The 71,894-nt window shown below is 43.6% G+C and overlaps 4 protein-coding genes across 4 annotated transcripts; 2 read left to right on the forward strand and 2 right to left on the reverse strand.

Moving 5' to 3' along the window:
* Window positions 1-17,433: 17,433 nt before the first annotated feature.
* dlgap3 (discs, large homolog-associated protein 3) lies at window positions 17,434-30,090 on the forward strand (the record flags this gene model as incomplete). Its single annotated transcript, XM_079288174.1, has 12 exons — window positions 17,434-18,501; window positions 22,743-22,775; window positions 23,274-23,485; window positions 24,247-24,349; window positions 24,468-24,684; window positions 26,148-26,680; window positions 26,868-26,962; window positions 27,847-28,066; window positions 28,263-28,557; window positions 28,656-28,747; window positions 28,955-29,101; window positions 29,779-30,090. 12 exons carry the CDS (start codon window positions 17,434-17,436, stop codon window positions 30,088-30,090), a joined length of 3,327 nt encoding a protein of 1,108 aa, XP_079144300.1.
* A 6,802-nt stretch (window positions 30,091-36,892) lies between these two features.
* LOC306791741 (tissue alpha-L-fucosidase-like) lies at window positions 36,893-40,272 on the reverse strand. Its single transcript, XM_079288609.1, has 8 exons — window positions 39,801-40,272; window positions 39,519-39,653; window positions 38,852-38,989; window positions 38,588-38,693; window positions 38,265-38,465; window positions 37,979-38,169; window positions 37,566-37,665; window positions 36,893-37,406 (listed from the first exon to the last, which is right to left on the reverse strand). Exons 1-8 carry the CDS (start codon window positions 40,139-40,141, stop codon window positions 37,272-37,274), a joined length of 1,347 nt encoding a protein of 448 aa, XP_079144735.1. The 5' UTR covers window positions 40,142-40,272; the 3' UTR covers window positions 36,893-37,271.
* A 3,624-nt stretch (window positions 40,273-43,896) lies between these two features.
* zbtb8b (zinc finger and BTB domain containing 8B) lies at window positions 43,897-47,297 on the reverse strand. The gene is given in 6 exon segments (XM_079288021.1): window positions 43,897-44,836; window positions 45,007-45,185; window positions 45,295-45,757; window positions 45,759-46,175; window positions 46,494-46,686; window positions 47,240-47,297. Coding segments are annotated over 5 exon segments (1,554 nt in total). The 5' UTR covers window positions 46,668-46,686; window positions 47,240-47,297; the 3' UTR covers window positions 43,897-44,515.
* Window positions 47,298-57,775: 10,478 nt separating this feature from the next.
* Window positions 57,776-61,952, forward strand: heyl (hes related family bHLH transcription factor with YRPW motif like). Its single transcript, XM_079287692.1, has 5 exons — window positions 57,776-58,276; window positions 60,293-60,359; window positions 60,449-60,532; window positions 60,647-60,728; window positions 60,874-61,952. Exons 1-5 carry the CDS (start codon window positions 58,197-58,199, stop codon window positions 61,557-61,559), a joined length of 999 nt encoding a protein of 332 aa, XP_079143818.1. The 5' UTR covers window positions 57,776-58,196; the 3' UTR covers window positions 61,560-61,952.
* Window positions 61,953-71,894: the final 9,942 nt, after the last annotated feature.

Raw genomic sequence — 71,894 nt, forward strand, 5'->3', positions numbered from 1 at the left:
CCATATTAAAGCTAAATTGCTTTGTGGGTCTGGGGTTCAACGGTGCATTTACAAGTGGATTAAATATTGACAGAATTGTTAATGAGTCTTTTTTATAATCTACAAATAAAGAGCTATATGAGCGTGCAATGGTCGCAGACAACTTGGGGGGCTTAAGTGTTTCCTGATTAAGAGGAAAATACCGTTTATTTGTGTTAATTTTTCCCTGCATGGATGTGCATCCTTCCCTATAATCCTCCCTCCCTTTCTGCTGCCTTCAACCTCACGGCAGGTGTCCAGCTTGATTTCAAGCCAGGGATGTGAAGATAATTAAAAAATGTGGCTGAGCTACAAACAATCTAAAATCCTTGCATTACAGTTCACATCTAAGGTTCAGAAGAAGCATTACTTTGTCTTTGAAGTGGGTTACCGCAAGGGCCTCACCTTTTGATTTCGGTCACATCTTTGGTGCTCAGCTCTCTATGTACAACAATACTTTTTTTTTTCTTTATCTGGAAAAATAGAAAAAAATACATAAAAAAAGGATTTCCTTGAATTCCGTCAAGGATATTCGCAGCAGACGGCTTGGCTCCTCTACAAATGTGTAACTTTGAGTTAAAGTGGATTTACCTGGAACAGTTTTGCTGAATATAGCTTTTCCCTCTGTGTAGGAAGGCTTTCTCAGCTGAAAGCTGTTTCCCACAGATGGCTTGTCATTCAGTCTCCAACTCACCAGAGATCCAAAACTCCTCAGAAAGTTTTGCTGATCGTGTCTCTCTGAGTCATCACAACGCTGTGTTTCTCTCCGATTGTGCCTGTATCTCTGAGCGCTCATGGCTGTCTTCTATTGTCTCCACTGATGGGTGATGGACAGACCATCCTCGCTCGCTCAATGACACATGCAAACACACAGACAAACAACTGTGTAGGCTTGTGGAAGCTGCTCGGCATTTATAAGATGATAAGTCCCCTACAACACAGTCAGGGATAAAAAAAAGTTGTTGAAAAGATAGACTGAGGGAGCGCATTCATTACACATTAACGCTGCAATTTTACTGTTGGAAACGCAGTAATCATAGAAGCATCGTCTTCCATTACTGCAAGTCAGACAGGTCATCAAGGGGCTGTCTCCATGCGTTCTCTCCTCATTAGCTCTCATTAGTGTGTCGTCTTCTCCACGCCACTAAACTTCCATGATCCAGATTATTCGTGGATCTGAAGTTGGGTCTACAATAACACAGATTTCTTAGAAAGAGCAGCGACAGACCTCATTTACCAAGAGAACATGCAGCCACATTAGCACACTTTACTGAGGTAATTAGTATTTATGAATTATGTTTTTTGATTCCAAATCAGGTATCCACTGCATTCAAATCTGTGACCCCTTGACATTTAAAGTCCGGAAAGACTTCCACGGTCACATTTAAATGGAGCACCACTGATTTAACTAGTTTAGTTGGCATGCACGCGCCATCCAATTCAGTCTGTGAAGCCGTTGCATATCTCGGCTTGGGCTTGGAGACTGCAATGTTTTAACAGACTGCAATACAAGCTGGGGGTGTGGAGTTTTGAATGGCAGGTACCAGCCACGGAGTTGGCTTTTGAGTTGCATTATGGGACGTGTAGGATCCAGTGAGCTTGATCTGTAATTACGGACTCAAGGTCAGGATGTCTCTGCCTCGCTAGTTTGATTGATTATTCTTTTTCAAATGTCTGTTGTTAGTCTCCGAACTTTATGGATGCGCATTATTTCATTGCTACTCCTTCAAACTATGCATCGCTAAAAAAAAAAAAAAAGTGGATATGAATTTTCTACCACGGTATTTTTAAAACTTTGGTCAGTTAAGTGCATGTCATAGCTGTAGGAATGTGTTATTACCGTGTTGATTTTCAGGCAGATATACTCTAATCAGAACACACATGTTGAACCGCAAACTCAACAATAACGCTTCCTGATCTTATAAAAACTCACTATGAAAATGAACAAACGAGAGATCTTAAAAGCTTCGTGTTTCCACCACTCAGCGCTACTGGTCCCAGTCGATACAGGCAGCAATCCTCACGATAACAGTCCTGTCGATGTAACTGTCACTGTCAAGACATGATACAAGCCTCCAGCACTGACTATGTCAATGTAGTTGATGCAGTGCAGGTAGAGGCAACGGTGTCCCTTCTGAAGATGACTTGTGTTTTTGAAAAACTGTCCTGTGGGTAACTTTGTTTTTTTAAAAGGCCACGGCTTACATTGTAACATATCATTCTATTGTGTGTGCAAAATTACCAACTTTTAAATACTTTGATAGTCCAGGGAAGCTAAAAAGCATGAGTGGATCCTTTTAATATATATATTTAGTTAATATAGTTTTTTTACATATCACTAGATCACTGCAGTCGCCACACCCAAAACCAAAATGACCGTTCTTGCATTATTCATTCTGCATAACCGGCAGTAAAACCGCTTTCCCTGATCTTCCCTTTGACAATTTTATTCGATCTGCGGACTCATTTTCATTGTGCCTGACAATTTTATCTCACTGGCATTTTATTGAACCGGTAGTTTTCATTGCCGTAAAAATGAAAAAAAATGAAAAAAGGCACAGCGAGCCACTAACAGCAGGGAAACACGGTCGGCCCCTTCTCTCCTGCATTCAAATCCTCCTTGTTCCCCTCCATTGAATTGATTGGAAATCTAACATACACAAACCACATGTAAATGTTGCCCTGAGGCCACTGCGTGAGTGTGTAAAGATTTTTGGATTTCTGCTCTGGCAAAGGCCTTCTTTCGGTGGCAATTCGACAGATGTCGTCGATGGGAGAGTTTCCACAATCTGGCATTTTTAAGGACATCTCAGAGGGGGAACTTGTACTGGTTTCCACATTGGCGTGATAAATGAGGGCTGGTATCAGCGCTTATTAACGAAGTCTTCATTATCTTCTGGTTTCCTGCTTCTTTTCATTCTCGCTCTCATGTGGTCTCATTGTTTTAGCTGCTTAGATTGTGCCGATTTTGTACTTCCTAATGAGACTAGGAACAATAGCAGAGTACTTCTTCCACTTCTTCTCAATGAATGACTTCTGAATGTCACTCTTTTTTAAAATCTCTTTCTTCCCCGTTTTCTGGGAGCAATTCTCATTGATTCTTAACTATGAATGGTGACTGCAATGGATGAGAAGACCTTTCCGTTCATAACACTGCTGACTTTTCACTGCGTTGGGGATTGTGGGCGGCTATAAACCAAAACACATATTTATAAAATTTAAATGTGTGTGCGCCTGATTTTAAATGACATGATTAAATGTCAGATGTCGACCTGTATTTTTGAAGGAACTGAGGTTGTAATGCTACATGGCAGTATGCATATCCTATTAGATGGTATCTATTACAGAAATGAAATTACCTTCAGTTAATTTGATTAGGATAATATTAGGCTATTAGAAATGTGCAGTGCTCTGTGCTGAAAATAAATTGAGTGAAAGGAATTATACATTCATGCGGCATACAGCTGCATTTCAAGGCTCTTTTCTTCCTTTGCAATTCCACCTTGCTTTTCTCTCCCTCTTTTTCCTTTCTGACATAATCTTCACACAAAAAAAAAAGTACAGGAACAACAAAAGCCAGTCAACAGTGCAGTGCCGTCAAATTCAACACTTAGCGAAAGAGATAGCTATACTTTTGTCTGGCAGTGCAGCGCGTAAGCGACGCAATAATAGCATTACATACACAGCTCATCGCAACCAAAAGCAAAGTAGGCCGAGCCTAATTCTTGAATGTGTTGGAGGCTTGTAAACGACAAACGGAGCATTCTCGGTGACAGCCGCACACAATACTCTCAAGGACTTAGTGCGTCTGGGGAGACGATTGCATCTTTTCAACTGAGACAAAATGTATTGACATTGATGATAATTTGCCTCGAGAAACAAACCTAACAAGACCCTTTCCAATGAAAAAAATGCCTCTTCAAATTATAACAAAATGCCTCTCGGATAACAAGTAAATGTGTATAAAGAGGGTTTTAATTAAAATCAACCAACAAGCAAAAAAACTAAATCATGCCTGTGGTCATTGGGGTTAGGCAAGCACAAGCTCTTTCACGAATGGTACCAAGGTGTGCCCTGATGCAGGTAACCCAGTGGAACAGTGTGTTTTTGTTATTTGATACAGCCCCGTATCAGACTGCTCAAAAATGTACCCTCACACAGAAAAGTAAAAGACAACAAAAGAGCCTCAAAATGGTTTGAAGACCAGAATTTCCAGCTGACTATGTTAAAAATGCAGTCTGCATTACATCAAGGAAGGATCACATTGCCCTGAGTGTGCATTTCCCCACCTCTTTTAAACCCTAAATAAAAGGGTGTGGTCACATCCTGATTAGTCAAGATGGGAAATGCACCAAGCTGCTTCCAATTCGTAACTAATCGCCAGTCCTCACACCCTGCACAACAGGTGATCTTAATAACCCTCCAATCTGCTCAGGGGGACTGTGAGGCAATGCAGATATCATGGGTGATAGTTCAGATGGTGAGAATGATAATATGCCATGCCAAGAAGCTAACAGAAAGAGGAGAAAGGGGAGCGGCAGTTCAGGCCGCTCCGGAAGTGATTTTGGCGAGGAGAGTAAAAAAGTGAAGGCTACTTGATCAAGTGTGGAGAAGGAGGATGACTCAACTAAATGGAAAGTTGTGATTGCGTTTAAGAATGAAGGGGCCCATTATATCACCCGTTAAAACTGACAAAGGCAATAGAGAAGGAAATGGGAAAGATTAAGTTTGCCAAGTTTTTAAGCAACAGGCGTCTTTTGATCTTTGCTACAGATCAAAGGCAACGAGAGAAGATCCTCTGAGCTGAAGCTTTGACTGGAGAAAGGATCTGCTGTCATATTCCTGGGAGCGTTTCAAAGCTGAGAGGTGTTATACAGGATGTGCTATTGTCAGTGTCCATAGATGAGATAATTAAGGTAGTGAAAGCTTCCAGACTACAAATACATCGAAATGGAAAGAAAACTGATAGCCTATCAGTACTGCTGGAGTTTGAAAAGATCTTGTCTAAGAAAATAAGAATAGGATATATGAGCTATGATGTAAAAGAGTTTATTCCAGCTCCTTTAAGATGCTTCAAGTGTCAAAGAATGGGACATACCGCAGGGTAAGCCGAGATGTGCAAGAGATGTGCAAGATGTGGAGGCGAGCATGAATACGGAAAATGTGGTCAAGATGTAAAAAGTAAATGTTGTAACTGCGGCGGTGAACACAGCGCTGCTTTTGGAGGATGCCCAGTTCAAATACAAGCAAAAGAAGTGCAGCAATATAAAATACTTAATCAAGTGTCTTATGTGGAAGCAGTTAAAAAAGTGAAGGAAAAGATAAAGTTACACCCAGGGAAAGCCACAGGAATGATGTAAGAGAATCTGGGATTAGACAACCTCCTGTGGACCTTCCTGTCCTAGATCAGAGTCTAACAGAGTTAAATCCATGCATAAAAGAAGTAAATCAGGACACGCTGATTGTAGATAAAATCTGTTTCGTGGCCTTCATCTGCAAAACTATGAATTTGGCAATTCAACAAAAAAGAAAAAGTGACAGAATAAAGACAATCGTAGAGGCAGCCATAGAGATACTGGGGATTAAAGAAGTTAAGGCTGATCTGATTCACAAGATGTTGAACCCTCCCAACTATGATGTACAGGCTCAGGGTGATTAACCTCATAATGGTGTTGCATATCCTACAATGGAATGCCAGAAGTCTAATTGCAAATGGGTAAGAATTCAAGAAGGTTGTAGCTGATCTGACAGTTACACCAGATGTCATTTGCATTCAAGAAACTTGGTTAAAACCTCAATTGGACTTTGTCATTTCAGGATACAGCTCTGTCAGATGTGATAGAATTGGAAAACAAGGTGGAGGGTGTGTAACATTTATCAAGGATAACTTAGAATATAGAAAGATTAATGTTCCAGAACAGTATGAATGTGTTATGATAGAAGTATGTAGTCCAAGAGGAGATATAAAGTTAGTGAACTTCTATAATCCTTGTAAAAAGCTATCTATGGAAATGTTTCACGAGATATCAGGAAATATTGGAAAAAGAGAAATTTGGTGTGGAGATTTTAATGCTCACAATACATTATGGGGAAGTGAGGTCACTGATACCAACGGAGGGGTAGTTGAAGAATTTATAGAGGAGAGATCATTAATTTGTCTTCATGATGGAAGAAGTACCAGGGTAGATGTTACTTGAAACTCAGTATCCTGCTTAGATCTTACATTAGTCTCAGGAAATATGAGTAATTTGTGTGAATGGAATACAATGAATGAATCTAATATGGGGAGTGATCACTATCCTATATGGTGCTCATTAAATTGTGATATCTTTACTCAGAAGGGTAATATAATAGAAAGATGGTGTTTTCCTAAAGCTAACTGGGGGAAATTTAAAGACTGTTGTAGGAAGTCATGTGAAGAAATATCTATTGAGAGTAATGTGGACAGCTGTTCGAGAGCAGTGACCGCTGTGATTATTGGTGCTGCATCAATATGCATTCCTAAGAGTAAGGTGAATGGGAAAAAGAAAATGGTTCCATGATGGAATGAGGAATGCAAAAATGCCATTAAAGAAAGAAATCGTGCCTACAGAAAGTTAAGAAGTCTTTTGACCCAAGATAATCTGATCGATTATCAAAGAAAGAGAGCGGTAGTACGGAAAGTTATTAAGTCATCAAAGAGGAATGCATGGAGGCAATTCTGTTCAGCTATTGGAAGAGAAATAGAGTGTTTGGGTGATGATCAAAAAGATGAGTGGGAAAAGAAAATCAATTAAAATCCCAGTTTTGATAGACGGAGAATATCGGGCAATTACAAATGAGGAGAAAGCTGCGTTATTGGGGAAGAAGTTTGCAAATGTTCATTGCGGAAGTCATTTACACGAGAGGCATGGACAGAGAAAAGAAGAAATGTTAGCAGCACATACAGAAGTTAGAAAGAAAAAGGGCAATGAAGGAACACTCCTTGATATGGAGTTTTCAATACAGGAGCTGAAAACAGCGTTGGAGGGAAGTGGGTATACTGCTCCAGGTCAAGACCAACTATGCTACGCTATGTTTAGACAATTACCAGAAGAAGCCTTGGAAATTATTTGTAAATTGTTTAATATGATTTGGAGGGAAGGTGTAATGCCAAGCAGCTGGAAGAGTGCTTTGATTATACCTTTTGGTAAACCTGGTAAAGACCTAGCGAATGCTGGCAATTATAGACCAATAGCACTGACATCTCATTTGTGCAAGTGGATGGAAAAGATCATCACGAGCAGATTAACTTATTTTATAGAGCAAAGGGGCTTGCCAAATAAATCGCAGAATGGCTTTCGTAAAGGTAGATCGACACTGGACGCATTGATAAAAGTTAGCAACGAGGCAGAGAAAGCAATAAGTATGAAGGAGATTATGGCTATAGTCTATTTTGATATAGAGAAAGCATATGTCTCTATGTGGAGAGAGGGCCTATTGATTAAAATGCATAAAATAGGTATTAGTGGAAGGATGTATAACTGGATATTGGATTTTTTGTCTGGTCGATCATTCAAGGTAAAAGTTGGCGATGCCGTGTCAGAAGAATTTACTATAGTAAATGGGATCCCCCAAGGTAGTGTTATTAGCCCTATATTATTTAATATTATGATAAATTACGTCTTTATGGACATTGACAGAGATATTGGCTCCTTGCTATATGCTGATGATGGGGAAATTTGGAAAAGGGGAAGAAATATTAGACATGTGATCAGTAAAATTCAAAAGGCTATAATCAATGTTGAAAAGTGGTCGTATGACTGGGGGTTTAAGATGTCTGTTGATAAGTCTTGCTACATGCTATTTACCAGAAAGAGAAATATAAGCAATACTCATCTGAAATTATATGGACATAGTATGGAGAGGGTGACAGAGTTGAAATATTTAGGCTTATGGTTTGATGAAAAATGTTTGTGGAGAACTCATATTGAGCATATTGAAACTAAATGTAAAAAGGTGCTCAATGTTATGAGAGCAGTTTCTGGACATCAATGGGGAGCAGATAAACGGTCACTAATGGATATCTATAGGGCTATTATACGAGCAGGTATAGATTATGGATGTATGGTTTATGGAACAGCTGCCAAGAGTACATTACTAGCATTAGATAGAATTCAGTTCAGAGCTCTAAGACTTAGTATAGGTGCAATTAAATCTACCCCAAACAACGCACTTCTGGTAGAAGCCGACGACCTGCCTTTAAGCCTAAAACGAGCAAAACTAGCTCTGGCATATTGGGTGTAGTTAAAGGGATCTGCAGAGGAACTTCCCGTAACAAATGTGCTGTATGAATGCTGGGAATACACCCAAAGTAAAGGCAAAGGGTTTGGTTGGACAATCAGTGCAATAGCCAAAGAATACGGGTTAACTGGGTTAGAGTATGTAATCCCCAATGTAATATGGGGAAATGTTCCTCCGTGGATACTACCAGTGCACAATGTGGATTTAACACTCATAGAAGAGAGGAAAAAATGGATTGACAGAAAATTGTATCACATTGGACATCAGACTCAAGTATACATCAATAATAATTATTATAACTATATGCAGATTTATACAGATGGATCTAAAGATAACGGGAATGGACACGTGGGATCAGGGGTATTCATACCAGAATTTAGTGTGACAATATGCAAATGAATTTATGACAGATTGTCTGTCTTTACAGCTGAAATTATTGCAATAATCTTGGGACTGCAATGGGTAGAAGAGGTCAGGCCTGAGAGAGTGGTCATCTGTTCAGATTCTGCTGCAGCTTTAAACAGCCTGAAGACAAAACAAACAATTAGAGAGGATTTAGTGATGGAAATATCCATGATAATGTTGAGACTTCAAAGCCTGGGAATTAATGTTCAATTTTGCTGGGTTCCTGCTCATGTAGGGGTGGAGGGTAATGAGAGAGCAGATATGATTGCAAAGAGAGCACTAACACTAAAAGAAGAGGAGATATTGAAAATTCCTTTTGGAAAGGGGGAAGCTAAAGCATTAATAAGAGAGGCAGGACGGGAGTTATGGCAGAAGAAGTGGGACAACGATAACAAAGGAAGACATTATTATAACATTCAGAAATCCATAAATATGAAGGCATACAAAGGGAAGTATAGAAGAGAGGAGGTCATCATTTTAAGGTTCGGACATACAGGACTTAACTCAACGCTGTATTTAATGGCAAAAATGGACTCAGATAAGTGCACTATTTGTAATGTTACGGAAGACGTGGAGCATGTTATCCTGAAATGTCAAAGATACAATTCAGACAGGAACATCTTGAAGCAAAAATCAAATATGACAGTTGGGACGGGAGTGGAGTTTGGAGGGAGTTCTGGCAGTGGACGGAGAATGGCGGGAGTGCTGCAGAGCACTGTTGCGATTTCTTAAAGAAACGGGATTAGACCGTAGGATTTAGTTGGAAACAGTGAAGAAAAGGTTACCCTGAAACTGCACACTCAGTCAGAAACAACTAACCAACTAACAAACTTGTAGGTGGTATGCACCTATACAAGTTGGTTGTGACCCGCCAATCAAATTTAAAGAAGAAGAAGAAGGGGGACTGTGACATTAGGCTAAAATACATTTATAATAAAACGGGAAATGACAGCAAGTACTAAAGAATAAGGGACTGCTAAATTGAAAAGGTGACTTTTACAGAAGGTTGCAAGGTTCAAATGCGGTCATTGTAATGTATGGATTCTACAAAGACAGGATGAGAGGTCACTACTAATGGATTTTGATTTATGCCTGTGCTTCTACTACTGCGATAAGTCAAAATGTGTTCTGATAAAAAGGCCCACTGTGAGCATGTCAGCATTACCATGTTAGCATTTAGCTCAAAGCAATGCTATGTCTAAGTAAGTCAAGTTACAAGTCAAATCTCACAGCAGTCAGCAAGTTGTCAAGTCTTCAAGTGTCAAGCAGCATCACAAATGCACTTTGACATTCATAGTATTTTCATTTCCTTTAACTTCTTAGCTATTGCACAGCTGTGTCTATATTACCAGGAGAGGCAGAACTCCTCTCAGCTCGACATAGTTCATCTCTGTGTGTTTTTAATGGTTACTGTGGGTGTTTTTGTACGTGTGCATGTGTAAAATCCATCCAGCTATTGATTGATGCAGCATGTGGCGCAGCACCTTTTAACTTATGTTAACACTTCCCGTTTAGTCGAGATGACTGCTGAACTGGCCCACCCCTGTATTGGCTTTGCCCTCATCGCCCCTGTACAAGGCAATCCTACATCAAAGCTCTATAAGCGACCACACGCATGCATTATGCAAATGCACATACATACATTTTGCATACGTCATTTGCATTTCAAATATGCAAACGTTTGTATTTCAAACATTCAACTCCACACACACACATATGAGCCCAAATCTTGCTGCATTGCTGACGTGGCTGCAGCCTCGGAAGATGAGCTGAGCCTGATCATCATTGCAGATCCCAGCAGACAACTGTAATCTCTCGTTCTGTCTCGTGGTGTATACGAACACCCATCGGAGATTCATGCAAATATCTTTCTACTTGTAGTAACCTAGTTCACCGAGTAACCTAGCAACACTAGAATCAGCTGGTTAGAAGTGTATGTGTGCCCGTCCCTCTGCCCGTCTGTGATTTGCATCTGTGGACACAGCTGCAGCCGGTATCCATGTGTGTGCAGCATTTGGAGGAGTTAAAAGTGACCACGTGCTGGGAATCTGTTTGCAAACGGGGAAAGTCGTGAATAAATGCTGCAGTGATCCATCACATTGCACGATGTTAGTTTGTGAGTTACTTCTTTTTATTATTGCTCAGTTATTGCTCTTATATATGTCTTGCTGGGACTCTTCCTTCCCTGTGATCCCCTGCAGTCAAACGCTGGGTCCAGTGTTTCTGCAGGTGAAAGGAAGTGTGTGTGTGTGTGTGTGGATTCTCCTCTGAGCTGTGATTTCTGCATCTACCTTTGATTTTCTGTCAAGGGAGTTTGTAATACAACACATCACGAGCAACTGGAGTGCCAGAGAGAGTGAGAAAGAGAAGCAATGCATTGTGAGAGTGGCAGAAAGAAGAAGCGAGGTGGTAGACACAGAGAAGGAAAGAAAACTATGAAGTGGCAACACAAATGAAGGAACAGACAAAGAGAGGGAATGAAAAGGATACAACAAAGGAGATATAAGGAAGAAGGAGGGAGAATACACTTAGCTTTACAATACAGTGGTGCCAATATGAGTTCAAGTTCAATGACGAGCTCCCTCCTACACAAGGTTATGGCCCAACATGATTCATAACTGACTGACTGACTGACTTTTTTTGCCTTTTTTTTAACTTTATTTTGCCTTTATTCTCTGTTTGACCCGGTCTAATATCCCCAGCAATGCCTTCTCACCATAACCGTGGCAGAGAGGTGAAACGCAGGCCAATTACAAGCGAGCAGCACTCTGCTAAGTGTTGTTGGTATTTTCTTTCTCATTAAGTCACAGTCAGAAGCCTTCTCAAGATGTAAACATACAGCTTCATGTGAAATCTGTTCCTTCATCATTTCAATATCAGCATGCTGATGAATGTTGGCTGAAAGGCTGTTTTAAAGACATTTTGACGTCATCAGTGTGATTTAGAACATCATTTGTCAAATTAATTGTCAGTTGAAGAAATTTACTCCGCAAACGCACTGCCCATTAAGACTCCATCTTCTTGACATCCTTGCTCAAAGAGGATTTGCTTGCTCTGCAGCTTTCTGGTCATACCTTTGTTTTTTAAATGGGGCACCAATAAAGAGAGGATTGCATCTACATCGACTAAAAACCTAATGGAGCTGGCTTAAGACATTTACATTGAACCCTGCACAAATGATGAAAACCTACATTTTCAAGGCAAGACAGAAATAGTTTGAGGACGTCAGAGTGCTACAAAACTGCTTATGGGAGTAAGGGCGAGATAAAGTTTGTTCTTACCTTGAAGACTGCTGTGTAGCCTATAACTATCAACATTGGTTTCTTTTTACAGGACATGTGCAGGTCTTGAATTAAGTTTTCATCAAAAGAATTCTTAAAAGATTGAAAAAGTATTGAGGTAATTAACAAAAGTCTTCATAGTTTATGTTGCCTGCTGTAGACTGCTTAAGAGGCTGTTCGATCCTTTTTGGGGAAGTTTCAGTCAGAACCAACTAACAAACTTGTTAGCTACATTAGCTAGGAAGCTATTGTCTCATAAGAGGCAATTGTCGATTTGAATCATGCTAGATGAATGAATTTTTTTTTAATTGCTTAATCCATCTCTCTATTTTCTGCTGCTTGTCATATTCGATGTTGTGTTCATTTTATTGACTGTGCCAGTCGGACTTATTGCTTCATGCTGCTGGGAAGCGCTTATAAAAATGCCGTATGATAATAAACAATTCTCGTGCGTATCGTCACAACTGTTTCTCCATCAGACTTTCACACATGTGATTGAAAAACAGAACGTGGTATTTAAAAGGTCTCAAATTTAACAGAATGCGCTTGATTGTTTGTGTTTTTGTCTGCATTGTGAGCCGCCTCCACAAACAAAATTCCTGATACAAAAAAAGGTGCCATGAATCGAGAATTTAAGTGATGCTAACAAATGTTGTGCAGGCTGTTGTTTCTGCTAACAGGGAAGGCGTGAAAGTGAAAGACTGGGTGATAGGAGGAGGATGGGAAAAAGCAGGTTGTGCAGGAGAATGATGGGAAAACAGGGCAAGAGGAGGAGACTAGGAGAGCAGGATAGAGGAATTGCCCCCGAGGCACTCTTCAATTTTGCCCTCAAGATGGGAGCATATTTCCCCAGTGTTGTGGCCATCATCTAGCTCTCTCTCTCTCACACACATTACCTCTCACACTCTCTCGGCCTCTCACTCCAACATTTCCTCTCGTCTTTCTTGCAGCATTTCGGCTCCACTATCCTTCTCTCTCACTCATCTCTACTCATCATAGGCATGTCAAGCTACAGTCAATTGGCAGCCACCAACACCAACACCAACACCTATTCATGTCCAGGGTGTGACGAGCGCAGCCGCCCGGCCCGGTGCGTATTTTTACGGGTCCTCTTCCGCGGGTCAGCCTTGAAACGTCTTTGATTCTTTCTGGATCGTAGGTTAGCTACAGCAGTCACCCGGCTGTGTGTGTGTGTGTGTGTGTGTGTGTGTGTGTGTGTGTGTGTGTGTGTGTGTGTGTGTGTGTGTGTGTGTGTGTGTGTGTGTGTGTGTGTGTGTGTGTGTGTAAGAGAGGAGGCAGTGGAAAAATGAAAATAGATCATTCATGGCTAAAAGATGGGCAAATCCGCCCTCCTGCCAGTTTCCCAGCATGCATGTCTCTCTGGCTGGCGAAGAAGCAACTGCAGGCCAACACACAGCTGAGCCAATCTCCTATTATTTCCATTCCCATTTGTATACGTTTCACTATTGTCTGCCCCATTACGTGTGTGCACAGCTCCGGTGGGTAATAGCATCTTTGAAGTCTACTGTACATATGGACAGATGCCAGACTAATGAACACTTTCCCATTGTTTGACTACTCTATAAGGGCTCTCTGCAGTTCCGCTTCTCATATTCTCAAATGAGTCGACATATCTGGCCCTGGCCACGCTGTAGCTTCGTTCATTGTGTCTGCGGTAAAACAAAGACAGTGTTCAGGCGCACAATACCCGCTGCCTTGCAGCATGAGTCCGTTTCAGTAAAAGCAAAGGCTGTGGCTGCCTTGTCCAAATGATTGTCTGCTATTGTCTCCCACTCTGGTAGCAAAATTAAACCATATTTAAAGTCATAATTCATGACATTGTATATATGTTAAAGGAAAGGGTTCTTTGTTGTAGGATTATTTCCTCTCCGTTTGTTACTATGGTGACAACAAGACTTTAGGAAGTTAGCACACAAACCCTCATAAGACTACAACATGTACTTTTTGGACATTCGTTTTTAAATTCATTGTCGGTGGATTTTGTTACCTTATGTCAGGAGCTCCAGTCTTTAAGCTAAGCTAAGCTACGCTAACCAGCTGCTGGTAGTAGCTTTATATGCTATGCAGACATGCGACTGGTCTCAATCTTACTATCTTACTCTTGTAGGCGTATTTCCCAAAAAGTAAATTGTACTTTGTCTAATATTTATGACGTGAATTATCAGAGATTATATTGGATGTTTATTCTCTGACATCTTTTGCCTTCAGTCGGTTCATTCATGCTTTGCAGTCTTGTTCACAGCTGGGTGGCAATCAGCTCACTATTCATGTCAAATCTCACGAAGGTGTTCCGTCCACCAAACTTCCTCCAGACAGACAAGAACATTACTTTAAGTGAGCACAAATATATCAAAATACATTCATCATGTCTGATGTTTCACATCAGTGAGATACTGTAAATTCAACAGCTGAAACACACTTTGACCCACAACTCGCAGAGACGTCAGAGAGCGGGCAGACTCAGCTGTTAGCAAAGTGGGTCAGAGCAGTTGGCATGATTGCATGAATATTTGAAATGAAGCAGCTCCAGACTGAAGCCTCTGTAACAATCACGCTGATGCCAAGCAGTGTTAAACAGTGACAGCATGTTGTAAAGCGCTAACTCCCTACTGGGCAGCTGCGGAATATGTCGGCCTACACAGAGAAAGGGGAATATCGTGAAAAATTAAAAAGATGTGGAGGGCAAAAAAGGGAAGGACGTTGGGTAATATTAAACAGTGGCGATGCTTTAAGATCTGCTTTGAAAAGACGGCTGAAAACGCTCACAAGAACCCCCTAGTATTTGGTGTATAAAACGTGTGTACATATTACTGTAATACCTCAATTATCCAAGAAGAAGAGAGAACACCGACGGATGACAGCTAGATCAGCAGAGGCCAAGAGATGAAGAATGCCAACAAACTTTGTAATTAACTCAACGCAGAGAAGCGTTGACAGACGAGGACTGACGGGTTGAAAAAAAAAGAAAGCAAAAAAGAAAAGAGGGGAGCGTAGGGAGGGAGAGACATGACTGGAGGATGGATAGAAGTAGGTCAGGAGGAGAGACTGAGAGGAGACATGTGGAGAGATGGATAGAGGGAAATAAAAGGAAGAGGCCGCCAACTTTCGGCTGTGTCTTTTCTACCGCTCTATCTCTTCAGTTGTCTGTCTGCAAACACACATTCAGGCGTGTGTGTGCGTGCCACTGTGACTGACAGCTCCTAGCCAGCAGCCTGCTCCAAAAGCCAAAGGCTTCATAATAAACACAACATGGTTTAATTTACTCCAGGCGGAGCGGCGCTGCTCACTTCGCTCGCCTCCTATTCATAAACAGGGTCACACACACATACAAGTATGACACACTGCAAAACTGTCCTTCTCACCAAATCGTTTGAGATTTTTTTTTATATAGGCTGTCTTTATTTGGACTCTATTTCTAACAGTGCTATTTTTGTGCAAGGAAAATATAAACTATGATGACACAGCAGTTTTTCCTGTATTTCTTTTTTTCTTTTTTCCAAAAGAGGATAAAGACGTTTTGGACATCTTCATGACAAATCTTTCAAGAGCAGCTGGCTTACATTTAGTATTGATCGGAGGCACACTGTCCAACTGCTGTGCGCCTCTGACTAAAGCGTGTCCTTGCCCAATACGACTGACAGGCGGCCCCATCCACCCAGGGGCCACGGTTGTCAGAAACGTGTCCACGGTGGGACGCTGACTTGGCGAGGCCCGTCGTCACGGCTACACCAATGACACGGCTCGGATGTGGGTGAGCTTCCTGGGTGGCGGCTCTCATTCAGCCAATCAAGGCAAACAGGCCACGCTCTAGTTAATGATTATCTCAGCATCTGTCCCCCATCTCTCATCTCTGCGTGGAAGCCGACGAACACGAGCGCAAATAGACTCGCAAGAGCTCAGTGAAAAAACATCCAGCCGAGCGGCTTGATTCTGTCTTTCATCGAGTGATTTCATCTCAGTTTAATCAAATCTAGACATGCGAGGGTGCATTATCAACAAACTGTGCCCTTGATTCATTATATTGTTAGTGGAGAATGCGGTTAATAGAGGATGAGATTGCAGCAGCAGCAATTAATGCCAGTCCAATAAAATACATGATTACCACATTTGGAATGTAATCTCAGTTGTTATCCATGTGCTAAAAAGAAAGGCAATACAGACAAAGGCAATCCATTCTGTTTCCTTTTACTTACAGTGTGTGTGTGTGTGTGTGTGTGTGATAAGGTTTACATTGTGCCTCATTTTTTCCTGCAGCTTGGCAAGTTGTATTGATTTCATTTCCTGCATTTGTTTTGTGGAGAAGACCGGTTTCTGCCTGGTCACCTGGATATGCTGTATGGGGTTGTTGTTCAGCCGGTTTACTGTGAATCCACTGAATCCACTCTATAATTGATAGCACAGAGGTTTGTGAATTTGCTCGGACACTCGCCGTCGCTCTCCGTCTCCCTCGTATTCGGATGCAGGTGATCCTCAGCTGTAAATCGTGTGGATGCTGCGAGACTCCCTGCGGGCATCACGGGTGGAGGAAAAAAAGAGACGGACAACATGGAGCGCTGGGATGATGAATTTAACGATAAACAGGAGAGAGCAGCGAGAGGTGCTAAACGGGCGAGCGAGGCCGAAACTGAACCAACACCTTGAGAAAGACAAAGAAGGCTAATATTCTTGATTTATCAGCCCAGCAGCTTTTGAGAGAAATAAGAAGAAGAAGAAATCTGTCCGTGGCCCCTTATTCTAGCCCGCGGGATGAACGCTCACTCTTGCACTCTTTGTCTTTGGTTGGGTAAAAAATGAAGTGAACCAACAATAAAAATGCTTATCAGAACAAGAAAAACACATTGTTTTCATTTTCAATTTAACAGGCCACTTGATAGAAGAGAGGAAACAATCTGGACATCAATCTACAAAGTCTATTTCTTTTTGCTGTGACTCATTATGAGTCAGATCATGAATTACACTCCACTGCTTCTACCACCTTTTTGTCTCACACAGGCATACAGTGCAACAGTTATTTATAGCTGTAAGTCAGAATCATATCTTTGAAGCCACCACTATTTCTGCATGTCATAGCTCTTAGTGTTTACCCATGTGTACTTTGTTTGCTTTTTAAGAAAGCTTGAAATCTCAGTAGCTCCAGAAGAGTTACTGCAGCACTGATCAGCAACACCGACTCATCATCTCACAGTTATTGTGTATAATGAGAAAGTGAAATATTACTGATTGCGAGACAGAACACCTGATTCAATTATTTGATAAGTTTCCTATTTTTGCCCGTAAATACAATGTGTTCACTCCTGTCTTCACTGGTACAAGACCTAAATTGTAACTCTCTTTTTGGTCCCCAGGTGAGACCAGAGCAGCCCTGTCACGCCCACAGCGCCCCCTTTCGGCCCGGACGGCCCACCACGCCCCGGCGCCTGTGAAAGGGTACCATGTCAGCCGTAGCATGTCCCAGCATTCCTCCGGGGGTGGCGGAGGAGGACCCTGCCACTGCTCGCCTGAGGATTGTGACGGCCCAGGTAGAGACTACTATCAGGGTCACGCCGATGGCCACTATTACCCTCATGGAGGTCCGGCTGAGGCCCTGGCGCTGGAGAGGCACCATTCTCACTCCCACTCTCACTCTGGAGGGGGAACCTTCCCCCGCACCCACCCCAACCAGCACCCACCACTCCAGTCGTTTGAGTCTTGCGAAGAGTGCCTGTCCTCAGGCCACGGAGGGAAGATGCACCGCATTCCCCCGAACATGGTAGACCAGTTTGAGAAGCAGGTGCCCTTCCATCCTGATGGCTTCCACACACTGCAGTACCAACGCAGTGCTAGTGGGGGTGCTGAGCCACGCAGCGAGAGCCCCTCACGTATCCGCCACCTGGTCAACTCTGTGCAGCGCCTCTTCGCTAAGTCCCATTCTCTGGAGGCACCGACCAAACGGGAGTACAACGGCACGAGAGGAGGCGGGGACTCCCGTGGCGAGAGAGGAGGAGGCCACAGGAGTGGAGGGGAGGATGGCGGAGGCCACTATTCAGGTCATCAGCCTCGCTCTACCAGGAGGAGCAAGTCTCGAGAGCGAAGCAAGAGCGGAGACTCACGCCACGAGTCGGGCAGACGCCACCGCAGCAGGACAGCAGGCTGGTGGAGCTCTGACGACAACCTGGACAGCGACAGCAGCTACCTGGTCAGTGGGGGCAGACGGGGGTATCCCAGCGGACACGAGAGCCTGGATGCAGCAATCCAGGAGCTCACCATGAAGAGGCCCAAGGAGCGTGGCGAGCGTGGAGGTGGTGGGCCGGTGCCTGGGGAGTGCGTGGCCTGTACCACGATGGCTCTGGCTGGGAATGAAGGAGGAGGGGGACATCAAGGGCCCCACGGCCACTCCCTGAAAAGGAGCACCTGGTCAGCCATGACAGTGAGTCAGGCCAGAGAGGTGTACCCTTCTACCAGGGGAGGAGGCTACGAGAAAGCCCTGGTGCCCTTGGAGAGTAAGCTGAAGGAGAGGACCTTCCACTACTTGCAGGTAGGGAGTAGTGACGCTTGCACGTCAACCAATGAGTGTGTGTGTGTGTGTGTGTGTGTGTGTGTGTGTAGGTGTGTGTGTGTGTGTGTGTGTGTGTGTGTGTGTGTGTGTGTTTGTATTCGTGTATGTTTGTGTGTGTACCGAGGGAGTCCAGTATGTGGGTGACTGTGTTTGCTGCTGAAAGGTAACCTGTGTCTTGTTTCATGCAGGTTATTTCTTAGCTTCAGTTTACACATTTTGCATCAAAACGTTCAAAATATCACAGCTTCTTTTTTGAGGCTCAATCAACCCGGAGTGCATGTCCCAGTGATTGCTGCGTTTCCAATGTCCGTTCAGGATAACCATCCACAATCCCAATTGAAATCTAAAAGGGCATTCAGAGAACGCAGACCTCCGCCAAGGCCAAGCCCTATCTCGCAATGTGTTTCGGACTTCCTGTGATTTCAATGTAATGGGTTCTACCTTGGCCAATGACACACCCTTCCAACAGGTTCATGAAAATCGGGGCAGTAGTCTTTCCGTAATCCTGCTGACAAACAAATAAACAGGACCAAAAACAGAAGCTGTTTGGTGAAGGGAATCATGTTTAAACAGCTCTCTCTTAACCTCAGATCATTCCTGATAACCGTCAAATTCAAATCTTCTGTTTCCAAATGAATCCATTTGACTGTTTGTCTGTACATCCTGATGAAGTGCATCCAGTGCTAAGGGGAAGCAGTAGCAGCTAGTGCCGCATGGGGCAGATTTTCCTGAAATGTAAAGAAATAAAAATGTGACTCAAGTGTAGCGAACAACTGACAACATAGCTCTGTTTACATTAATCAAGGCATGATGGGACCCAGAGTGTCAAAACTTAAAATGTTTTAATCTTAATTTGAAAGAAGAGTGAGAAAATCCATGAAAATAAATCACTCAAAATACTTTTTTTTCCCCCAGGCATAGTATGTTCCAACATGATTCATGTATCCCTGGGGCACTGACACTCGCCTACAGGTATTAACTAACTGTGTTAAAAGCCTTTTCACACAGGTTGAAAGCACAACTATATGTGTACAGTGTACCTATATGTATATACACACATGTGAAATGGATTTCTGATTTTTGCTGTGAATCACAAAACAGTGATTGTCAAGCTATGCAATGCCCGTCCCAACAGTCCGTCATCCAGTTCCAGTTGCCATGATTGATCTCCAAATCCAACATGTTTTTCCCTTTCTCTCATTTTGTGTGAATTCCGTAAAATGAAAAGCTAATGGCTGTTACGGTGTACCTGCAAAGTCAGGCGAAAGAGCACACTCGCACAAACGCACGCACAAACCTCCAGCTGTGCTGAGCTGGAGCTGCCATGCAGGCTGTGTTTCTACGGAAACAGCAGGTAGCCACAGGAGTCCGTGGTGTTTTTCCAACTCTCATCCTTTAGACACAGCTGAGGTCTGCTGATAGAAGAGACAGAGGGAGGGCTTGTGCGTCTTCGTGTTTTCACAGGACAAACTCCACAAAATTAGCCCCATGTGCTGGAGGCTACCATCACATTCACATCTCAGGACACAAAATGAACTTCCCCCACTGCAGCTTTTCTCATATCTCCATGCGTCACTTGCAGTTTTGTGAGAAGGGGCGCGGTACAGAGTGAATTTTGTGCTTGGATGTACTGAAGTCAGCCAGATTGATCCATGGTTTCAGAGCAGACAGCTTCCTGGAGCTGCAGATATAGAGCTGTTCAGGTCTATACTCCACCGGTGCCTCAGGACAAGCAGCAGTACCATATTGAAGCAGCAACTCCAATCTGAAGCCTTGTTCTCTGGAGGCAAAATTGACAATGTTTTCTGCGTCAATCAAGCATTACCCAACTGACATTAAAGCGGGCATCAATATTTTGATATTAACAATTGAGTACATGTCTACTTGTATATGAAAGCGATCACTTTTTTTGTGATAATATTTTTGGTAGTCGTGAAAACGGAGGACATTGTGATGCTCCTAAACAGAAACACAAATACATTTGGTACGACTGTTCCTTTAAGTCAGAAAGAGACAAAATAGTTGGACTCCCAAGCTACCAACTGTCATTGCAACATTAACATGTACATACAGGACCGCAGTAGGTCATCGCTCAAGTTTGTGGCACAGCAGCAAGAAAAAAAAGGTGAGGCATCTTGAAGTGAGAATTGAAGAAGAAGAAAAAATGATTGAATCTTCACAAGTCTGAATTACTGCGGCCAGAGTCAAAGGGACATGTTCAAGGTTTTCTCCGACGGCGTCAACGCCAATCACAACTTTGGGCATCAGAACCCGGGGCTCTCCATTCACGAAGCCTCTACCTTCCCCTCGGCCTGTGCCCGACAGATAAGGAATGATAAAAACCTGAATATGGAGCGAGAGTGAAATGAAGACAGAAACAGCGAGGGGGAGAGAGAGAGACAAAGAGAGAGGGATGCAGAGATAGCAAAGGCGGCTCGGGGATCGAACGAAGATAAAGGAGGTGATGGTCGCCAAGGGGCAAAGCGAGAGGAGAGAGAGCAGCATGAGCGAGATAGGAGAAGGCCAGGGGGATCGGGAGATTAGGCTGAATCATCTTTTAAGTGATGACCTTAAAAACACACGCTCAGCTGGATGCCAAACCCTGGGGTGCTTGACTATGTGTGTGTGTGTGTGTAGGTGTTTTTATTTGGTCACATGCTTGTGTGAGACAACATTTGCGAAAGATCGTTCTGCTCAAGCAGCTGCGGTTGCACGACTTCCTGTTCGATGGCGTGTAAAGCTTTCATTGTACTGGAAAATAAGTGGGATCAAATGGTGCGCGCACATATTTATATGTCGAACTAAGTGGTCCTCCACAGTTGTCTGTACAAGGTTGATAGGTATTCACATCTGCTATGATGCTAATTAAGGCTGCACTTAATGGATCAAATGAATGTGTGTGTAATGTGAAAGGCATCATTCATAACAACAAATCCACAGAAAATCATCACCCTAACCCTGCAGTTCCCATCAGCGCTGCGGAACTTTTTTAGCCTATTTTAGCTCATTGTTTTGGTTTTCCGGCCCACAAACTCTGATCAAACTCATTACGCTACCTGCCCAGCACCAAACCACACACAGACTTAGCAACTCACTGACAGTTTGGCTCTGACGGATAAGCTAAATGTAATAAATTGGCAAAATAATTTACAACACAAGAAGAAATAAGCGTGGAAGTCAGTGATCAGTCATGTAGGCATGACTGTATGAACATGTCTGCAGCAAACAAAACCAAAACAGCAGCTGCGTCAGCAAGGGAAGGTGAGGAGCTTTTATATTATTTATATTCGGAACAGCCACACCGAACCAAGTGGCTCAGGAAGCTGACGACCCTCCACTCTGCAAAACACAGAAGAAACAGCAGGGACATCTAGAGGAGTGCAGGGGTCAGAAAGAAAGTAGAACATAGAGAGACAGATATTTTATTTATTTGTGAGGTTGCCAGAAACACAACTCTAAAACATTGCTAATGTCAGCACTTTTCAGTTGTCCTGTGGACCCCTAATGGCCACAAAATTCAACTAATTCAGCTTTAAAGACAGGAACTGCGGTGCGTTTCAATCTTGCCCTTTATAGCTGCCTATCAGTGTTTTTCATTGGTCAGGTGCCCCCCCCCCCCCCCCCAATCATGGAATGTTTTGGAATATCATTGAATTTAAAGGGGGATATTTCAGGCAGGGAATAACAGGGTATTTGAAAAATATTTCACAGCTTCATTCACTTCATTAGAGAGCGATAACATTTTAAAGAGTTATATCAAAGCATTCTGACTGATGAAAAGTCATACATTTTACATGACGGCCACAGTGGGAACCTGATCTAATTATTACTTTTTTGTTTCATATCATCGCTCCTTATCAATTCTATATTTGTTGTCTTCCTCCTTAGTTTCTTGTCCTGGCTGTGTTCCTGTGTGTGTGTGTGTGTGTGTGTATGTGTGTGTGTGTGTGTGTGTGTTTTTCATTTTGTTTTCTCATCAGAATCTCATTCATCTGCCCATCTGTCTTCCTGCTCTCTGCCTACTTCAGTATGTTCTTCAGCTTCTCCGTTTGTTGGTCGTCCACCCTGCACATCGGCCTCTCTCTCTCTCTCTGCCAACCTCCCTGTCTCTCTGCCAACATTGTGTCTGTCTGTCCACTCTGCTTGTTTACCTGCCTTTTGGCTCATTGCTTTATTTGCTCTGTTTGTCGGCTTATTCTGCTTCTCCTTCTCTGCGTCAGTGTTTCTCCAGCTGTCAGAGTTTCTCTCTTTCTGTAAGTCACTTTGTCTCTCTCTCTCTCTCTCTCTCTATCTTTAACATCTTCCATGTATGTGCATGTGTTTGGTTGTGTGTGTGTTCTCATCATGTTGATGAGCATGCGTTTAGCCATCTGTGCGGGTGTGTGTGTTGGCTTTACACTGAGTGCACGTGTGCCACGACTGTACGTCTGATTCATCGTGACACTTTATCAACAGATATTGGGAAGAAGCTGCCAACGGTGCAGTGACAACATCTGCAATACCTCCACACTAATTCATTCACAATGTGACCAATTGTTTTTCCCTTTAACAGTTTGTGTAGAAGAAGAATGCATTCTTACTTTGGAGTCGGTGTTTAACCCATTAACAGAAAATCTTACTAAAACCGATTGACCGTGGTTGTACACTTATACTCACTGTGTGTTGCAGATTAATCCACCTTAAGAACGGTTCTTTTTTTGTTACTCATCAATGACCATGTGAATACTCTTACGAATGTGATCGCGTCTCAGGTCCCTTCAGACGACTGGGGTGGCGGATATGGCGGCGGCGCAACAGACGGCGGGGGGGAGATCCCGTGCCGTCGTATGCGGAGCGGCAGCTACATCAAGGCCATGGGCGACGATGACAGTGCTGACTCAGACACCAGCCCAAAAGCCTCGCCCAAGTCCACCCTGATCGCCCAGAGGGAGGCCTTTCGACGATCTATCAGCATGGATCAAAGGTCTAATGTCACAAATGGAGCGTCCGGCCTTTATGATGTTGTGTATTTATGTTGTAGCTATAGATTACTGACTGTTTGCTTCATTCGGAAGCTGTCATTTTACCATGGAACGACTTTTTGCATGACACTGATCGAGTGTTGTTGATACATGCCTTTGATATCCTTCCATTTTTGGTGTTAAGGTCCTGGGTTCAAGGGGTAGACGACAACAAAAACACAAAATTATGACTCAAATTCAGAAAATCTACATATCCAAAAACAAAACCAGAGTACACATATTTGATTTAGTACTGTTGCGCCGGGATCATAACCCTGATGACGTCACCTGGGTTATTTCCTCCACAGTCACAGAGAATATTACATACATCTTTAAATTGGTGGTGTGCCCCTTTAAGATATTCCGTGCCAGATTTCAGTAAACCACAGCATCTTGAGATGAGGATATCTTTCATGTGGATACATAACTCGTAATGTACACTCATAACTCCTTGAAAAACTTGGACGGACTTCACTGCACTTCCGCATGTCAAATAAATACATTTCCTCAAATGTTCAGAATGATTTCAAATAAGATAAACGCATATTAGTCGTAACATGATGCATTGCACTTTTCCCCATTTGACATGGGAATGCAGCATTACAGCACTCAAAAGGTCAGAGCATGACTCGGTGACATTCTATTTGATCGTTGTGACGAATCCAATGTGTGTTGCTGCTGTGAATGAATTTTTGACATTGAATTTTTAAATGATTTAATTCAGGTACTCGTGTAAGCAGTGTACTGACCCTTACCCCAACAGCCGAATCACACCCAACACCCAGACCCGCTCTCGTAGTTACACCCGCTCTCTGACGAGCTCACAGGTAACAAACCATGTGGCTTACGCCTGTGATCTGTGTATTTGCTTAGGTTTTGGGGGATGTGGAATTTAAGCTGAAGTAACTTGACTGCAGCAATGTGTGTCTCTCTCACGTCCTTCAGTTGGGAGACACGTTGAACCGTCAGTTCGAGGCAGTGTGCGAGACCATGTTTGGAGAGGTGGAGTCTCAAGCCGTCGAGGCCTTGGACCTCCCAGGTGTGTTCCGCACCCGCAGCCACAGCTACGTCCGTGCCATCCAGGCCGGCTGTTCCCAGGACGACGACTGCCTCTCCGTCTTCTCCATGTCGGGCCCCCAGGGAAGCATCAAGGGCGGGGCCGGTGAGTGTGTGCATGTGTGTGTGTGTGGTTTGGCGCCCCAATAAATACAAGTCTGTGTTGTCTGCGTGAGTTGTTACAAGGATGTGTGGTTGCCTTTGATGTGGCGGCAACCTGGTGGGAGACGCAGTAGGACAGACGGTGTGAGAAGACATTTCATGACAGCTTGTGTCTGCTTACTTAGACAACAGCAAGCTCATGCACACACACACACACAACCACAAACCCTACACCCTCATTCGTTGCTCAGCTGCCTGCAATGTGTGCATCTTTGAATTTCTCCTCTGTTCCTTCCATCTCGTTTTTTCACCCAATCATTCCTGCGGCACATTCGTTGTGTTGGTGTATATGTGTGCATTCTATCAGCACAGACCTGTGTGTATGTTATTGTGCATGCTCTTTCTTCTCTGTATCTCATCTCTCCCATCACCCTCCGCGGTGTGATCGCAGGGTTCTCAGTAATAGGTACAGGAACGCTCTGATGATAGCTCAGTGTCTCCAGCTGCTTCTTTCTCTCTGTCTATCTGTCTGCAGCACGCCTCTTCCTGGTGTTGTCTCACGCTTTTGCCTTCTTACGTACCACTCTTTATCTGAAACGTGTTTTTGTGCAATTTGTGTTTGTTTGTTTTATCTTTGCAATCATGCTCTTCTTCAAACCCAATATACAGTAAACCTGGAGTGATTTGTGATAGTGTGTACAGGGGACTGCAGAGCCACTTCGGTACCGTGTAGGACTCAAATGTCTAAGCTTAGACCCCCCTGATGTGTTCTATACATATATCAAGTACGAACACACATGCGCGGCACGCAAACTCAAAGATACCTACACCTACACATACATGCATGCTCCCATGCTGGAGCTTAGAGCCGTCGTGGTCAAGACCTTTGTAAACTGTGACAAGCTGGTTGGTGGTGAAGACGCTTTGAAAGAAATGCATTAAAGTTTGATCCATTATTCGCTGAAAATTAAACTGTGTGTGCGCGTGAACCAAGATGTGAGGGAGGAGGAAGAGACAGAATCTGCCCCTTCTCATTTTAATACTTCTCTCAGGAAATTGCTTAATCTTCCCAGGAAGAGAGTTAAGAGAAGAGGTTTTCTATTATCACTTCTGTCATACGTGTGTCTTTTCCACCACCCTGCCGCCCACGAAAATTCATACCAAGAGCTGATTTTTGGTGTAGACAAACGAAGCTTTTGAGTTTTGTTCATGAATCTTTCTGTCACATCTTGCATTGGCATTGTTATTTATTGATTTTTTGTTGTTTTCTCTCTTTCTCTCTGTATTGGTGCACCCTCCTATATGTCAACACATTTCCCTCTTTTCACTCTTTGCATTTCCTTTCACCTTCTCCATCTAGTCTGTCCCTTTTGTAAGTGTCCACCTCCCCTGCTCCCTGTTGATATAGTACCTCTTTGCTTTTAACATCCCTCTATGCCTCTCTTCCTTTCTCCCCCTCTTCTGAAGTCTTTCCTTATCGTAAAGGTGCTCCTCCTCCGCTCCCACCTCGCATGTCCAAGTCTTCACTGTCGGTGCGAGCCCAGAGCAGCACCGAGTCCACCCAGGACGCCTACTTCCACAGCGGTGGACAGTTAGCCTCAAGCTCAGGCCCCGGGCGTCCCAAGCAGCACAGCAACTCAGTGGACCTGGGCAGCTCCGACGGCCCCTCGGGTCGCATCTCCAGAGGGGGCTACTACACCGCCACAGGCCCTGGACGTTCCCGACAGCACAGTAACTCGGCAGAGAGCTTAGATGGGGTCAGGGGTTCGCGGGAACTGGTGCCCTACGGAGGGGGTCCGGGTGTAAGGGCCAAACACAGCAGCTCGGCTGACAGTCTGCTGGAGGGCCCACCGAGGCCGGCCAGGGAGAGGGACGGCAGGGTCGGGGGCAGCCTGGGCAAGTCAGTGTCTCTGCCTCAGAACAGCATGGTGCTGTGTAAAGCTGGGGGGCAGGACGAAGGGCGTGGTGGGAGAAAGTGGAGGCCGTCCATAGCTGTGCAGGTGAGAAAGGACATTTTACTCTATCAGAATTTGCAAGATTGGAGTTGATCTTGAGCCCCGAAATATGAATGATGAATGAATAAAAATGTCTCATTGATGACCAGTTGTGCATGGCATCTTTAGTGCGTGTGTTTTAGCAAATACCTCTGCGCTCTGAGTGTGGTGTTTGTTGCTTCTTCTGTTCCAGGTGGACAGCTCAGAGACTCTGTCAGATTCAGACGCAGAGGGCAAAGCTCTTACAGAGGTCCACTCTATAGGAGTCCAAGTGGAAGAGGACAAAAGGTAATGGAAATACAACTGGAAATCAAAGCAGGGGTAAAAAAAAAAGAAAATCTTTGAAATCTCTTCCCAACTTTATGCATGTTTATTTTGCTTGCCATTTAACTTTCCATTTGCATTTGTTTGTTTGCTAATTGCCCCCAAAATATGTGGCTTAATCAAGAGCTTTTGGTCTTTACAAAGTAATTTATGTGAATAATTTCAATACATAATTTGAAAAAGCCTTCATCTCCCGGGCGCCCAACTGTGCAGCCACCTGTGGTTGATTTCTACGCTCGATCCTATTATTTCATTTAACATTTCATCAGACATCTCAGCTTGAAACCAACACTTTGTTCCAAGAATGTCTTGATTTCCGACTGTTACCGGGACTACTCGACATGACTTTCACACAGGATGCAGCCTTTCTCCTAATTACATCCAGCATTGCTTACGGGTCAGATACACATGCATGCGTGCGAGCACTCAGCAGCATCGCGCGTTCCCGAAACCCCGAGCGGTGTGTGATCATGCACCCGTTAACAATGTCCCCCGCCTCCTGCAATATTCAAGGAGGACAAGTGTGACGTCGGGGGAGAAAACAGAAGTGCGGGAGCGGAAATCTGAGTCGCACCTCAAGCCTCATCAGACAGCAAAGAAGGGGAGGTGGGGTATTAACTTGTAATAGAGTACACACTCATCACTGAGTCCATTGACATGACATTTGCACACACTGCTGCGTCATATGCCAAAGGATTTAGCGGGGCTTATCACAGCTGAGAGAGCAGTAGTGACTGCAGTGACTGTCTTGCAATAATTGGAAGACAAACTGACTGAGCATTGCTTTTGCATGCGACACTCCGTGTGACTGGATGGCTCCGGGCTTGCTTTGACTCCCTGTGTTGCAGGCGGGCTCGTTTCAAGCGCTCCAACAGCGTGACGGCGAGCGTGCAGGCCGACCTGGACCCCGAGGGCTTCCCGGGGCTCAGCATCGCCGTGCCAACTCAGGACAAGGGTCTCCAGTTTGGCTGTTCCTTCCAGAGGCACTCGTCGGAGCCGGAGTCAGCGAGCCAGTACGCGGATTGCCACCGCACCGTCCACACACAGGGACAATGGGCCTACAGGGAGGTAGGTCTGCAGTGACACGCTGGGCAAATACTATTGTACTTATCATTCATTAGTCAGGGGTCCAGGGTCCCTCTTGTTGATGTAGGTATTAGAAGTAGTTCAGCCATACCTAATGGTGAAATGAATTGCTCGTAGATGAAGACAGAAGGAGGAAGTATATAAATCCATAATAAACACTTTTCTTATGCTATCCCAGGACTTTATCCAGAGTGGCTATACGACTGAGGCCTGCCAAGCGGATCCGCGGCCCCACCAGCACCCACACTTGCCTCCACGTTCCCACTCCCCTCTGCCCATCACCTCTGAGAGAGCTTGGGCGGGGACGCCATCCCTGGAGGGCCCCCGGAGCCTGCCCGACTCGGGTCGAGCCTCGCCCTGCATGAGAGACGGAGAGTTCTTCTTACGCCTCCTGCAGACGGAGGTGGAGAGGATGGAGGGCTGGTGCCAGAACATGGAGCGAGAGGCAGAGGAGAACGAACTGCCAGAGGAGAGTGAGTTTGGGGGAAGGATGGAAAAGGATCGGAGGAAAGGATACGCAATGAACGCTTCTTTGATTTCTAAAACTGCTTGTGTGCCGTTTCCTCTCCAGTTCTTGAGCTGATACGAAACGCAGTTGGCAGTGCCCAGATGCTCATGTCTCAGAAAGTCCAGCAGTTCTTCCGCCTCTGCCAACAAAGTGTGGTGAGTATGTGTGATTGAATGTAAAAGCATGACAACACACATTACATATGATGCACGGTTTGCATGAGATTCACTGTCTCTAAAGGCTGGCTTGGCTGCAAAAATGTTAATTTGAAAATGAGTTTTATGTCTCTCTCGCTTTCACATATCCTTGTGTATTGCTTCGTCACCCATGACATGTCATGTTCTGTCTCCCTGCTCTCCCAGGACCCATCAGCGTACCCCCAGCCCACCTCTCAGGACCTGGCAGGCTTATGGGACCTGCTCCAGCTCAACATAGAGGACGTCAGGGTCAAGTTTCAGGACCTCCAGAGGCTCAAGGACTCTGGTTGGAGGCTCCCACCTGAAAAGAAGGTGAGACGCCCAGGGGTCCAAACAGCCCTGGTTTCCCAACAGCACTCTCCCAGGGCTAAGATGGCAGTGTGCAGAAGAGTAGCGCAGATGGTCGTGCCCTCCAACCCTGTGCAGGCTGTACAAATACAGAACAGCAAGAGGAACTGAGCTGCCCATGAGACGATGGAGTCGTAAACTGATAGAAATCTTAATGCATATCTGCTTTTGTGCATTTCCTGCAGCTAGTCAGACAGAAGACATGTGTCTGTTACATTGTTGTCTTTAAAGGTTAGGCTTCTCACTGATCAACTACATTATTCTCGACAACAAGCTAACAATTGTTTCTCTTTTCTTCTTTTTCTTTTTTTTTAACCTTCTTCTTCTCCCATTTCATATCCTTTTACGTCACCCGATGCCAATGCATGTTGAGATGCTTTTTGCTTGTTATTTTTTTGCTGATGGTTATTTGTCCCTCATAATGTCTCGGCCCGTGATTCTTCCTCACTTGAATTTCACCCTTTTTGTTGGTGGTTTTGCTCTTTTCTTTGTCATTCTCTTTGTTTCTCCCAATACCTCCACTTTTTTGCATGGGATTCCTTTCCTACGACCACACAATACCATTTTTTTTATTTTTCCCCACCCGATACGATAAATACATACATTCATCTTATATCTACGTCTCACCATTGCCGGGCTAGGAGGATAAGAAACTTCCTCCTCCCTTACCAAAGAAGCCAGCAGGCGGGGTGAGTGGCAGCCTCCGGGCCGATAGCGTCGGTGACGGGGGCGCCGGAGATGGAGGTGGATCGGGTGGCCTGGTGGTGCCTCGCATTGGTGGACATACCATACCCATCAGGGAGAAGTCTCTGGACCTCGGGGACCGTCAGAGGACAGAAGCGAGGAGGAGGCTGCTGCAGACCAAGCGTACTGCCTCCTTCAGGCAAAACTCGGCCACAGAGAGCGCAGACAGCATCGAGATCTACATCCCCGAAGCCCAGACTCGACTCTGAAGACTGTGGTGTCTCCCACCCACCCACCTCCTCACCCACACTCAGCCCTGCTGACCTGCACACCAATCTCAGTCTATCTCTGAGCCCAGTACTGATCCTCTGCAGGTCATCTCTGTTCATCCGCTACCCCTCCCTTCAGCATTTCCATCACTTCACGAGCCACAGCCACAAATTCACTCCTCTTGCTCATCAAACAAGCAATGACAGCCATTTTAGTGTCTTGAAATTTGGACATTTTGCTGACACAGAGGCCTCAATGTGAAATGGTAGCTAGCAGACGTGAGTTATCAGACTTTTTAAAGAATTCTCTGAATTTCCTTTTGGCTGACAAACACGTAACAGTCCACTTTTGTAACCGTAGTCAGTCTTCAGCGGAGGTTCACGCAGTAGTAGCATGCCTGTGCGTGTTCACCGAGCACTTCTCCATCACTGAAAATAAAGGGCTTAAGGCACAAAACCTCTGTGGAGATGACCAGATACCAGAATCTCCCTACGGATCCCCTGTTGCCATCTCCTGAATGCCATTTGCAACAGAATCATCTGCGATGTAGCCACACTCTTCACCAATGCTACCAGTATGGATGAATAAACATGGGTTCATTCCTCACCATCAGTTTAAATGCCCTTAAAGTCAGATGGTTGGCGATCCCCAAAGAACATTCTCTAAGCATAGTCAGTCAACTGCAGCTGGCACTTTTCACCATCTGTCCACCCAGGCACCCCGTCAAAGAATATGAAACTATTTTCTGCCTCTTCCCCTCATTCCTCACATCCCGTGTGCCCATCGACTACCCGCAGTGATGCCCTTTGAATGTGCAAGTGCTATTTGTACATAGTGTGCACACTGGTGTTTGCACAGCTTTTGCTGTGTAGCGTCACAGCATTGACAGCTAGAGAGCATCACAAACAAGCTTTTGCTTTTCATGTAGTCCCTCTGAAGTTTCAAGTGTTCAGGGGTGGGGTTGATGGGAGTTTTTAGGGGAGTATATTTTGGTGGCTTTTTAGGAATTTACTGAGAAGGCCCCCATTTCACTGTGAGACTACAGCACCACCAAGCGGTCCAATGAGGACGCACATCCAACAACAGTGGTCTTTAGAGAGTTCTTTCCACCTCAGTCAGGAATTAACAGACAACCTGCAAGAAGATCAGTCTCTTCATTACTTTTGATCAGTTATTTCCGTTCTCCTCTCTTGAATATTCAGAGTGGACTTTCACATGATGTGTTTGCAGAATTGCGAATTCTAAAGCAGCGGATCACAAAATAATAGGGGAGGAGAGCTGGCAAAAGTCTTCAGCAGAATCCACTGGCCTAACTTGAAGTGCAATCCTCTCGGTTTCGCACGCCGCCGGAGGATTTCTCTGAATCGGGAGAACGCAAAATGAGCCGTATTTAGCGTAGCTCCCTCCAAAGCCCGTCCAAAAAGTCATCAAAGAGAGGAAACCATCGTTTCATTGTGACATGATGGAAGAGCAGCAATTTGATAGTGTTTGGTAGTCATGCTGAGATTAAGTTACACTTGAATGGAATTATAATATATGTTAGTTGCACTGTGTGTTCATTTCTCTTTCTCTTTATTCACTTCTTGAACTCAATCTGGTGTCTCCACGGAACAAAGTGTAGCATGATTTTAATGGCTTCGAAGGGGTCTTATTTATTTATGTCCGAACAGATATTTCACATTTAAGTGTTTTGTATGGATGGTGCCTGTGTGTAGTGTGAATATGAAGGGCTGCGTGTCATGAGGGACATGTGATGAAGCCCAGTGAAAAGTCCAAAGTCAGCTGTTTTGAAGACATCAAACACAGACTACGAATCTTTAAGCATGACTTGGTTTATTTTATTTTTGAACATTTGGGTGGAATGTGTTGGCAAAGTGGGATATTTTAATGGGAGATGTATATTTTATAACATAATCTACATTTCTAGATTAGTAGAGACTATTGAGTACAGTATGTGTACAAAAACAGCATATATCAAATGTGAAAAACTACAATATTATTATGATAGATTATAGCATTGTGTGATACTACAGCTGTGTGGCATATCCAGACTCGGTACACGTGAAAAAGAATTTCAATTGATTATTATCTTCAGTTTGTGAGTGCTGAGTCAGGTTCACAGGGTATAAATGGCAAGACTTAATTGCCAAGTACGATCCTCCTTAGGCCTACTGTATATCTGTCTGTGGTTCTAACATATACTGCTGTATCCCCTCCCTGTATCCCCCCTTTAGAACCAACTACATGTGCCTAACCAGCTATATGTGGAGGTTTCCTTTGAACACAGTTTACAGTAAATATATATAGAAATATATATATATAGAAAGATATGTAAATAGAAAAGTATACAAATGTTTTTATTGTACTGACACGCCATCCTTTGTCTCCCTCACTTTCACGTGCAACACACACATAAGACTGGCAGATTTTGTGGACGTTAATACTGCATGTTTTATGTCAACCTCCTTTAGCAGAATCTTGTTTTTAAATGATAAAAGCAAAGCTAATTTTACAGCTTATATACATTGTTTTGTGATTGAAAATAATTGACAGGGTTTATACAATGCCGTTATTTCAATGACTCATGCCTTTGAACAAAGACGATATCATTGGAGGACGATGACACTGGCAACCTTGAAACAGCGGTTTTGATTTGAATCTCAGCTGATCAATTGAACAACCTCCGTAAAACAAGCTGCCCTGGCATTGAAAACCGGGGCTGAGGACCAGACTTGTTTGATTTATTTGCAGCAGTGTGGGTTGTGGAGCAGCCTTTTTTTTTTTATCCCCACACCCTTCTCCTCCGTTACCCTCAAACTTGACAACATCTCAGTGGTGTCTAACACAGCCCTCATCAAACAAAGCACAAATACCTGCTTTTCTACTGTTACTCCACTGTGAAGGCCTCTTGACTCCACCTTCACAATCCTCAAACCTACACACAGAGGGATGGCAAGGTCTTTCTATTACGAGTCGGCCTTGAGGGACACCAGGAATGAAAAAGAGGCTTTGTTGGATGTTTATCCACCGTAGCAACTACTTTTTCTTCAATTCTTGCTGACTTTCTCCTCTATACTTTTGATCAAACGTTGAGGTGTTGGCCAGCCACCTTGCCTTGAAACAGGTCCATTGAAAACACATTTTTGGTGGTTTGATTTCCATACTGTTCCATCCGTCCTATATCTTCACAGTAGAAATGCAGGAGCCTCAGCTAGAAATAGCACCTGGGTGTGTAGTTGCACGAACATGATCTGAACACTCACCAACACATCAGACAGACTGCTATACGAACCCTTTCACCTCTTTCTAGAAGTGCTAAAACCCCTCGTGGACAGCCAGACGGACAAGTCAACTCCGAGTACCTCAGTTTCTAGCAGCAGTGTCTCCAACCCCGACCCAGGCCTCTGTCCTCAGGGGATTCTCTCAACCAACGGACCCTGATAATACAGGACCAGATCAGTCCCGCGTGGAATGTTGTCCATATTCTCTGAATAGAAGGGGAAATCATTTTTGCTCAGATTATCTAGCCATTCTCTAGTAGCCATTATCTGAGACTGGAGAGCGGCTGAATCACAGGCAGTGAAAGAAAGTGGAAGAAGTGTTGGTTGAGGCTAGAGCTCAATCATTGCCAATGTCTGTGGGCTGTAGCCTATATTGTGCATCTGCAACAAAGTGGAGCAGGGAGGGATGCTGTTGCAGCAGATTTGAGTTTTAGTTGTGCAGAGCTGCTCTGGAGGAAAAAAAGCAAAGTCACTGGTTGAGTTAAACCTCAGTGGGAGAAGCCAAGGACCTATTATGTCTGGCTAACCAGAGCTATGAGCTGTGGCTTGTTGTTCCGTTGCGTCCTGCTATATTTAAAATGGCCGCGTCTTGTTTTGTAGAGGCATTTGTATGATGAACAATCACGGTCACTTGTGTTTCAGCAGTTGAATGCTTTTAACTAACTATCAAAAATACGGCATTTGGGGGTATTATTAACAGTAACTTAAAATACAGCATTAGGAGTAAAGTCAACAATGAGACTGATATCGATGAGATAAAAAAAACGCTGGATTACATACATGCTTCGATTCCTGTGAATCTCTTGTTCACAGGTAGACAATTTCATTGCAATGGCGGACCCCGCCACGAACACTGATAAGTACTATTTAGAAAAGGAATTACAGAATGTAAATACATTCAATGGCCGTTGATGGAAAGAAAAGCCAACCACAAACAGTTTTTTCATACAAATCATATATTATATCTTGTTGATCAAACTTCCTTAATATATATTTTTTGGCTCTGCTCTTAGAGGTTTTACATCCCTTTGCCTCCAGAGCAGCTCTAACCCTTAGAAGATATTCAACTGAAACTCCAATGTGCCTTTAGCACTGAAGTGTAGGTGTGTTTGTGCGTGTATTTACACTGTAATGTTGCTTTACAGTTTACACACAGGTAACCACGTGGGTCAGAGACAACTGAGCAATTACTGTGTAATTAACAAAAAAAAGAATACCCAGCCACTCTCACGTTTACAAAAAAATGTAAATAACCTGTTGCCAATGGACATTGCTATTCTCAATATATTGTTATTACAATATGATTATTAGTCGTAGTATGATTATTGTCATTACAAGGATTAATTATTGCCATCACTCTCATGATTATAAATGGTGTTGTCGATTATAGCTATTGGTAGACATTGTTCTGTATTCAAGGGCGAGTCTTGTGTACAACAACAAAAACAAATCGTTTATTCTATGATGACAAGTCTTAAATTGCTGCTACTGACGAGATGAACAAGTAAAGCAAACTGACAATAACTCTGGGAAGACATTTTTTTCTCTGGGATCAATGATGGACACACCGATGAGTGAGAGATCACAAGAGGAAAGTAAGCGTTGAACAGATGGACTGAATGGACGATCCAAACATCAGACTTTTTTCTCCATGTGCATTTATCCCACTCTGATCTCTGAGGACAAAAACAACACGGACACCCAACTGATACAGACTCTCCACATTCTACTCTCTAATGTAGCAACAACTAAATAGCCCCTCGTCATCTACTATCTCCACCTCTACTCTTTCATGTGTTTCTCACCATAAGTTTTAATCAAACGGGTTTGATACAGCGAGCTTTTCTGTCTTTCAGCTCAGCTTTATCTTGAGTTCTCTTGTTTTATACGCGTTTGATTCAGTGCCAAGACAGCATATTGTACATACAAACATCAAATGCTTATGTTCTTTTTCTCCTGTATTAAAAAAAACCAATTAACTGGAGCATATAGCAATAGCGATGCCATGAGACATGAACTTTGTTCCATAATGCCACCGTGGATACACAGGACGCATGAGAACGCCAGAGACGGGGAGATGCACTCTGGCAGTGGAAGGGTGTTGCACAGTGACGTGTAAATCATGATTCTGTTTGTTGTGTTGTGGTTCTCATTTTGTACATACTAATTTATTTATTGACCGTGTATGTTTTATGGATCTAGATGTGTCAAAGGAGCACGTCCGATTGCGCTGGAGCCCAGAGAGGTGGCACACTGTGACGTGGTTTACCCCCCAACACAGAATGTAACACTGTCAAACGTTGTCAAAACATTTTCTAATGGCTAATATTAGTACTATTAATATGATTATTATAAAGCTATTTTAGCAAGTTAAATGAGGGGTGCTGTGTCTCCTTGGTGTTGATTTTCTGTCTCTATTGAATGTTTTATGCACGTGTGTCTGAACGTGAGCTGTAAAGGTGGATTTTGTTTGAACCAGGCTAGCTTTTTGCCCCCATCTCCTGTTTTGTTCATCTCTCTGCTATAGGAATATGCAATGCAAATGCTAAGCAGAGCACACCTATTACGCAGATTAAGAGAGAGGACAGAGGACAATTCAGTACTGGCATTCTGAATCAAATGCACTGTGCCCGTGGGTATACTCTTCGCAGTCAAGTTTAAACTCGCACCGACACATTGAGAGGGGATTTTTAGTCCATTCACAAGACGGTCGTGCTCAAGAACTGCACAAATAAAGCCCGTTGCTACTGAATATAGTGTCCCGCTGAGATTTAACAACATGAATCAGTAGCCTCAGGGTAAGAGACGCAGATTGAGGTCAGGAGTTAGTCAAATACAAACACGTGGGCGGTGAATGAGTAACGGCACCCTGAGGCACTTAAGGGAGTTGCTAAAAATTAAAGTGCTAACAAGCGCTGCACAGAACATCAAAACAGTCTTCCAGAAACACTCATGCCATCTTGTTCCCAGTCGTGACCTCTCTACGTAGCGCGAAAATAAATAAGTGATTCACTCATACTAGAGTGGAAAAAGCACTCTCAAGGTTTGCACATCTTATCCGAGACGGCAGATATGTGGATAGGATTTGAGTTCTTAGAGGTAATTGTGTCCGAGCACATCGCAGCAGCAAGGAACAAGTAGTCCCTCGCCTGATTACACATGAAGGACTCTTCTAGTGAGAAAATGTTGTTTCTCGACCTTGCTTTAATGCCTCTGTACCCCCACAGGTGTTTTCAGTTCTGGCTGATTAGACCTCTGCTCATCTACCAATAAGAATGGTAAATATGTCATTTGTCCTGCCCTAATAGAGTCAACAAAGCTAACTGCAGACTCAGGGAGATGTCACTTAATTAGTCTATACACGCCCACACAGTCCTGAGAAGAGTTCTAATCAGCCAGGTTAACTCAAACCACCTGTGTGGGTGTGCAGAGGCATAGCCAACCCCTCTCAACTTCTGAGCGTTACGGCATAATATGAACCTTTAAGATACCTAATATACTGCGTGGCACAACAAAACCATTCATCAGAAAAATCATCTTTTATTCAAGTCATTTTAAAAGCATCGAGTAAAAAAAGTAAAAAGTGCATTTTTTTTCCCAACGTACCCACTTAAAAAATGTATTGTTTCGGACACTGCAATTAAGACAGCGGAGAAGCTTCATATGCTGAACAGAATGTTCATATTTCATTCGTAATCTTTGTCATTAAAAAACAAAAAAAACAGTACAATTAAGAAGCAGTGACTCACAAAGGCATCATTGAAGGAGAGTTTTTCATTTCATACTCATCCATTACACAAGCGCTGTCCCTTTAACCATAGTGCATACGTTTCTTAATATCCCACAAACATAATCACAACCTGAGATGTTGGGTGTTGAACACTTCTGGGGTGTGAGGCTCACTGGATGCCGTCCAGTTTGAGTGTCCAGGCCTGACCGGGGGAATAGGGCAGTTGAGGTAGAAGGACAGTAAGGCCAGCACTGGGGTGGACCGGGGCCCAGGGTAGGGGATTTGGATTCCCCAACAAGGTCACCTGGACAAGAAACAAAAACCAGTTATTTCGATTCTCATACCTACATCCCTTCTGTAAATGAATGGTTACTAAGGTGGTCATGTTGTGGGCAGCTGTTAGTACAGCTCCTCTAAAAACAACAATATGCAACAACATAGACATCATAGTTAGTCCCTTTACCTTAGTGGCTGCTGATGTTTTGGGTCCTAATAGTTGCAATGTGAGCTTGGGAGGTTTGGCCGTCATGATGGCGTAGACGGTGGTCCCTTTGGATGTATACCTAGAAAAATGGAGACGATAACTGCATTAATGTGGATTTTAGGACGGGAGGAACGTCTTCATAGTTTTAAGAACATCGTTCTGAGAACCCCTTTTTTTATTGTGTCTGCAACGCAGGAACTAGGAAGGTTCATAGTTCACCATTTTAAGGATGATTTCTAGTTCTTATTTCAGAGTAGGGTCCCATCTAGACGGTAACTCACAATTTTTTTCAACGACCACGTGAACACAAACAAAGCAAACGTTATTCTGCACTGAAATGGGGTTTGGCAGCACAAACGGAGTATGTAATCGGTTCTCCCTCTGCCTCTTACCAGACTGGTACAGTGGTGTTCTCGGTCTGGACCCTCCAGGGTTTGGAGGCGTATATGGCCTCCCCGTTCATCTTTAGCCAGGCTCCAACACCCCTGAGTCTCGCCTCAAACACTGGGGGGATCATCCCATCAGGTGTGGGACCCACATTCAGAAGGTAGTTACCTCCCAGAGCCACGGTGCGAACCAGATCCTGAAACAGAAGCAACAGAGGAGGAGGACCAGTCAGTCACTGATCACAGTATTATTGTCATATATATATCATTACAGATTTCACATTATCCGCACCTCTATGATAGCGGGCAAGTCCATCAGCTCACTCATCTTCATATTTCGACGGTAACCCCAGGAAAGCATGTCCACAGACGTGCACTTCTCCCATTTGTGCTTGGGCAGCTGGCCTGGAGTGTATTTGTCGGCACAGTTATAGTAGCCACCGTGTTTACACGCACAGCCGGCTCCCCATCGGTCGTTGGTCACAACAGTATCCTAAGACAAGAAAGAAAAAGTACATGAATGCATGTTAAAGCCATTAATCGTTGAATTTATAGTACAGCACTGTTGCGCAGTTAACACCTTATGTATTGCGTGCTTGTTATAAACACCCGTACTTTGACAGGGCTGTCATTGTAGAGCCAGGCCAGGAACTCGGTGGAGTTCCAGTAGGTGTCAGGTGCTTCCCAGTCCCCATCAGACCAGATCAGATCAGGTCTGTACCTGCAAAACAACAGGAAGGCAAAAGGTTTGAGAATCCTGCCATAAAGCTGCATTGACATGTGCTTGTATCTCATACAGGCACATGTCCATATAACCAAGTATGACTTTATTATCACTATTCGGTGCAATAAACAGGTTTGTATTGTACGGTTACAGACCTTACAACCATGTTGTAAAGCTCCGGTAGCAGTTTATGCATCACAAACTGCTGTGTTTTGAATCCATTCTTCTTGTCAGCCAGGTAGAGAGGGTTGAACCACTCATACAAGGAGTTGTAGAGTCCATAGTGCAAAGACCTAAATGAGGAAATTAAAAACCTTAGAATCTGTCATTGACGACACACGGAATCCATAACACCACCAACCAAAATGCAGGTATTAAAACCAACAAAAGCCAGGTATCTGAATGGCATAAAAAAATGCAAAAGCTACAAATTCAGCGACACAATATTTAAATTGTTTCATCTTATTCTACATGTTAATTCACTGATATCTGGAGTGGGAATGCACGGATCAAACCGTTTCTCTCGCAGTGCCTATTCCTCAACTTACAGTATCTGCCAAAAATACAGAGGTCTGATCTGACACCAGGGCTCTTTTTCCAAAATTGAAAACCTTTATACCTCACTGCATGGACCTTATTTGAGTCATTTTATGAAAGGAATCAGTGACGCTGTGGCACTAAACGCTCAGTCTGCAGATTGCATGAACTAATACTGAAAATGTCGTTACTTAATTAATTGCATTCTTTGTATAATCATGTCAGCACTTCAATAAGTCCCAGTTATAACACTTTACCTGACCTTGACCACATTTGAAGACCCACCTGTTGCGCACCGCCTCCCCCAGGTCTCCCACCAGGTCTCTGTGAGGACCAGTATCAACTGAATTCCAGTTCCAGGAGTTCGGGGACCCCCAGTTAGTGAATCCTTCGTGGTGTTTGGCAGTCAGGACGACATATCTGCAAGGAGGATGTGGAAAGTGTTGCACACAGAATGTATGCGCGACACCGGTGTTTTACGGTAACCAGGGCAGAATGCGGAAGTGAAACGGTCTTGTCAAATGGAAGAACATTTAAGCTGGCGTTAAGTTCAATAAATACACTCACTTTGCACCAGAAGCCTTGAATATGTCCGCCCAGTCCCCCGGGTTGTAGAACTGGGCGTGAAACTGGGGCGCAAACTCCGGGTAGCTGAAACCCGGTGGGTAGTTCTCCGACATGTAGCTCACACACTTCTGGTCCGGGGGCTGCTGTCCCTGCCAGTGCCACCAGAACCACTCGCTGCCAAACCCGGGGACGGAAAACACACCCCAGTGGACAAAGATCCCCACCTTGGCTTCGTCGTACCACGCAGGCAGCGGCCTGGCGTCCAAACTCGTCCAGTTCGCAGTGTACCGAGCCGCCGTTTGAGAAACCAAAACAACAACAACAACAAACACGGCTAGCATGGTTACACCAGGTGTTAGCACGGAAGCTAAGTCAAACTGTTCAGCGCCGGTGTGTCTTCAGAGACGTTAAACCAGCTGATAATGTTGGCTAAAATGTCCCACAGCTGTTCGCTGTATTAGACACGGATGTCCCTGCTGTGACCCTTCAGGTGTACTGTTTCCCATCATATGACTGGTATCACGTGACCATTTTTTCACCCACAACTTTATTGAACAAACAGACCACCATCTGCACGGACAGAACTTAATCATAAGATGCACAGAGCCCAGACAGCCTCTTTACTCCGATGCTGTGCAGTCATTTAGTTCATGGTTTCATCATGTTGGTTATTTGCTGGTGTCTCAGCCACTATGGAATGTTTGCATGCGAACAAAGCTGACGGCAAAAACAAAGTAAGCTGGCCTGATTTCAGAGTCTGGAATCAAAATGTATACACATGTAACACACACATATATAGACAGGGTACCGTATGATCTATGTAATGCATCACACCATGAACATAAGTGTGATTCATTCTGATTTCCCTTTGAAACCTGCAACCAACGGTGCCTGTTAAGTGTTATTGTGGGGTTCCCCTGGGGAGATTTTTTGGGCATGTCTTTGTGGAGAATTTAACATTTAGTATCGTGTAGAAGTGGTTTCGTTTAGAACTGTGAACAGGATTTCTTTCCAGTAATAAATCATGTGTTGGAAAAGTTTAGTGTGTATGTTGAATATACTTCAGATTTATTTTAGAAAGTTTAACTATTTGCATTCTGTTCTTTCGGTGTAAAAACACAATATTCGGATACAAGCAGAACTGAGACCGTCATCAAACTACAGAACGTTTTGAAACTGTTTATAATGCATCAAAATTGGCAAAGGTTTCCTTTTGTATAATTGAAAAATATATGAACTGACGTATTTGAACAATGTCCCATGATATGTGCTACAGCGAAAGAATAAGGTGACAAAATATTGTATGAAAAAAGTTATGCACATAGAGTTGTGTTGCAACTTTCTTTGGAATTAATAGGAAGCAATCTCTGAACAATCCAGTTCTTTGCTACATGATGCTGGGTCAAAGTCGGTGTTGGTCTTCCAGCTGTTCTGCGCAGGATGTGGCCGCAGATAGAGCGTCCAGCCCGGCCTGGACGAGCGTGTCCCGCCGCTGAGACATGCGGCTGTAGCCTAGCCGCTTCAAGGTGCGCCGGGTAGTCGTGAGCGAGATGGCCTTCTCCTGCCCGCCGCTGTTGTACAGAGCCTGGATCTACACACTCGTCGCGTGGTTGTTCTCTTCCACCACCCGCTCCATCGTCCTCTCGCCACGTTCGTCCACGAGGCGCTTCCTCCCGCAGGACTCCCGGTGACTCGAGGTTTTCTGCTTCGCGCACCACTCCCTGTACACCCGCGACACTGCGGTCTTTGAGAAGCCCAGCAGGTTCACCGTTTCCGCGATGCTGCAGCCGGCGCGTCGGGCTCCTACTATCATACCCCGCTCAAACTCACTCAAGTCCCGCGACTTCCCCATGTGTTTAGTCCAACCGGTGCGTTGATGAAGCGCCGCAGATACTCGCCTTCTGTTAAAAACATGAGGCGTTCTTCTTCTTTTGGTTTTATGGAGGATTGCACCGGTGTGCACCGCCACCTACAGTATATCATTAGGTAAATAAAGTCCTAAATAGTATTGATACAATAAAAACAAACCATAAAAACTCACTATATATTCTATAATACATATTCGACAACTGCTTACTACGTGTCATGTTATCTCTTGTTGTTCCCAGAATAGCTGCAAGGTCCACTTCCTTTCCTCAAACTATTGAGCTGTAGTCATATCCTTTCTTCTCTATAATTTCAACAGTGCACACCACATCCTCTGTAAAGCTACATTCAGATAATTTAATATATATTTCCCATAAAGAAACAATGTTTTATCCAATCCTGTGTGACCGAATCTCGAAAAACACTTCATGGTTTTGTGCATACTGTCATATTTTCCTCTGAACAAAGCAAAGTTGTAAATAAACTACATCTTCTTTGGTTTTTGGCACATTCGACTTATTGACGCTCTCATCAGGTGGCTCTGCGATTTCTTCTTTGACAGTTTATATTCAATCAAAAATATGTATTATACAATATAGAAGAGTGACAAACAGAACATGCAGCCGTGTCACCACTACTCATAAACAGGTAGGAGATAAAACCAGACCCTGAGGTGCTCTCTTTTCCCAAAAGATCATGGCTGTAAGTGAATAAGAAATATTCCAGTAACACTTTACAGACACACACATACACAAATTGTATTGTACACATGATTTATCTTTGTTTATGAAATTTTTATAAAAACTGGGCTTGGAACAATATTAAATATAAACATGACTTCTCTTAAAAGGCTTTGGTTACAGAAATATGCCCATCCAGTGAGCTCTGATAGTGCATGGGTAACAGAGGAAGCCAACTTCATCCACAGTAAACACCTGAGGGACTTAAAAGACTCAGAACACAGTTGTGATGACCCATACAATGCTGAACTTTCTTTCTTAGTCCTGCTGTGTCCTTTGCCAGCCTTTTAATATTACTGTGCATATTAAACGCACAGCAGAAAAATCCACTTAAATCCCATTGATCACCTAATTTAACATTACACACACACACACACACACACACACACACACACACACACATTACAGTAAAGTATAACAGAGATGCCCCTTGACCGAAAGACTTGGTCCTGATTTTGTTACAACTCTCTGACGTTAGACTACTCCCTCCAGTTTCAGACACCAGGCATTTGCAGGAGATGCTGGCATAGTCGGCATAGCAATCATCAGTCCAGCTGTTGGTGTCAGCGGTGCCCACTTCAGTGGTACATTAGGATAGTCCAGGATACCATGGTACCTGTGATACCATGGTACCATGCATCCAGCCCGCTTTAGAGGGGACATGGTCCCTCGAGAGCAAATCGGTAACTCCTACGACGACTAGGAAGTCCGTTGACATGGTCAGACTTTTTAATTTGCATGAACTTGAATAATGTTGTGGGAGGGGCACATTGTGCTGCCGCCCTCCGGTAGTAGTTCTTAACATAAAAATATAACGTCCATCCCAGTGAGATTCATTTGACTCAGTACTCATCTTGTGCAATTCTAATAAAACACAAACAAACAAAAAATGTATAATTGATTTCTTAATCTAATGTGAAGTAGTCAGCTGCTTGGTTATTAAATGCAAAAAGTCTGGTTTCAATGACTTCTGGCACACACTGAAGTATATTCTCCGGTTGGGGTTCAACCACTAGAGGGCGCCACAGACCACTGTTTGTATCAATACTGCAGGTAGAGTGGGATTAAAGGAATACACTGCCGGGCAAAAGTTTGGGGTCACCTGCAACAAAAGCTTGATCCATTAATGTGTGATGGCTGAGAGGACTACTCTGTATGTGCCATGCTTTCAGGTTGTAGAAAGTGCTCTTCACAAATCAAGCATCAAAATGTGAGCAGATTTTAAAAAGTTTCAGTGTCACGTGCACAATATAAAAAGATGGAATATTAACAAGTTTGTTGCATAGCACAGCTATTCTTAAAACAGCACAATAGAAACAGAAGATTGGTGTAGGGTTAGCACTAGTGGAATTGGACCAATGAATAACAGATGGACAACAAAACACAGTGTAAACATATTTAATCCCACCAGAGTGGATGAACAGCTGCCCAAAATATTTAGAGCCCAAATCCACCGTTGTGTTTAAAGAATGATCGAGGCTCTTCAAAGTCGAAGGGTATTTAGGGGGGAAAACAGTTACAACAGTATTCTCCCCTGGCATGTAACACTGTGGGGACTTTGACTAAACACACGTTTCATTCAATTAATCCTTCTTCTTTTGAGGCCAAAACTATTTCAAATGTAAATGATACATTTCGTGTCTTGTCTCTAAAATAGTCATGATTTAAAGGAAAGAAGAAACATAATTAACACTGACCGGCAGTGGAAGTCAACAATTACACATTTGCTGCAACAACATCCACAACTGCCCGAATACACCCAAAAAGCAAATTGTATCTATTAAATGCAATATTTTTGGACAAAACAAAACATGCAACGAGCTATTTTGTCCATCGTCTGTAAAGTTTGACAGCAATGTTCTCTTTATGTGCAGCACATACAGATACTTTTGTATTTGAGCAACTGTGTGAAGAAAAAACAAAATAAAAAGGACAAACTTTGTGATTAGAAACATTTTAAAACCACTGGAGCTAATTGCTGCCAGGCAAAATCACCAGAGCATGAAATCTCACACAGTCAAAAGGACACGTTACAAAATGAGGTAACATTTCAGTCATGATTTAACATCAATAACAGTTTGGCCACAGTTAAGAAGAAGTTTTCTTCTACTACAGATTCACCGTGTTCCCTACATCAGTGAAGACAGCCAGCTGCCTATCAAGCATCTGTTTCTCTACCATGTCCTCCACTCTGCCGACCTCCACCTCATCTACGTCGTCCATAAATCTGGACCAATCCGTGCCCGCGTCTCCACGTTCCGTGGGCTCCGCTTGGCTGGCCGGGTGACCGCTGGCGGAGTCGTCGTGAGTGGTGGTCACGCAGTTGCAGCTGTCGCAGATGCCGAAGCGCCTGAGTCCCGCCGTGACGCCGGATCCGGTGAAGGTCCGCCTGCAGCCCTTACACGGTACCGGCCAGTTGTGCCTGTGGACCTGTCGGTGGTCAACACAGTGAGAGAAAAAAAAAACATACTGTGTATCATGTTGCACAGGAAACCCCAACTTTTTGATTATTATAGGTGAAAAAATAGGAGATTTACATGGAAGCCCAAATGTCAAAGACAGGTTTGGGCGATGGTCTTGCGGTCACACCGACTTCTTACATTGAGGGCGTGGCTGCGGAGGTGCTCCTGTCTTGTGAACCTCTTGCCGCACATGGGACAGGGGAAGGGCCTCTCTCCTGTGTGGCAGCGGATGTGTCTCTTCATGATCCCCTTCTGCTTGGCCGTGTACGGACAGTATGGGCACTTGTGGAGTTTCACTTGCACTACCAAACCATCACCTGCAGGAGGAGAGAGAGGCCAACAGTTGACATTTACCTAAGTGCTTGAGAATCCATTGAATGCAAAAAGAGTCCTAGAGTCCTAGGCCATCGCTCGCTTGCCAATTACCTGTCTCCTCTCCGAGCCAATCGGACTGGATCTCCATGATAGATGATCCCACAAACCCTAAACCTTCATCCACTCGGCCTCCTCCTGTGCTGCTACCTATTCCTTGGGTAAAGCGCTGTCCCACTCTGTCCCCCAGCGGACTGGGGCAGTCACCTCTGGCCAGCATCTCCATCAGCTGCCTGCCATTAAAAGAAGGGCTGTATCCCGAGGGAGAGCGCTCATTGGAAGGAGAGGGAGGAAGTCTGCTATGATGAGGGTTATAGAGCGAGGGCCCAGGGTACGGGGCCAGGTCTTTGGTATCCATGAGCTCCTCATCGGGGTCGTACTCTATCTTGGGGTTCACTAACTCCGGGGTCAAAGCAGACGATGAAGAGGAAGAGAGGTTAGTCTGATCCATGTGTCCCTTCTGTCCTTCACCCCCAGATGCAAATTCCTCCTTGGAATGGTAGTCACTGTCCATGTCTGCTTGTGCCCGGAGTTGTGATGACAGGGACGGACAAGGGGGTTCCAGCCAAGGCCACGCACTCCGGACCTAAACCCAACCCTCTATCGGCCTCTGCAGCCTGTGAGTGAGGCTCCACAGCCTCTGCACCACAGGAGACCGCCACAGCAGGAGTGCCACTGTCCGCAGGACCCATCCCTTCATCCTTCTTCATGTTCCTCTCCTTCTCCTTGTTGCATATTTCCAACGACGAGCGGATATATCCCTTACAGAAGTTCACCAGGTCGGTCATCTGCAGGTAGCTGCCTGCTGACATCACCTCAATGACGTTGCTTCTGTTCAGGGCCAAGCGGCCGGAGTAAAGGAAGTCGAGGATAATCGAGAAGGCATCGGCCGTCACGATGTCCAGCGATGCTGTGCTGTAGCGCTGTCCACTATCCTGAAAAGAGATAATGCATTTCTTAGTTGGTACACTGGATGCCCTCCTCTGACAAGCTCAAGCCAGTTTACTTACAGAGTGCCCCAACACCCACCATCCACCCATGAGGAAGTCATTTATTTCTTACTTTCTTCTTCACTGCTTTTATCAAAAGTGATCTGCATTGTTATAACATGTTAAGGCATTAAAATAATAATTTATAACTCAATGGTAAACACACTATCTTAGTCAAATCATTACATTTGTTTCTAAGAGGCCGTGCCCAACACCTACCATCTTCTCCTAGGAATTAAAATATCACAAAGCGGCCATTCTCACCTGCAGATAGTGAACCAGAAGAGCCCGGAAATAGCCGCTGCCAGCAAACAACACATTGCGATGGGCTTTGAAGACACGGCCTTCAACGAGGATAGTGCAGTCACAGAAGAAATCCCGCCTACGCTGCTCGTTGAGCTCTAACAGCAGTTTTGGCAGGTAGCATGGCACTTCCATGGCTATGCTTCAGTGGCACCTGGCAGGGAGAGGGAACAGAGAGACAATAGGGGGAACAGCAAAAAAAAAAGGTTGATGTTTATGTTCTGTAGTGCCAAACATTTGATTTAACAATTAACCACAGATGTCGTGCTTGACACCTGACATGAAATGTATTGTTTAGGGGACAATATCTACTTTTCGATAGAGTATACGAATGAATATTACAGTAGGCTAATATGTCAGCATGGGTTAAAGGGAAAGGAGGAAACCAGTTCACCAATGAGTTAACTTGGTAAGCTAATACGCATTAGGTTTGCGTACAGTTTGTATACCTGAGGTTAGGTGACGTTTAAAAACATTATCCTGAGAGAAAAATGCTTATATACATAATAAATAAAAAGGTAACAGTCAAATAGCTCTACTTCCTGTTTCCTTACTAACGTTAGCTAACTTGTGTAGCTAGCGCCGAGTAACAGTAGCCAGTTAGAGATACTTTATTACACAAAAACGTCAGCATAACAACACCGGCTGCGCTTCACGAAGCCTGTTGACACACATGGAGATAAATGGACTCATAAATATGGCCTCACCTTTGAAATTACGCGACTGAACGTGAGAAAACCGTTGTCATAACAGAAGGATTAGCCCATTGTCCCGAGACACATAACAACTTCCGCATTCAGCATTACGTCACGTTTATCATTCAGCCAATCGGTGGCCGAGGGGTCGTTGCCCATTCCCAGCTCTTCCATCTGGGTTTAATAATGATATTAATGTTGACAAACGTTTAATTAATTGTGTAATTTATATAGTACCTTTCGTACAAGATAAGCAGCATGCTTTACAAATATGGTAAAGTGGAATGTTTATAGAATGAACATAAAAACTGGGAAAACAAGATAAAACATGAGATGAAATAGAATGCATGAAATAAGATGATAATATTGATAATAATAATAAGGAGAAGAAGAAGAGGAATATATAAATCAGTAATCATTTTTGCAGCATGGACATATGCCACAGCACTGCAGCAGAGCAGCACCATGATGTCTCCATTCTCTTCTACTTATCTTTTCTACATCAGTCGTGGTGATTTGACTTGTAAAGATGAAAACTCACTCAGTATTTCATTTGGAGCACACTCTCTACCACTCTGCCTTTATCTCTATAAATAATAAACATACACAAGAGAACATTCTTTTACCTGGTGGACACAGACTCACCACCAGTCTTGATTACCCGGAGTAAGTATTTTTTTAGCTACATCAGAACACCCTCCTTATGGTGTAACCTCACTGTGGGTCTTATCCAACCTCTTGGTGGTGCTGTGGGGGTTAAAGGCTAAAGTGAAGGGATACGTTTTTAGCTTTTTCTTTTTTTGAATATATACATTTAGCGTGCTGCCTGATATTGATAGAGCGTGTGTTCTCTTTGAGGTGTAATTGACAAAGTCTGCATCCCCGATTTTCATTCAGCTGTTCCTGGGAATCTCGAATAAACCAGCAGCAGATGATCACAGTGTTCTTAAAGGCAAATAGTTAACAAGATAATTTGCAATGCAGCTTGGTCCTAGCCCATTTTGTACTGTATATAAGGGTTTTCATATTCATAAAATCTCTTATTAATAGGGGGTAGAGATTGATTTGCAAACCCAGAATACACTGATTCTACAATTCCACATACAAACGTTTTCAGATTAAATCAAATTTGGCCTGAATTAACATCTTCAACTTCTGTGAAGTTTCAATAATGTCTGACATTCTCCACTGCAGAAAGTCATTGATATGACAAAGATGATGATGGCGATGATCTGAAGAAGAACCTCAAAGTGTCACCCTCTTTCTCATATCATGCTTATTAGCATGCCGCTGCACAGCCGCAGGCGGCTCGCGCCTGCCCACATTGTCTGCTCAAGAATACTTGTTTATTTGCTTTCCATTTTGGGGAGAAAATTATTCCTTTTTTCTTTTTTTTCGGACATGGCAAGAGTAAATAAGTAGTTCCTTCGGCACTGCGCCACACCCTCTCAGCACAATCCACAGCTCTTAGAAGGGTTTTTTTTTTTTTACACTGATGGGTGCCGACCGAGCAACTTATTTGTCTCAGATATTTTCCCATGGCAAACCGGGCGAACACAAAGGCTTCGTGGTGGCCCGAAGAAACCACAGGGTAGGCGTACTTTTGAAAATGAAATTTATGGCACCTCATAAAAGTTCTATTCACGCGTATAAGCACTAAATATAAACTAGTATAAACCAGCAGGGTTTAACTCAGCCCTCGTAAACTTGACCTGACGGAGCGCTGCGTCCGGCTGAAGGTAGGTTGACCCGGCTGCCCGGCCCTAACACGAGTCTGATCCCAAAGCGAAGCTGAAATGGAACTTGAACTTTGAGGTAGCTCTGGCTGCTGACCTTCTTCTTGCACTGACTTAGGGAAACACAAGGCCTTTGTTTTGGTCATTTGTTGACACATGGACTGGAAACTCCCTCTACAACACCGCCCTATCTGTGTGGCAGTTTAATGCTGGTTTACACCCCCAAGAAACAAGTAATATTCATGATTTATGATTGGGTTTTGGCTTATGCCTATATGATTATGATGTTGCATGATTTACAGATTGTAGCTCTGTCTAAAAAGTAAATAGATGTAGTGATGGCTGTTATGCTGGGCTGCATCCAGATTTGGGCCCTCACTCAGTCAGTGTGTCAGCCGCTGTGAGACCCGCGGCTGGCACAGAGGACTCCAGCAGCACCCCTCTGGGTCCCTGTGGTCTGCGCCTCAGCACAAAACAGCCACTTAGGCCGGCATTTTCCCAGGCTGAGACAACACACCACGGTGGCAGCGCGAGCCACAGAGAGGGCCTGATTAAAGAGTAGGGACAATGGAGGGAGAGAGACCGTGGTGGCATTTTCCATCGCCGCCGCTGTCTCCTGGGGGGGACCAAGTATGTGCCGTGAAACGTTTGAATTATCCTAGAATCTCTGGAATTCAGACAGAGGCACCGCGGAGAGGACCCTCGACCGGGGGATCAAAGAGCTTTGAGAGGAGTGCGGTGGACTGGTGGTGCAGTTGAGTACATAGGGGAGTTTGTGGGTGTGTGTGTGTGTGTGTATGTGTTTGGAAAAGAACTGACTTGAAAAAGATAAAGACAACTTTTGAATTTGAATCACATTTACTTTCATGGCAACTCGCCTTAAGATGTAAAAAAAAAAATGCCATGTTTGACATCTGGGGAGGCATTGAGTAATGAAATACACACAGGGTGTGTGTGTGCGTGTGTGTGTGTGTGTTGCTGTCCTTTTATCCATCATCGTATCAGATAATGCAATCATAGCCAATCATTGGGACTCTAACACAGCGGGTGCCCATCTTTAGTTTGGAGACGCCACTCTCCTCTGTGGTGGCAGAGGAAGAGGAAGAGAAAAGCGAGAAGGGGGGGAAACCTCTTCCCTCTCTTTCTGTCTATCTCTCTCTCTCTCTCTCTCTCTATAATTATCACTTAATGTCCTTTGGTAATCTGGAGACGTCTGTCTCTCGCCCAGTCCTTTCTTCCCTCGCTGGAGAGTAAATGTGTCGCAGTCTGAAATAAATCTGCCAGCCTTTTTATTATTGTATATTTAGCAGCAGAACAGAGTAGTGAATGGAGCCGTCCCGGACCACAAGCTTCCGGAAGCGCTGTTCCTCAGCTCTGGCTGTCTGTCTTTGCCACAGCCAAGTCCTGAGATCAAAGCTTCCTGTACTATATACAGTCAGCTAGTCATCCTCAAGCGTTGACCTCAAGCGAATTTTCATGTCTGAGAAAGACACTGTGTGGTTGTGCATGAGCCACATGCAGAGGGTATAGAATTAGTTCACTGGACAAGTATGCCTTTTTAGCAAGGCAAGTTTTGTTTGAACATCTGTACTTTCCTGAATGTGTGTAAGAGCTCTCACGTCTGTCCACATCCATATATCTCTGCACTGTAAGTCAAGCTTCGACATGGCATTGTCTTGTGTTTGTTTGATGTCAAAAATGACAGCGGCGAAAGCCTGGGAAGTTCATCTCACGGGATTCAACAAGCACAACTATAGCATCACATGTGATCTGATGTATATTTGTGATGTATTTGGCGAAAAACTCAACGAATTAAATGAACCAAACACAGCAACTGATTTAATTTAAAATATGTTTGTGTTGAGGGGGACATAGACAGTCAAATAGGATTACAAACTGGTGTGACGCTAGTCTTTGGTAAACTTCAGATAACCAGTGAGCTGCCCATCAAAGTAATGGTTAAATGACAACCATACCTCTTCTGCCACTCCCAGTGGTAGTAGCACAAATGCAAACTTGAACAGAGTAACCAAAACATTGACTGTTGAATTGCGTTAAAAAGTTATTTAGCAATAACCTATTTGTTCTCATGATAATGTTAATTAACATCTAGTTTATAAACCATTCATAAGAACAGATTTGGAACAGATGGGCGGTGTTGATGAAGTTCATCTTCGTCAGACAAAAAAAAGAAAAGGAACCACTGAGATATCTAGTCAAGAGTCCACATCACCAATACACTCATACAGAATGCAAGTCTATGAATCAGCTGAACTGATCCAATGTATTAGTTTCACTGAACGATCAGACTTAGTTTGGCAGTAAAAAAAAAAGAAAAAATAAGAATGAATGCATCCATTATTTCAGTTCGAGTCATTTTAATTATAAAAGCATCTATCAAGACCAATAAAAGTGGAATCAGCTCCCTCAGGACAAACAAAATGATGTTTGTCAATACCCTCATCCTTCCTCCATCAAAGTCTTCCTCTCTTTCCCTGCACACTCACTGTAATCCCCTTTCTGGGAACACTAAAAATGGCCCAGCAGTGCGGTGGCGGCAAGTTTTTATGCTGGTTTTTAGGGGCTTATGCTGCTCTTCGAAACTGCCGTCGGGACGAGGTGTCGGCTGGATGCCTCCCTGATAAGGCCGTAATCTGAGGTGTAAAGTTATAGGAGGGATTCAGTCAGTGAGAGGCTGTCAGAGAGCAGCAGCCTTAAACAGGAATGGAGCACCATCTCCTGGGTTTTATGGCTCTGTGAGAGCTCTTCTGAACCAACCTGGTATCCAATTAATCCAAATCCTTTCAAGCTAACCGGGAAAACATTTGTTTCCTGTTTTGAATCCCTCCTTGTTGTGTACTTTTTCCTTTCAGAAATGCAAAGATTCTACCATGTTCTTTGGCCACTGACAAAAATAGAAAGGAGATAGAGGAATTCAGCATAGCCTGACTCCATGCAACAAAAATGAGTCTCCTCCATAAACTTGAATGATAGTCAGCCTCCAAGTCAAAACGCTCAGGCAAAACTAGTTTAACAGTGGCTAATATTAGCTGAGTCTGAAAACCCCCAGTCATCAACTGAGGCGCAATCGCATGCATGGCCGAGGGGACGCAGTGGATTAGCCTTGAACTTTTTCATTTTTTCACTTTCCCCTTTTTCTCCTCCTCTTTCTCTGCGGCTCATAAAAGAACGCGTCCTGTGTGTGATGTGGCGGAGGAGTGCAGTCAGAATGAACTGATTACGGATGAGGGCCGGCATGCCTTTGAGTCGTGGCACAGAATGACATTCTTCAAGCACTTAAAAATAGTAACGGCTTGCTTTTTTTCAGGTTTGTTTGGAGGACTTTGGGGCATCCTCTGCTGGCTTTTTCTTTTGGAGACTGGAATCATAACCAGATTCTTCTTCAACCCCCCTCCCCTCTCCTCCCTTCTCGTTTCTTTCATTTTGTTACTTGGAGTCTGTTTAATCTTGTGAAGAAAATTGGCCGAGCGTGGGAAAGGCAGAATTCTTTTGGGGGATAGGTTTTGTTGTTTTAGAGTTGTGCGCATTGTTGTCAGTTTTTCAGTGCAGGAAGAAAAAGTGCCAGTTTGTGCCAAAACCTCATGAGGTATCGATAAAAAAGGAGATGAGTGAGAGGGAGGCCGCAACACCACGACAAAGATATGGGCTGTCTAAGCAAAGAGCTTTACAAATGACAATCTCCAGGGGGAAAAAAGGGGGAGACAACTTCAGGGAGGAACGGAGTGGAAGAGGAGGGGGGAGGAAAAGAGGAGAAACAAATGTGGATTGATTGGTGGGAGGAGGGAGGAGGGAGATGGGTATTGGGGGGGAATAACGCATAGCAGTGTAGGGGGAGGCGGGTGGGGGGGGGGGGAGATGAGAGGGGAAACATTCCCCCTTGCCCACATTAAAGACATAAAAAAGAAAACAAACAGAAAAACATGTCTGACATAAAGAGGCTGGTTTCCGCGGCGACAGCACAATGGCTGCCTGTGGCTCTCGGGGCCCTCGCCGTCCCGTCTGGGGCCCGGCACCAGCGAAAGTCACCGCAGTCACAGGGCCCGTGAGCGTGAGCGTGTGTGTGTGTGTGTGTGTGTGTGTGTGTGTGTGTGTGTGTGTGTGTGCGCGCGTGTGTGTGTGTGTGTGTGTGAAACATGGTGAATGTCATCACAGGCCTAGTGCTGTGGGAACCGCCATGAAAGGGACCCCACTCGGAAGCCACAAAAGTTCCTTTCTGCTTCTTCTCTTCGGCTTTTAGCCTCTTTATTTATCTGTGTGTAGGGGAGCCGGATGAGGAGGGAGGACTCTCTCACTCTCTCTCTCTCTGTCTCTCGCTCTCTTACAAGCAGCATGACCCATGACTGCAGCCCTCCTGCCCTCTTGACACCTCAAATCACAGCAGCCAATATCTCAAACATATATACTGACTGTGTCTAACTCTGTTTCTCTGAAGGGTTTTTTCACACCTCATATAAGCTCAATCAGATCATTAAAAAAAAATACACAATGCTGCACTTTGGCAAGCGCCCTATGGAATAAACATGGCGTTCCCAGGAATGCCTCATATATCCAGGTTAATCCGAGTGAATCGTGGAGACGGCTAGGCAGGCAGTGCCACAGGTCCCAGGCATTCCTTATGTGTCTGAAGGGTAGATAATTCCCTCATGGGTCCAGCCTAGACAGTGCCAAGCTACTCCAGTGCCAGTTCCCATGCCAATCCAATCTTGACCCCAGTGACTGAGCGCCCAGCCACTGCAGGCTGACTACTATGAATGCCTCATACCAATAAGAAATCTACAGATTTTTTCGGGCGGGATGTCAAAAGCCCTTGCATACAGCAGGGTACCACGCAGGGCTCCTTTTGACCACAATTGGCCTTTCATATATTTCTCAGCTGGGATTCTAGACAGTGAACAAACATTTCCTTTTGACTAATGCTGATCATATCTGAGGAGTTATTTTTGGTACCTTGTTATTTAAAAGGAAAATGTGCAAACACCAATGCAATTCTTTAGTAATGTCTGTTTGTATTTCTTGAGGATTAAAAGCATGGTTATATAGTGCTTCACAATTACAAAAGAAAATAAAGAAGCTGTGATAAAAATGATCATGATTTCCTCATGCATTGTCATAAACAAGCTTGTGGTTTCAGAATCAATGCAGGAAATACAACTGTAATAGTCTACATGCTGTAATATAAAGAGATTTTTATTCCAACCCGTTTTTGTGCCTTCATTTAAAGTCTATGCTCGTAAATCAAATTTGCTTTAATAAAAGGATTAAAAAATGTTTCACGGTCTACAGAAGTGTGAAAGCCCCGTATCAGCACTTTTAAAAAGATTGTCTCTGCATGATGTCTTGACATAGCTGCTACACCTACTACTGGTTATTGTGAACTTTCATGAGAAATAAAATGCATGGAAAATACTTTCATTGTTTTACTTATTTTCCCCTTTTAACATGTATATTATTGTCTTTTTACACTGGAGTATCTATATGTTGGGGAATGAAAATGTTGGCTTTCTGTTGCTAAAATCAAAGGCAACCAAACAGTGAAACAAACGGTGTCGGGCCAGTTGTTCAGTATGACACGAATGCAGCGGAAAAAAGTCACAAACAAAATATCTTGTTGAGCTTGTTCCATCTCACAGACTCTCAAACAACAGCAATAGTCACGCATCGGAGGCAATAATTGCAGCCGAGTGTTTGCATCTTATAAATTGTGGGTACGCACTGTCCACAATCGTGTGAGGGAGTTGCGTGTGTTTGCGTGTATGAATCAGTTGTGTGTATGTCCCTGAGTGGTCACACGTTCACATATTGGAGTTGCGCATGTGTGCGTGTGTGTGCAAATTGTAAAAGTATGAGCTTGTTAATTTCAATAAGGGACGTTGCCTTGTTGTGGTTTGGAGGGATGGGAGGGAGAGGACTTGAAGTGGCCGACCAAAGATCGCTAGAAATCTCCCAGAATTCCATCCCACCATCCAGTGCCAGCTCTCTCTCTCTCTCTCTCTCGCTCTCTCTCTCTCTCTCTTCCTCTCATGTTTCTCTCCATCACAATCCCTTCACACACCCCCACAATGAAACTTTTTTTGTAATTAATTAATTTATTCATTCATTCATCCTCTTAATTACTTTCCACTGTGCGCATGTTTTGTTTAATGCAACTTGCCTCATCATCCTGGAACAACTGGGACTGCGAAAACTTTGAGTGTAACCAGAGTGATTTCATTTAAAACAACAACAAAGAAACAAGAAAGATTAGTGATACAGAGAAGAAAGTTATTCATTCAAGAGAAGGGTGGGTGATAAAAAGTAACAGAATAGACTGAAGCCTGACTCCATCGATGTCTCCATTCTTCCAGACTCTTTCTTCCCTGTTTCCTGATGCTGAAATGAGATCCAGATTAAGGAATGATTGGTAATGAAAGGATATGCGGAGGGGGGTTGTTTGGAGCGAGGGACAGAAAAAGGGGTTTCTCTTTAGTCCTGACTCATAGCTTGCTCACCACACTAAAAGCCCCCTGGTGATGGTCACACTGATTAGTGACACTTGGGTATTGCAAACGCATGCACATGCACATGTTTTAAGTTAGTTTGTTACTTTACACGTAGCCTACGACATGATAAAATGCAGGCGGGCAGGGCTCAGTTACATCTAATGCAAGAAAGATTAACAGAAAAACAATGCTGTTGAAAAGCACATCATCATCATAAAAGAGACAAAGAGAAAGAAACATCTGGAGTAAGAGACATCAATCAAAAATATACCTGATTGTATATATAAAGCGTATAGAGGATCGAAGCAAGCCTACATAAAAAGGCTGAACTTGTTCCAAACACACACACAAAGATCACGCACTCACGCATTGTAGTATGTTTAAACTAACACACCCTTCCAGTCTGCCAGGCAGGAAGAGACACACTCAGCTGGGCATTGTGTGGAAGGGGGCATGCCACTTGGCCTCTCTCTGTCTTTCACACACATATGCACACACCACTGGGTCAGTCAGGCATCGCTCCTAACAACGGGCGCCTGGTTTCCATGGCAATCTGTACCAGCAATCTTCCCACGGTGGCAGCGGAACCGAGCGCTGTGTGTGTGTGTGTTGGTGCTTGTGTGTGTGTGTGTGTGTGTGATTAGGCTACAGGGAGCACTATCTTGTCCAGTGAAGAGCCCAGATGTTCGGACACTCACTGGGCTGATTCCTCTCTTGACCCTTCAGTACCTGCCCTCACCTCTGCACACACTGACGCACACGCAGGTTTGGAAGAGGCTGGGTTTAAAAGTCTGCGCTGGAGCTCAAAGGTCTCGCTTTCTCAATTTGCAATATTATTTAAAGACATGATTTTTTTTTTTAAATCAATAAATACTGCCAAATCTTTCAGCAGTGGCACTTTTTGTAAATCTTTATAGTAGACTTCTGTGATTCCCAACAAGGGTAAGGCTTGTAAACAGGTATAGTTAACTAACGCTAAATGTAACGTTATTAAAAATAGAAAAATTGTTAGTAAGTTAAAAGTAGCCAATGCATAAACAGTTAAAAGAGTTAGCTAAAAGTAATGGATAAATAGTTGAAATAGTTAGGATAGATAAATGTAATTAATGGATAAACAGTTGTAGCTAGCTAAAAGCATTGCATTAACGGATGAAATAGTTCGCTAAAAGTAGGTTAAGTTACCTTCAGCTAAAAGTAGGTTAAGTTACCTTCAGCTAAAAGTAGGTTAAGTTACCTTTAGCTAAAAGTAGGTTAAGTTACCTTTAGCTAAAAGTAGGTTAAGTTACCTTCAGCTAAAAGTAGGTTAAGTTACCTTTAGCTAAAAGTAGGTTAAGTTACCTTCAGCTAAAAGTAGGTTAAGTTACCTTCAGCTAAAAGTAGGTTAAGTTACCTTCAGATAAAAGTAGGTTAAGTTACCTTTAGCTAAAAGTAGGTTAAGTTACCTTCAGCTAAAAGTAGGTTATGTTACCTTCAGCTAAAAGTAGGTTAAGTTACCTTCAGCTAAAAGTAGGTTAAGTTACCTTCAGCTAAAAGTAGGTTAAGTTACCTTCAGCTAAAAGTAGGTTAAGTTACCTTTAGCTAAAAGTAGGTTAAGTTACCTTCAGCTAAAAGTAAGGAGTAAATTGTGATAGCCAAAAGTCACGGTTAGGCTAAACATCTAGCTTCTACCACCCACTATGTATTAACTTGGCAATTCAATTGTATGAAATATATGTTGCTATGAATTATCACTTCTATGGAATTAAAAAGCTGAAACATCCTATTATAAGTGTAGATATGGAACATGGCAGCGCTGTTGATGAAGAGGTATTGAGCTCTTCTGATAGGGCAGCGGGACCTTATATTACTGGTATGAATAATTTTATACTTTAGGAAGTTGTATTGAAGTAGCGTTATTGTTTATAAAGTGTAGAGCGAAACAATATGCAGGATTTTATCTTTGTTGTGGTTCTTTGGTGATTACTGTCAGCTGTCTCGAGGGTCATCTTTCACTGTGTCTCTCACACTCACTCCTGTTGTTCAATAAGTCCTTTCTCCACGTCACCTGTGCGATTGTGTGAGAGTCGAGAAAGAAGGAAGGGAAGAGAGCAGGATGAGTTTTGGAAGGCTAATTGACTGAGGATGACTGAGCAAAGGGGTGGAAAGATGAGGCCGGGGGGGTAAGGAGGGAGGGAGGGAGGGAGGGTGACAAGCTGGGGAAAGCCAGATTAAAGGGAGGGAGGAGGGACAGAGAGAAGAGGCGGGGGAGCCAAAACTGGCAACCCTGCCCCAACTGCCAAAGTCCTATTTTGTCATTGGGTGGCTGCGACAGAGAGAGGGAGCCAAGAGAGACATAACAGGGGGAGAGAGAGAGAGAGTGAGAGACTATGATTGGATGCCAGTGACAGAGTACAAGACGAAAGCAGCTTGTGAATTTTCTTAGTTGTAATGGGCCCTCGGGGGTCGCTCAAGTGGCACCGCTGACCCAGAGAGGACAGGACAGAAGATGCATGAAGAAACGACAAAAAAAGACCAACACAAGTGACAAGAAGTAACTCAGGACAACAAGGCTTTTATAAACAACAGACAGAGAGTGAGGGGCACACAGGGCGAGCACTTCGTCCACAGGGGAGACCGTCTTCAGCATCTTGGCTGCACGCAGCGTAGAGCGTGGCCGACAACATCACTCAGATCCATCAGTCCGTCACCTACCTATCCATACATCGGTCCAGCAAGCGAGCAAAGGGCACAGACATGAAGAGACCTCACGACTACAGCTCCCCAGACTCGGACACAGACGAGTTTATTGACGTGGGACAAGAAGACGGCTATTGGTGAGCATCCGCCAACCGCACCTGAGGTTGTAAACACTTTAAAGGAAAATGACATGGTATACAGCTGAAATTAGCAGCCGAAGACAAATTTATCTGAAACATATACTTGGCAGTGGACTGTGGGCTTTACAGGCATTTTTGACACTTAGACGCTGCCTTGCATGACATTGCAGGCACATTTGAAAGACTACAGGGACATTTTCAGTTTTTAAATGTTAGAAGTTGATGTGGCTCATAATTTAAAAAACTAATTATGATTCCGATTCCTAAACATTTTCTGCATTGAGCTCTAATCTTTAAAAAAAATGACAACAGTTTTTTGACACCTTCCAAAAAGCTGAGCTGTCAGTTTAAAGTTTCACTTCAGGCCTCTGGCAGCAAACCCTCGGGATTCACTGAGATATATGAATTCATGCATTTTTTTCCTCTAAATGAAACAGTCATGTCTTCTCCTTTTACTTGCTTATGTGACTAAATTCAACTCATTGCGTGTATGACATGTTTAGGTTCAAAATGATGTAAGGCCTGTCATGTCGGAAGCATGGAGACGGATTGAAATCATGATCACAATTTTCTGACACTATCATTTGAAAATAAATGTATTTAATATAGAAAATGTCTTCAGAACAAATACATATTTTAAAGTCAGGATTCACAAATTCGGAATCAACATTTTTTGGTAATTATTATTGTGATGTAGCAATATTACATTTTAATTCTTTCTAGCTCAGGAACTCCTTGACGCTGCATTAAAACATAAACACAAAAGCAATAGAGAGGGACGACCCAACATCAAATATACTGAGGAGTTTGTAGCATTTTGTAGGAATATTTTGAGGCACTGTGTGTGTGTGTGTGTGTGTGTGTGTGAATGCAATTACGTTATTTGATTATACTTTAATCTATGACAAACATTTAGCATCATTTGAGATTTAATTTACTCTCAAAAATATTTCGAAAGGCTAAAATTGAATAATTTTTTCAGCTTTGTTGTATTGCGGTTATGATCTTACAGGAAATATGTCATAAATGCCTACAAATAATCATAGTTTTTTCATTATTCATATGAATACAATTACATTCATGGAGAAAAATATGGAAAATGCAAACTACAAAGTAAAATATTTTTTATTTCATGAAAAAGAAAGAAATGCAAGCTACAATGCTAAGCTCTTTTACTGCAGTCTACTAAATTACTCCTCACACTTCACACACTCTTTACAAACAATAACTATTTGCTTTTTCTGTGAATTCGTCAAATTCCTCGTCTGGACTTACCGCAATGTGGATTAAAGCGGACAATCATCGGAGTGTGTTTGTAACAGTGCATCTACAGCATATAAAAACACATTCACAGCAATGCTGCTAACATCACAAGCACCAAGATAGGCAGTAACACGAAAGGCGGTTTGGATAAATCGAATTGTCATGTGTCATGGAAACAGAAGACAGTGCCGCCTTTTAAAGTCAGCCCATCAAACATGAACCTAAACAAAAACACACAGCTAAATTGGCAGCCTTCATGTTGAAATCTAATAGAAACGCAGTAAGTCTTTGGTGGGGCAGTTTGAAGGGAACTCCAAGCTGTCAGACCCGTAAGATGAGAGTTCACAAACAAACACAATCCATATTGAGTGACTGTACTCGGAGGAGCTCAGATCCCATGCTGCGTGCTGGAGCCCCATGCGAGCGAAAGCATCGCCCCGAGGCTATATAATCATCTTTCTAAAAGTGCTTTTGCTCACATGGAAAGGAAAAGAGCATGTCATTTCACTGAGACTAATGTCCAGAAACGCATTAAACCAAAAACAATCTCGTCTTCCCTCCTCTCCCGGGAACTCCTCTGCTGTTCTGTGGCCAAAAAAAACAAATTAGATTGAAGGGAGCTGATGTGCCATCCTGCCTCTGTGTCACATTAAGGAGGGTAATAATAACAATATGCAGGAGAATCAAGGTTAACATGTTTCTCCCATTTCACTCATCTCCCTTTTCTCTCTCTCTATCTCCATGGTACAGCCCAGTCACCGGGTCCATGTCCCCTGGCAGCGCCTCGCAGATTCTGGCCCGAAAGAAGAGAAGAGGGGTGGGTGGATTACAGCCTTGGATCTTAATCTTTTTAGTCCTGTCGCTTTGGTTGGTCCTGACTGTTCCTCTGCTCTTCTTGCTGCGTAGATCATAGAGAAGCGGCGCAGAGACCGGATCAACCACAGCCTGTCGGAGCTCAGGAGGCTGGTGCCCAGTGCTTTTGAAAAACAGGTGGCCGCTCATAAATCCACGATCATTTGACATCATTCTCCTTTAACGTCAGAAGTAAGAATGCGGCTCCATGAAATCTGATGCAACGGAGTAAAATCTTCATTTTCTTTGCAGGGCTCATCCAAGCTGGAGAAGGCAGAGATCCTGCAGATGACTGTGGACCACCTCAAACTCCTACATGCCATGGGAGGAAAAGGTGAGACTTCTGACTTTAAAACAGTTCGCTTTATAGCTTTCTTTTCTTCTTCTTTTGGATGTGTACAGTAATTTGATTCCTTATGACTAACTGCATTCCATTACTATTATTCATTGTATGACTAAGCTCTCTTTTTCTCTCTCAGGTTACTTTGATGCGAGGGCCCTGGCAGTCGACTACAGGACCTTGGGCTTTAGGGAGTGCATTGGAGAGGTGGTGCGGTACCTGAGCTCTCTTGACGGGGAGTCCCCGGACCCTGTAGGAGCCCGTCTGGTCTCCCACCTTTCTCACTGTGCAAGCGAGCTAGACCCCCTTGTCCTGCAGTCGGCCCCGGCCTCTGCCATGCCCTTTCCTCCTTGGTCTTGGGCATCCTTCCGTCAGATCTCCCCCACCTCACCGGCCTCCTCCTCACCTCCTTTCCCCGGTGGGCGAAGGGATCTGGCCCTGCTGGGGAGCTACCCGACACACGCCTCCCTCCGCCTCGGCCCCCTGGCTGGCTGCCACCAGGGTGTTCCACCACTCCTTGCGCCTTCAGCCCTGGCCACCGACCACAGGTTGCCCTCTCTCGCAGCGTCCCCAGTCCTAGCCCCCTCCAGACCAACCCAGTCGTCTCCTCACAGCGCCACCAGGGCCTCGCCCCTTACCCTCCCCAACCCTTCCTCTTCCTCTTCTTCTACCTCCTCCTCTTCTCCTATTTCATCATCTTCTGCCCCACTGCAGGTCTCTTTCAGGCCCTTCGCACCTCTGGGGTCTCCCACAGCTCAGCGCAGGGGCTTGAGCGGACAAGCCAAGTCAGCCCAGGGATGGGGGACTGAGATCGGAGCTTTCTGAGAGTCAACTCTGGTTTTGTTTTCCAAACGAACTCTGTCCAGTGAACATGGAGGTCCCATGTGCGCCATGTAGCAAATATGAAACAGTTGGAGACGTATTGAACCTTTGATGATTGTCTTTAATTTTTAGGGACTCTAAAAGCCATATCAGATAATCAAACAATCATATATAACAGAAGAATGAAGGAATGTGAACGAATAGAAGATTTGAATAAATTCCTCTTCATGATCTTGCTAGACAAATACACACATACACAGTGTCCAACGGAGCCATAACGCTCAACAGAGCGTCTTTAACAGTGACATTTGTTTATTTCCAAAACATTTTTACATTCGTTTTCAAAGTCTGAAGAATGTTAAAAAATCTCTATAAAAACTAAGTGCCTTTACCTTTGTTCATGTTCTGCTGTGTGTTTTTTTTTCTGACTGTATAAGCAAATGGCATGTACTTGCTGCTATCAACGCAAATGGAAACAGAATGGTTGAAAGCTACGTGTTACCTACTTATCCATATTAGCCATGTCTGCAAACACTGCTGGCATGTTCTCCAGCCGTAACCCCCTCTGTAGCTGTCTGCAGTGATGGCTGATGGTCTTGTGGCTGCAGAGGATAAACATGGTGGGAGCTGGTGATGTTTTTGGGATGCCGCGGTGAGGCAAACAGACCCATCACTTTGCCGTCATTGGCAATTGGCAGTCCCCTGTAATTAACTTTACCCTCATATCAGTCTATGTCGCTTCCTCTCCTCTGCTGTCTCTCTGCCATTCTTTCTCTCCAATCTTGTGGTACACCAGCGGATATCTTCTCTCCCCGTTTGTCTGCGCCACAGTCTCCTCAACAATGGACAGACAGTTAAGAAGAGGGCGAGAGGGAGGATGGAGAGACTGGGAGAGGGGGGGGGCGGGGACACAAAGAAAAAGATCTGAAGGGCTGTGGTTGGGTGACTGATTTGGCGTAGACGTCCAATAACAGGGTGGGAGGGAGGCTGGAGACAGGGTTAAGGAGCGATGAGAGGGATTGAGAAGGTTTGAAAGGAAAGGAAGAGAAGTAGTGTGAATCACCGAGAGTCGGCCAGCGCGTACAGGGTGAAACCCCCGAACAATGACGAATGACAGTTGTAACGAGTTGCTTCTCAAGAAGATCGGCATAATTGTGCCGTGCCTCACCAAAACGGCTCCGCGGGGATGAGAGAGCAGAGAAGAGCCTTGTGTGTGTTTACCCCTGAAGAAAGCTTTGATCTACTTCAGGATGCGATGTCTGTGGTCTGCGGCACAAAAGTGTGTGTGTTCCGCAAAGTGCGTGTTGTTTATTTGAGCGAGTGTGCTAGTGTGTGCTTAAGTCACTCTCATGTGCCCCGCGCGCGAGTGTGTGTGTGTGTGTTTGTGCCTTGCTGAGGATTTTGTTAATGTGGTGTTTTGTGGACACACGTCTTGTGTGTGTGTGTGTGTGTGTGCGTGCGTGTGCAATGTGAGTCTTCAGGGCTGGCGTCAGGACTGAACCGCGGTGGCTGCGTGGCTCTCGTGCAAGGCTGGCCGGCGGTCGGACGGACGGTACGTTGGTGGAATGTTTGTGAAGGGTGCATGCGTGCACACACACACACACACACGCACACACACACACACACACACACACAGGCACTCAGACAACGTACAAACATAGACACACACACACACAGGGTGGCTGGCACTATTCTAGCCTCTGAGCGGAGGAGCCAGAGTCACCACCACAGCTTCCAGGAAGGACCACCACAGTCACACTGCACTGGGTTTCCCACGGGGGGAGGGGAGGCTGGAGGGGGAAGAGAGGAAAGAGGGGAGGGAACGATGGAGAAAGACGGAGGGAAGTGTGCGCGTGTTTGTGAGTGTGTGTGTGTGTGTGTGTGGCGAGGGTGTACAGAGTAGGCCGGCCTTGTGGTTCAAGCTGAAAAGAGGAAGAGATGCTGTGAGGAGGCAGAAGGGAGAAAAAAAGAGTTCAGTGAAATCAGGAAGTGGGAGAGATTTCTCCTCTGATGTGTAAATATACTCCTGTATAGTGTTGAATCTTTTGTTGGATTACATGTGTACAGTTTCTGTGTCTCTGTGAAGGAGAGTCCAGACACAGCAATAGCCAACTTAGTGACTTTAGGACAAGCAGCTATGCATAAACAAAATCACCACCAGCATAATTTATAGCGAAGATCAATTTTATTTAAAAATTCATTAAATTGACTGAAAGTGTTGCTACAATAGACAATAGCATTTGAGCACTAATTGAGTTTTACACAATGTCTGTGTACTTGATTTAATGATACACTTTCATCAAAAACATGATTTGGCGTTGTATGTCTTTAGTCTTTTAGTACTGTATTAGTAATGTGCAAAGTCACCGAATGCAGCTTCACTTCTGTTTGACAGCACTTGAGTTTCTGAGTGCATGTTTGCATGGACGCATGAGGCACAGACATACCTGATACCAGCGGTAGAGAAACTCTGAAAGTACTGGTCCTCTGTACAAGTCCTCTTCACTTGTCAACAAATTGCAAAAGTCGCAACACAACAAATCTACTCACACAGTACCGCTGGTCACAAAATAGTTAAATCCATATAAAACCGTAACTCTGTTTTCATAACTTTCTCTTTGCTAATTCTTTGGCGCTGTCTCTACTTTACCTTACACACATTATCAGTGTGGCTTTGTAGCACAAAGGCAGTAAAACTGCCTGTGCCAAAGCACACTGTATATAATCCATCGGGCTTAATCTGTCAGGATCCAGGATCCCTGTCTGACCTGACGCCTCCCATGGCCACACCCTTGAGTGTGCACAGCTGAGGACACTCCAGCTGATCACCTCCTGCTGCCTGACACACCAGACTCAGGGCCCGCTAATGAGTCTGCTGGCACTACATAAGCTCTGGCCCTGCAGTCTGGGGTGGTCAGGTCGTACCGTCTTTCACCCGCGTCAACCCCGTGGCGTCCTCTGCCCTCCTTGTGTGTACGGATTACACTCCGCCGCTCTGCCCTCCTTGTGTGACACGGACTACTCTCGCCGTCAAGATGCCAGCCCTCCGGTGTCGAGCCACGGGCCTCACACCGTCGCTCTGCCACTCTGGTGTCGGACCACGGGCTCCACACCTTCACACATTCGAAATAAAACCTGTTCATAGTAACTTCTGTCTCCTGTGGTCTTGCGTTTGGGTCCTATCTGTGAACTCCCACATAACATAATCAGGTTTATCCAGAAGAGTTTGGCGCACTTGTCCTCACGCAGCGTTGGCAACACCTGCGCAAAAAATATATCAAAACGTGTGGCCTGGTATTGATTGAACGTGCGGTATTCGTGGTAAATTACTTTTCTCAGAGATCAAAATCCCAAAAAATGGAGCAACATTTCTCCATTCACTTGAATGGGGTTTTGGCGTGAAAAGAGCGAAACAAACACTTAACTTCGGGCCCATATTGAGCAGCCGTACTGTATTGTAGAAACTTGATTCAAAGTTTAAAACGTAGTCCTGTCAATACACAGATAAAACAGTGAGAACCCATGTTCATACCTCACAACAATACAGGTGTTCTACATACTTCAAGTCAGACTTTTCCCTTCTGCATGCACATCGAAAGCAGGTGAAGTCATGCAAGAAACCCCCCACTCTGCTTTCACCGTCTTTAGTGTGTGAAAAATATGAAAAGGCCAGCTGACATCAGTTTTTTACAAAATATTCACCTTGTAATTATTTCTACCGCTTATTGTTATTTACTAAGTAAAGGTACATCTAATGACTGAAAATGTTAAACACTGCAATGACCTTAATGAATCCTGTTGTCTGTGGCAGATTGTGTTGGTGTAGAAACACACAGACATGTTTTAGTATCATTGCTCACCTGAATACTATACTCTTGAAAACGTATTCTTCTTACAAGCGGGCTAAAATAAGACTGTGTGACTACTGACTCTCAAATGAATGAAGCAGGCTGAAATTAAACTGATCTGTTTTATTGCTCTTGTTGACACACACAAAGAATCCTTTGCAGCTTAAAAAGCAATCAAATGATGTTCGGAACCACCAACAGACCAAGTGCCCTTATTAAGCAGCAACATCTGTGTGTGGAGCACCATTCACGCAGTTCCTCAGTTGGAAGCCTGATACAACATTGGCCAGTTTGGTGACTTTAGGAGGAGCAGGCATGGTGATGGCACGCTTGAGGTAGCAGCGGCGCCTGGAACACAAGATGAATAACAGCATCTTCAAATATGCACCATAAATACAGCTGTCATAATCTATAAAGAAGGGCTGCAATGGTGTCTCATTGACGATCAAGTTAAATGTTTTCTGGTTATTGCCTGAATTGTTGGAACAATTTTATTAAAAGAATGGAAAGTATCTGTGTTAATGCAGGTTTGCACGCATGAAAATACTCCACCTGTAAACACTGTTGAAGAAGTTTGTATTGACATAGGTGTAGTACTGGCATGTAGGATCAGCATTACAGGTCTTCTGACAAGTGTCTGCATCGTCCATCAGCTCAAAGCGAATGTCATCGCTTCTGAAATCTACTCCTTCATAAGTTGCCTTAACCCAGCCTGGTAGCAGAGAGGAACAAGGTTAGAGTGCTGCTGCTGGCTAAACAACAGAAATACTTCACCAACAATCAACTGAAAGGATAAATGAATACAGTTGCTGAATGATAGATTGTTTTGAAAGATCACTTTATAACCAAATCTAAAATAAGAGTTTATAGCTTATCTATTCATGCAGTGTTAGAGGGAAAATGGCAGATTTTTGGTTTATCATTATTTCTGAAATGATCAAATAAAGTAAAAAATAACATTGCCATTCAGTGAAAATTGTCTTTTTAGAGATGAATCACGAGAAGAAAAAGTCCGGCTTTGCCATAATGTATTCATCACAAAGGTTTTTCCATTATTAGCCATGAAAAGTGTGCTTCATCCTGAGGGAAGTATGAAGGTGTTGAGTAAAATCTTTGGCAGTCCATTCATCATTGTTGAAACAATTCTCTAAAATCAAAAGACAGTTTTATCAATTAAAATTATAATGATGGATCATCTGGGAACCATGGATGTATGTAGAACATGTTGTTTTCATTGAATAAGTGAAGACTAGAGTGACCGATCCTTTGCCACGTGGGAAATATATAACATTAAATTATTGAATTCGTCAATCCATACAGTTCAGCTGGTCTTTGGTCTGTGATGCTCTACTGAAAGTGTGTCCTCTCCGACAGTTTTAGTGTTGATTAATAATACATACTGGTATCCAGCTGACAGAAGCGTGCTGGTAATCCAGATGTGACTCCTTCTTTGGCTTTGGGAACCATTTCATTTTTGTTGTTCTTCAGGTAACAATTAAAGTTGTTTCTGCAAAAAAAAGAAGATTTCTATAGTTTGAGATTCAAGAACAGATCTGATAGAACAGGAGAATGAAATATGTAATCACAGTTAACATACTGTCAGGTAAGTTGCTGGCACAATGAATAGGCTAATAAAAGCACTTTATTTACTCATTGTAATGTCTGATTGGAGAAAACTGTTTGACTACCTGACAAAAGAGAAGAAGGTGCAGACTGGATGAGCAGAGCACAGAGTCTGACAGTGTTCAGGAGAGGCAGCAGGAAGAACCACAACGTCATTTCCTGGGATGTCAGTGCTTGGAAAAAGCTTTCCTTCACATGCTGATCAAAACATGGGTAACACATTAAGGAAGCAACTATCTGCAGAGTTCATTCCAAATGCTTTTGGACTGTTTGTGTACCTGGTGTCATGTATTGAGGTATGTCTGCATTTTGGGAGAATCCAGATACTACACCAGTTTTTCTTTCAACAATAGCAGGTGTTGTTACTGACCAGCTGAATTTAAGGTGGCACTTGTACCTAAAACAAAACAAGAAATTGCATAGTTAGGGAATTGGTGAACCTACGTATGTCACAACGTTGGTGGTGCCAGAGAAAAGCTTCCCTCTCATTGTTTGAATTAAACCAACTGTGTCTGACAACTACAGTGGGAGCAGATGAAAATGATTTTGACAGCAGTGAAACATTGCGTGATCCAGTTTTACCTGATGCTCTCTGGTGTGAAAGCCCCATTTACAAAAGTAAAGAACTGACAGGCAGGGTCCCGTGTGCAGGCTCTCTGACACTCATCATAGTCGGCTGTGAACAAGCTTTGGTAGTCTGCCCCGATGAAGTCCACGTTATGGTACAGCTGAGGCAGACAAGGCTCTGGCAGACAGTAAAGGAGAGTGTGGTCATGGATCAATAATTAACAGTGTATGTAAGGGTACTTAGAAATGTAATAGGTTACAGATTACGAGTTACCCTGTTAATCACTGATTACTGTCAAACTTCAATGAAATGCTCTTCAATATAACTTGAATTAAGATTTGAACAGAGCAGCAGCTTGAATGTTATATTCTACACTTACGCTTTTTTAACAAAATGAATATATTTGGATGCAACCCTTTTGTAATCGCCAACATTTTGATTAGGAAGGGCAATTTAATGACATACTTTTTTCCCCTCAGTAACTGTAACTGATTACAATTGCTCTCACTTTGTAAGAAAAAATTGCAAATTAACTGATGGTTTTCATAATGGTTTCAAAAGTGTTTGAGCTGACGTGGTTCTGAGCTGCAGGGTTTGAGAGAAAATCCAGAGGTGACACCCTGCAGTGGAGTCCGCACATTGGGCTGTCCAGAGGAACTCTTCTTCAGGTAGCAGTAGAAGTGCCTGTAGAGAAGGGCAGATGTTTTTGTGTTTATGTTTGTGTGTGTGTGAGTGAACTGCGGTGGCCTTTAGGTAACGTAAAAACAAGAAAGGCCCCTTTCATAGAGCCAGTGTTCGTCCTCCTACTCTAGACAGATGGCGGTGCACTATGGTATAGTCCTTGAAGAGGTATAGCTCTCTATAAACGGCTCATTCTAAGGTAACGGAAACACTACGATTCTTAGTTTCAGCTGATGATACACAAATGAAAACATAGTTATGAATATCATATTTCATTTCTGCCAATAGATTATCCTACACACTGGCCCTTTAAAACTTAAAATTTAAAAATTGAATAAAAACTGGAGAGGAAATTGCATGGTCACAGTTGCATCGACAACAAATCGACAAATAACCTTTAGCCTATAGCCTTAAAACTATAAATTACAATGAGATAAAACATCTCATGTACGCTTGCAAAAGAGATTAGATAATACACTGCTTGATTTTTTTTTATGTCTGGTAGTGTAGGGTGGCTCTAAATTAAAAATATATATATTTTAATTAATTAATTTCTGGTGACAGTAGGTTGGAGTTTGTTTTCATATTCCAGCTATCTAATTTTCTGAGTACAAAATGTATTTTTGCCATCCGGTTTTATGAAAAATAAACAAGTATTACTTTTTCATGGTTGCACTGCTTGTTTTGTACCTGTTGTCTTTGGTCCAGTCAGCACGAACAAAGGTAAAGTAGAGACAGGAGGGGTGCTGGGTGCAAAGCTGCTGACAGTGGTCGGCATCAGGAGAGAAGACGGATTTGATGTCTGCTCCAGGGAAATCTACATCCTCCACAAGCTGTTGATTGCATTCTAAAATGGAAAACATTACAAACTTTGACATGTACAAATACACAGATAGCCAATACATCATACCACGCACTGTATAAGTGGTGAGATTACAATACTTAAATGCATTACCTTGACTAAAGGAGAGGCTGCAGATAGACAGCAGGAGCCCCAAAATCCAAAGTGTTTCCATGTTCTCAGTTCTGAAGCCAGTGAGGATTCTCGAAACAACTGCTCATTTCATAAGGCAGTCTCATACTGACTTTGAATTAAGGCTTATTGACTTTTTTAAAGTCCAGATTAAAATCAACAGTTGATGTTCAAGACCTTGGAACAGTGTTGCAACTGTTTACTTTTGGTCTGCAGAAATGGATGTTTTTGTGGTCTTGGTATGAAAACACTGAAAGGTTCATGTTCTGTTTGTGCAGTGTGTTGCCAAATATATTCATTTTGTTAAAAAAGCGTAAGTGTAGAATATAACATTCAAGCTGCTGCTCTGTTCAAATCTTAATTCAAGTTATATTGAAGAGCATTTCATTGAAGTTTGACAGTAATCAGTGATTAACAGGGTAACTCGTAATCTGTAACCTATTACATTTCTAAGTACCCTTACATACACTGTTAATTATTGATCCATGACCACACTCTCTTTACTGTCTGCCAGAGCCTTGTCTGCCTCAGCTGTACCATAACGTGGACTTCAACGGGGCAGACTACCAAAGCTTGTTCACAGCCGACTATGATGAGTGTCAGAGAGCCTGCACACGGGACCCTGCCTGTCAGTTCTTTACTTTTGTAAATGGGGCTTTCACACCAGAGAGCATCAGGTAAAACTGGATCACGCAATGTTTCACTGCTGTCTAAATCATTTTCATCTGCTCCCACTGTAGTTGTCAGACACAGTTGGTTTAATTCAAACAATGAGAGGGAAGCTTATCTCTGGCACCACCAACGTTGTGACATACGTAGGTTCACCAATTCCCTAACTATGCAATTTCTTGTTTTGTTTTAGGTACAAGTGCCACCTTAAATTCAGCTGGTCAGTAACAACACCTGCTATTATTGAAAGAAAAACTGGTGTAGTATCTGGATTCTCCCAAAATGCAGACATACCTCAATACATGACACTAGGTACACAAACAGTCCAAAAGCATTTGGAATGAACTCTGCAGATAGTTGCTTCCTTAATGTGTTACCCATGTTTTGATCAGCATGTGAAGGAAAGCTTTTTTCCAAGCACTGACATCCCAGGAAATGACGTTGTGGTTCTTCCTGCTGCCTCTCCTGAACACTGTCAGACTCTGTGCTCTGCTCATCCAGTCTGCACCTTCTTCTCTTTTGTCAGGTAGTCAAACAGTTTTCTCCAATCAGACATTACAATGAGTAAATAATCAAAATGTTCAGCTCTTTCAGGAGAGGGGTGCTTTGACTTTTCATATTTGTAATCTTTAAACTTTTTGAATTAAGCTTTTTGCAATTTTCTTTTGAATGGGATCTCTATGGAGAAAATCTTCAAATCCTGTTATACTTCAACTTTCAAAGCCTTCTTCTTCCTCATACTTTCAGCTACAGACACCATAGTTAGACATTTCAACGAGAAGGTTTTTCAGCAGTGCAGTTTAAATGCTTTCGAGCTTCAACATTTTTCAAACAGATAGTCTCCCATTTCTTAATTTTCAGCAATTTTTTCACAATTAATTTCAGCTTTCAGCATTCCAACGCATTTTCAGCAGGAAATGCTTTTTCGAGTTCAACTTCTATTTATTCCGTGCCCCTCTTCTTCTCCTTCATTTTTTAAGCTACAGAAACCATTCAACTATTAAAATGTTCAGCTCTTTCACCAGAGGTGTGCTATGACTTTTTATATTTCTAACCTTTAAACTTTTTGAATTATTAAGCTTTTTATTTTTTCAATAGGATCTCTATGGAGAATATTTTCAAATGGCTTCAGGCACACAGGTGTTCGCGATTGAGCCAATTAGTGATGTTGATAAACACACAGACTCACAGACACACGCGCACATACACTCATCTCCCTCTCTCTCACCAAAAACAATCACTTCTGTTTTATCTTTGTTTAATTGAAGAAAATTCTGGCACATCCAGATGTTGATTTGTTCAATGCAGTTACCCAGCCCTTGTATGGTATTATAGTCCCCTGGTGACATAGCTATGTAGATTTGTGTGTCGTCTGCATAATTATGATAACACACTTTGTTGCTTTCCATAATCTGAGCTAGTGGAAGCATGTAGATGTTGAACAGAAGAGGCCCCAGTATTGAACCTTGGGGAACACCACATGTCATTTTAGCTCTGATGTGTAATCAGCCACTGTTGTTTTTGGTACCAAGGATGAACAATTGAAAATCACCGCTCAGCTTCAGTCACTGATGTTAAAACCCACAAACCAAGCCAGAAATCTAGGTGTAGTTATGGATTCAGACCTCAACCTGAACAGCCATATCAAGACAATTACAAAATCAGCCTACTATCACCTGAAGAATATATCAAGGATTAGAGGACTTATGTCTCAACAGGATTTAGAAAAACTTGTCCACGCATTTATCTTCAGCAGACTGGACTACTGTAATGGTGTGTTTACAGGTCTCTGTAAAAAGTCCGTCAGAAAGCTGCAGCTGATTCAGAACGCTGCAGCTCGAGTCCTCACTAAGACCAGGGGGTGGATCATATCACCCCAGTTCTGATGTCTTTGCACTGGCTTCCTGTCCAACAAAGAATTGACTTTAAAATCCTACTGTTGGTTTACAAAGCACTGAATGGTTTAGGGCCAAAAT

Source organism: Melanostigma gelatinosum (genome assembly GCF_949748355.1).
Source record: "Melanostigma gelatinosum genome assembly, chromosome: 17".
Lineage (NCBI taxonomy): Eukaryota > Metazoa > Chordata > Actinopteri > Perciformes > Zoarcidae > Melanostigma > Melanostigma gelatinosum.

Excerpts from the sequence above, each read along its gene's own strand:
- LOC306791741 (XM_079288609.1), bottom strand. The coding sequence starts at position 40,141 with ATGCTAGCCGTGTTTGTTGTTGTTGTTGTTTTGGTTTCTCAAACGGCG. Across the intron at positions 39,654-39,800 it reads TTCAAGGCTTCTGGTGCAAA|ATATGTCGTCCTGACTGCCA; the intron begins GTGAGTGTATTT and ends TCCTCCTTGCAG. Across the intron at positions 37,407-37,565 it reads AAACATCAGCAGCCACTAAG|GTGACCTTGTTGGGGAATCC; the intron begins GTAAAGGGACTA and ends TTTCTTGTCCAG.
- heyl (XM_079287692.1), top strand. The coding sequence starts at position 58,197 with ATGAAGAGACCTCACGACTACAGCTCCCCAGACTCGGACACAGACGAG. Across the intron at positions 58,277-60,292 it reads GGACAAGAAGACGGCTATTG|CCCAGTCACCGGGTCCATGT; the intron begins GTGAGCATCCGC and ends TCCATGGTACAG. Across the intron at positions 60,533-60,646 it reads CCAGTGCTTTTGAAAAACAG|GGCTCATCCAAGCTGGAGAA; the intron begins GTGGCCGCTCAT and ends TTTTCTTTGCAG.